The sequence below is a fragment of the Helianthus annuus genome, chromosome 13 (genome assembly GCF_002127325.2).
Source record: "Helianthus annuus cultivar XRQ/B chromosome 13, HanXRQr2.0-SUNRISE, whole genome shotgun sequence".
Taxonomy (NCBI): Eukaryota; Viridiplantae; Streptophyta; class Magnoliopsida; order Asterales; family Asteraceae; genus Helianthus; species Helianthus annuus.
The window spans coordinates 13,294,390-13,366,478 of record NC_035445.2 but is presented as its reverse complement, the minus strand read 5'-3'; the positions used below and the strand labels follow the sequence as shown (position 1 = coordinate 13,366,478).

The 72,089-nt window shown below is 40.5% G+C and overlaps 1 pseudogene; it reads right to left on the bottom strand.

Annotated features, from left to right (window-relative positions):
• Positions 1-14,847: 14,847 nt before the first annotated feature.
• Positions 14,848-28,906, bottom strand: LOC110900544 (annotated as a pseudogene).
• Positions 28,907-72,089: the final 43,183 nt, after the last annotated feature.

The window sequence follows — 72,089 nt, the reverse complement described above, 5'->3', positions numbered from 1 at the left end:
GCGCTTAAGATATGGCGACACTACCTGTACGGTACCAGGTGCACGATTTACACCGATCACAGGAGTCTCGAGCATATCCTTAAGCAGAAGGATTTGAACATGCGTCAACGAAGATGGGTTGAACTACTGAACGATTACGAATGCGCCATCAAGTACCATCCAGGCAAAGCCAACGTTGTGGCTGACGCCCTCAGTCGGAAAGACACTCTACCACGGCGCGTACGAGCGCTACAGCTTACGATTCAGTCTAGCCTTCCTTCACAGATACGAGATGCTCAGGCAGAAGCATTGAAACCAGAAAACGTCAGGGCTGAAGCCCTACGCGGCTCAAGGCAACGATTAGAACAGAAGGCAGACGGCGCCTACTATGTAACGGGGCGTATTTGGGTCCCACTTTACGGCGGTCTACGCGAACTTGTAATGGATGAAGCTCACAAGACTCGCTACTCAGTACATCTAGGGTCGGACAAGATGTACCACGACATCAAAACTACTTATTGGTGGCCTAGCATGAAGGCCCACATCGCTACTTATGTCGGCAAGTGCTTGACCTGTGCGAGAGTCAAGGTTGAATACCAGAAACCAGCGGGTCTACTTCAGCAACCCAAGATACCGCAATGGAAATGGGAAGAAATTTCCATGGATTTCGTTACGGGCTTACCCAGATCCCAGCGTGGGAATGATACCATATGGGTGATCGTGGATCGACTCACCAAGTCTGCACACTTCCTAGCCATAAAGGAAACGGATAAGTTCTCCACTCTCGCAGACATTTACCTTAAAGAAGTTGTCTCGAGGCACGGGGTGCCCACTTCCATCATTTCGGATCGGGATGCACGATTCACGTCAGAGCTATGGCAAGCAATGCACAAATCGTTCGGCTCACGGTTAGACATGAGCACAGCATATCATCCTCAGACGGATGGGCAGTCTGAGCGAACAATCCAAACTCTTGAAGACATGCTTCGGGCATGCGTTATTGATTTCGGCAACGGCTGGGAAAAGCACCTCCCTTTAGTGGAGTTCTCGTATAATAACAGTTATCACACCAGCATACAAGCCGCTCCATTCGAGGCATTGTACGGACGTAAATGCCGGTCACCTCTCTGTTGGGCAGAGGTGGGGGATAGTCAGATCACGGGTCCAGAGATTGTAGTGGACGCCACAGAAAAGATAGCACAGATAAGACAAAGCATGGCGGCAGCACGCGACCGTCAGAAAGCCTACGCGGACAAGCGTAGAAAGCCTTTGGAATTTCAGGTCGGGGACCGGGTTTTACTCAAAGTTTCACCCTGGAAGGGTGTGGTACGTTTTGGCAAACGGGGCAAACTGAATCCGCGGTACGTCGGACCATTCGAAATCATAGAAAAAATAGGCAAAGTAGCCTACAAGCTAAACCTACCAGCTGAACTCGGTGCAGTTCACAACGTCTTTCACGTGTCGAATCTGAAGAAGTGCCTGTCAGATGAGACCCTTATCATTCCTTTTAAGGAACTCACTATCGACGAGCGGTTGCAGTTCATCGAGGAACCAGTTGAAATCACGGACCGGGATGTGAAGGTCCTCAAAAACAAGAGAATCCCTCTTGTTCGAGTACGTTGGAACTCCAAACGTGGCCCAGAGTACACCTGGGAACGCGAAGACAAGATGACAGAAAAGTACCCCCAGTTATTCGGAACCAATGCAACCACTACTGAGGCTGAAGCTACTACTTCGGAATTTCGGGACGAAATTCCAGATCAACGGGGGGAGGATGTGACACCCCAGGAAAACCAGTGAACGATATAACTTACCTAGCTTCCTCAGTGAGTGCATACCAAATTTCGGGACGAAATTTCTTTTTAGTTGGGGATAATGTGACAACTCGAAATTCTGAACCTATTTTTGTGTAACGTTTATGAACATGACACGACTATATGAACTTGATTGACTAAGCGAATGCTTATTGAATGTTATGTGATATGTGTTTTAATGAATGTATACATGATATGTTATGTGTATGTATATATGTTACATGAACCCAAACCGCACAACATGAACGAAACGTACAAGACTCACCGATCGCACAAGTCCTTTGGACTATATCACTTGCATTCGGACGTAAAGGGCGGCCCAAGTGTGGGTTCGGCCCAACCCCTCATGAACTATTAACACTTAGAAGTTAGTAAACTTCTCATTATTTTTGCCAAACATCAAAACACACAAAACCCTAGACGAATTTCTCTCTCTCTCTCGTTTTGCTTGGAACCCGACGACACAAGATCATCCTCTTGTTCGGATCACACTTCTCTACTCGTAATCGGTTAGTGTTTTGTTTATGATTTCGTGTTAAGTGATGTTATGATTACATGCTTAGATTAAACCGATTAGAGTTGCATGATAATAAACTAGGGCCGATTCGATTATGTTGTTATGCTTGGTCCTCGGATTGATTGTTATGATGATTTGAGATTGGATGTTTGCTAGTCGTCTGATGTGTGTGTGTTTAGATACGGATGATGTGCAAATCGTTGAGTTAATATGCATGCTAGTAATCGGACTGTACCACACGATTTGATAAGATGATGAATATATTGTTTATGTTCTTGATAGATTAGTGTTCATACTTGAATTAGGGTTCATGTAAAATTGATGCTTGATTTCCTTGTTTAATCGAAAAAGCATAAAACAAGAAACTGTTAATTGGTTTGGTAAACTTGGAAACTTTGAATTAGTGTAACCGATTGCTTGTATTATGGAAGTTAGTTAGACTGATCGCACAACACAAGCCAGTCGGTCGCACATCATGGCTGGATCACACAAGTTTCCTGACCGCACAAGGTGGCCCAATCGCACAAGATCCTTTGGATCAAACTGTTGTTATGTTGTTGAGCAGTTGGGCCGACCAGCCCAGATAGAACCGCACAAGCCCACTTCCGATCGCACAACCCAACTCAGCCGCACAAGGCTAACCGGGTCGCACAAGAATGTCTGGATCGCACAACTGGGCCGATCGTACAAGCCTTGACGGATCGCACAAGTGTAGATCTTGGGCCGTAGCTATGTTAAGTAATTATTGTTGTGTTATTGGACCGAGTAAGCCCAAGGCCCACTCGCACAAGGCCGGTACAATCGCACAAGTCATTTAAGCTTATAGGGCCGAGAAGTTATTTGGATTGTTTATGTTATTTGGGCCGACGTGTTTTGATCTGTTATGTTATGCTGGGCCGGGTATGGTTTGGGCTTATACATGTACATTGCACAAGATGGTTGGGCTCGCACAAGTTCAACGGCCCAACCATCCGAACCGCACAAGTGGAAAAATGTTATACTTGGACTGATTACGTGTTGCTATGATCTATATACGTGTCTGCTATGATTTATACGTGCATTATTTAAGTCAGAACCTGACTTGTATGATAACCCTGTTAGGACGTGTTGACCAACCTTAGTTCAAGAACCCTTTTCTTTGTGTATCTGCCGAGCAAACCAAGGTGAGTTCACACAGCCAAGGCATGGGATTCCCGGGTTGGGAATTGGGTTGGAATGTTTGATATGGAAAGATTACTCGTACTTACGCAATCACTAGACTATACACCATCGTCCTCAGGATAGTCAGGACAGTTACGTAAAACCTGCGTAAACTAGTATCTACCATTGTCTCCCGGGTCGGAGGACACTTACGTAAATCCTGCGTAACCTAATACCCACTACTGTCTTCCGGGTCAGAAGGACACTTACGTAAATCCTGCGTAAACCCCACACGTACCACTGTCCTCGGGGAAGGGCACTCACGTAAATCCTGCGTGACCTTGTACGTATTCCTGTTCTCGGATTAAGAAGAACACATGGTTGCAAATAGTCTAGTAAGTACCATAATGGGAAGCCCCCATTATAAAGGATAAATGTGAGAATCCCTCACCAGTAGTATATACTTGTATGGGAAGCCCCCACTAGATGAACATACGCATTATTAATACGAACTTACTTTCTGTGAACTCGCTCAACTAGTTGTTGATTATTTGCTGCATGCCTTGCAGGACCTTAGGTATCATATGGAGCTTGCACAAGGAGGAGCGGGTCGTTGTGGACAAGGATTTGTGAATGCTTACTAAACACTTATGACATTCATACATTGATACTTATGTTGGGTTTTACATTAATGCTTCCGCTACACTTAATTATGTTGGTTTGTTAAACACCTTTCGTATTGATGGATAATTATTACTATTTATTTACATGTTCAATATGATTGGTGGCTTGATCCTGGTCAGTCACGCTCCCAAGCGGTGATACTCCGCACGTGGATTTTGGGGGTGTGACAATAACGAATAGGATTGTAAATAAATAAAAATAAAACTTAAAAAGACCTTGGATTCCCGACACTCTAGGACAAGCTAAAAACTTTCTCTTCTACCTATTCCATTTGGGAGCGTAAGCCACATTTAAAAGAGTTTTGCTTGAGGACAAGCAAAAGTTCAAGTGTGGGGGTATTTGATGTGTGTAAAATGCAACATATAAATCACATCAATTAAGGCATAAAACTAACCCTTTTTGAGTACTAATGTTGAAAAAAGAGTGTTTTTGTCTTTCTTTTGTATTTTCAGGATCAAATGAGCTCAAAATCACAAAAGAAGCAAAAAGACAACTAATTCTAGCATAAATACAAGAAAAGGAATAAAAGTAGACCGCCCGGACCCTCAACGGCACCTCCCAAGGCAAAGAAGAGAAAACAGAAGACTGAACACGCCCCGTGTTCAGCGAACACGGGGCCGTGCCCAAGAAGCAGCAGAAAAGACAAACCAGTAGAAGCTTCCATTGCCCACCACGGGGCCGTGTCCAGCGGGCACGGGGGCGTGGTGAAAGTACAGCAGGCGCATTAATTGTAATTGCGAATTACAATTAATGAAGAGAGAGAATGTCAGACGGGCACGGGGGCGTGTCCAGCGGACACGGGGCCGTGCCCAGCCTTCTGTTCAGCCTATAAATAGGGGTGCTTGGTTTCATTCCATCTCATCCCTTGGCACACCACCTCTCTCACACTTCATCCACCACCCACCACCACCATAACACCATCATCCACCACCATCATCCATTGTCCATCATAGAGTGTGTGAGTCGTCTCGGGATCCAAGATTGATCGTAAGAGTTCTTGACAATCAAGGCCATGTTTGCCTAAGTCTCTTACATCACTTGGTGAAGACAAGTGTTTAGTATAATACTTTTTATTTTTAATCTTTTGCACTTTTTATTTGGTTTTGTATTAATGACTTTAATAACTAGTTACTTATGTTGAAGGTGATCTTTCCTTATCGTTTGTCCGTGGTGTCTTGGCATTATTTTACTGTCTATATAAAATAAAAGATTTTCACCATTCATATCTCCACGGTCTATATGGAGGTATGTTGGCTACCTGGTCGGGGGTTAAGGGAACGGTTTGGTAAGGGTCTTGCCCTTGTTCAGCGTTTAGAGGTCCTGCTTGGGACCTGGGTCAAATTTAGTAGGGTCTCCTTCAATGCCCATAGGTATTGGATGGCGGGGATCCAAACTCTTTGACCCCCTCATAAGTTAACTACTATTAATACTATAACCCGGCTATTTAGGACTGTATCCCTGCTGACTCAGACTACTTAGCCGAGGGTAACGTCACCGCCGAAAGCGGGGCCTACCACAATTTGCATTAATAACTTAATTCATTATCTTTCAATAATCCGACCCTTTAGGATTGTATCCTTGCTGACTCAAACTACTGGGTTGAGGGTAACGTCGCCTTCAAAAGAGGGGCCTACTACAATAACTAAGATAATCTCTTAAACAAGGGCAAAAGTGCGAAAATAATCAAAGGTTATACTAACACACGTGTCGGATCCAAGTGATTCATCTTGTCTATCTGTTTTTATTTTATTTTATTTTTCAGCATTTAGTTAGTTTTTATTTTTCTTAGTTTAAAACATTTTTCTCACTTTTTGATTTGATTAGACGTTGAGGATAAACCGGTATTAAAAGCTCTTGTGTCCTTGGACGACCTCGGTATCTTACCAACACTATACTACGTCCACGATGGGTGCACTTGCCCATATGTGTGTTTAGTGTTAGTAAATATCGTGTTTTATAAATTTAAAACTTGGCTAAAAGTGTAAAAAGGGGCTTAAATATACATCTAAAATATATTACACTACACACGCATTAAGGTACACTACCTATTGTACTTAAATACTAACTTATATATATATGTATATATATATATACATATATATATAGTGAAAGTGTAAAATACGATATCCCATAACTTACAATACGTATGTTGGTTTTTGGTTTTTCAGCACAAATCGTATGTAATAGAAAAGCATGTTTGAAATCCATAACTTACAATACGTATGTTGATATTGTGAAATCGCATGTAATAGAAAAGCATGTTTGAAATCACATATTGGTATTGCTAATGAAATTGCATGTTGGTTTTTTTAGCAATTTCGCATGTTGGTTTTTCAGCACAAATCGCATGTTCAAAAGTGAATTCGCACCGGATTGGACGGCTGAGATGATCGCGTACATATTGTACGATAAGGGCCATTGTATGTTAATCTAATCATATATATATATATATATATATATATATATATATATATATATATATATATAAAATACTAGTCAATCTTATTGTAGATAAAATTTTTTTATCATATATATATATATATATGTATATATATAATTGTTTAGTTTCATTTATTATTTTGTTAATGGATATATAATTAATGGGTTGATGGTAAATTTTTATAGTCTTTTATTTAGAAAAGCTAGAAAGTTAGAGCGACACGTATTTGTAAAATTTAATTAATAGGTATATATATATTATACAACTTTTAAACCGGTAGTATAACATATATATATTTTTTATTAGAAAGCATTTAAACCGCTCAGTAAAGAAAATATTTTTTTAAATAATAGATTAATTGCCAATGATACCGATTGGGGAACCGGTCTTTTAAGATATACTAATTATAACGGTCGATTATCCGTTGTATTTAGCTTCTCAACCCTGGTTTAAACGTTTTTTTTTATTACGGTCATATAATTTAAACAATGTATCCTTATTTTAAACAATGCATTTTTTATTACCCGTATGTTTATTAAAATGGTCCTATTTATACTAGTGGTATAATTTAGAGATATCAACGAAATTTTAAGTGTTCATACATTTGTATTCATGTGTTTCTAAGTAAATATGTGGTGTTAGACTATGGGGTGTGGTTTCCCTTCCCCAAGTCCACATCATCGCCACATCACCCTCCCCTTCCACATCATCATCCTCCCCAAACATGGGGTGTGGTTCCCCCTTTTTTAGCATGTTCTCTTCCGGTTGGCAGCTCTGGTTCAGGAGTTGGAGCTTCATCTTCGAACTCGGGGTCATCGTTTATATTGATAGCTTAACGTGCATCCGAATCACCCATAGTATAACCCCTTGACGCACTTGTTTTAGATCTTTTAGCTTCTGAAACCTCATTAGGCACCACATTCCACTTCTCACATTTTCTCAATATACGGTCTCATGTAATTCCACGACCCGTGTTTCTTGGTGTATCTCTCAACCGCCAACGACAAAATAGTTGCATCATCTTCACCACTTTGAAGATTGTTCCGTGCATGTTAAAATATACCCGCAAACAAACCAATTTTTTCATTCATCTCTCTAAATTTTGAACTAACAGAATGGACTAACGATATGGGTTGTGTTGCGTCAACTTGAAAAATTCTTTACAAACTTAGTTATAAAAGCCTTAATGTTTTCGCTTGTTGGCTGCAAATTAAAGTTTAAAAATAAAATAATTCTTAAGAAATCAAACACATATTAATTTTAGTATTTTATTTAAAAAATAAAATAAAAGAATATACCTAAAATCGAATTGGTAGAAGCTTTAACCCAAGCTCGTGCAAGCGCTTCCAACTCGTTCGGGTCCAAGGAATGATTTCCGCCTTCCCGTTTCCTTTTCTTGATCTCTTAGAGCTCGTTTTTCCCCTTCTTAGTCTACGTGGTTTGTGGTTGCATTTGATGTGGGGGGAGTGTATGGCTGATTTATATAAAACCAGTAAAAGCTTTGGGGGAGGCTAGGCTGACAAACATAAAAGAAAGGTATTGAAGATAAAAGACTCAAGGGTTTGGACTCAGAAGGACTAGACTCAGATGAACTAAGAAGGACTCAAGACTCTGAACAAGACTCGATATTAAAAGTGAGAGAAGAGAGAAATATAGAAGAAGATTTTATTTCTTTCCAAGGATGATTTACAACTGAGGGGGAGCCTTCCTTTTATAGACCAAGGAGAGGCTTGATTACATCATCCATGAAATCACACATACATCACACTTAATAATACATAGAGAAATCTAGAAAAACATGACATAAGCGCTTACGTCACTTTAAGAGTGACTAAAGCTTTTCCTAAGCACACCGTTATCACTTTAAGAGTGATAAACTTTATTTAGTCCTAAGCACACCATTAGCACACTAAAAGCATCCATAGCCCGTTTAATTTGGTCTTGCTGAGTCGCGAATCTCAATAGTAAACGGGAGCGTATCTTTGTTGTACGGTTTGTTGTCTTTGGCAGGATTTGGCACTGGGTCAGTTGGTTGAACGATCATGGGAGGGTGCGTAAATGCACGAATATTATTGAAATATTCTATGATCGTTTTTTCCCATTCAATCGTCTGAGGGTCTTCTTCTTTCCACAGGTATTCTCCATTCAGTATTTCTAGTGGCAGATCTTCAGTCTTTATCTTTATCTGGTTCGTCTTTGCAAGATTGATGCGGGTTTCCATCCAAGCATCCTGGTAGTTGATCTTGTAGTAATATCCTGCAGGATTTATATCATACCACCCTGCAGGATTCATATCCCACTTGAACCTGGGAGGTTCTGTAGGGTTTAGACCATAACTCTTCTTTTTGAAATGGCTTGGTTTGTGGAACAGAATCATGCAATGTTTTTTGGGAGAGTCCCTCATGAGTTGGTCCCATACATGGATTGGGAGGAACCATTCAAGGAACTTGGCAAAGTTCTCCTTTTCTCCTGATAAGCAGCCCAACTGATAGTCTAAAAGATAGGCTAACAGTTTGTTGGAAAGGCCATGGCTATGGCGAATGACTCCGTTAGGTACCACAGGAAGGCAAGGCCTTCTTTTGATAACCTGTGCAAGTTTTTGAGCCTGAAAACGTTCAGGAAGGGATAGTCTGGGAAGAACTTATCTCCATCCATTAATGGGCCTTGTGTTTTAAAGGTGAGAGTGAGGAGGTTTTTGTAGTTCAGGAGGGATTCATCGGTGATGGCGTGTTTATTGACCACCTCGATGATTTCTTCAGGGATCTCTTCCTTTTGGAGTTTTTGGATGAGTGGATCCATGACTGCTTCTTTTGGGATGGAGGTGTTTGGGTTGTGGGAGTTATCATTCTTGCTTGCCATTAAATAAGCAACATCATCTGGGGGAGGATCTTTAAGGATCTTTTTTTTATTTTCTTGAACTGTTGTGCAGGATTCTTGAAGACTGGGTATCCCCTGTAATGATGATCTTCTAGGTTGCTTCCTCTGTTTACTCCCTGTTGCTGGCTTCGTGTGATTGGCTTCACGCCTTTCACGCCCTGATGGTTTTCCTGTTTCCTTTTTGACCCATATGACCTCTTTTGTCTTTTTGCCTTTCTTCCTTAGTAAGCTTCCTTTGTGACCACTCGTTATTTCTTCACGTGGGCCTGACTCTTCATTTTTGCTTTTCTGACTGATTCCTTTGTCTGCGACAGGAATCTGCTTTTGCTTTTGCCATGCGACCTCTTTTTCTTTTTTAAGCTAAGCTGGAAGATTCCTTTTGGGTGATAGGGTACACTTTTCTTTGAACTGTTCGGACAGAGAATCTTCCACGTGATTCTTCAGGCTGGGGTACTGTTTGTTGTTTTGTGATTTTTGGATTTTCTGAAACATTGCCGCCGTTAGTGATTGGCCGCAGGGGTCACCGTAATCATCTTGAGGACCTTCTTCCATCATGTAGATCTGTAGTGGCTCTTCTTCAAATTCAGATGTTTTACTTGTTTCTGATTCTTCACTGGAGCTATAGAAAACGGTGCATATCATCCTTTTCCCTAGCTCGTCATCTAAAGAGTATAAGGATTCAATATCAGAAACGTCTACTGGTTCTACTTGGTTGATGGCTTCAAGAAGGGCTTGGGTCCTTCTTGTGTTTTTGCAGTCCTTTGCAAAGTGACCTTCTTTGTTACAGACATAGCACCGATTTGTGTTCCGACCTCTTTTTGATTTTTTGTTGAGGAACTTCCATCTTCTTTGAGAGTTGTGTTTGCCTGACCTTGAATAGTAATTACCAGACTTCTTGAAATGGACTATCCTGGATTTCTTGTGAGGCTTCGAACAACTGCATGATGAATCGTCTTTACATTTTATCTTCAAGTGTTTATCATTGCACGCGGACCCGAGTCTTCTTCCAGTTTTTTCAAATTCAACCAAAAACTGTTTCTGGTTGCACAACTTTGTCAGAGCATTCTTGATGAGTTGGTAAAGGCCACCAAGGGAGGCTTGAGCAACCGTCATGCTCTTGGCTTCTAAGGCTCTGTAAGCTTCATTTGCGAGAGACTCTGGGAAGGAATTTAGAAACACTTGTTTAAGATTTACATCATCAATGCCTTGGAGACAGTAAAATCTCTCAGACATTCTGTTGTAATGTTTTTCGAGATCTTTTGGACGGAAGGAACAACATTTCATTTTTAAGAACTCTTCTCGGGCTCGAATTGTATGATCTACAGGATTTCCAATGAATTCATAATAGATCGTGTTTATGAATTATTCTGGTGTTTACTGTTTAGAATATTCATCTGTCTGTATTCACCAAGACTTACATACCAATCCCGAAGTCGTCCTTGACATCTTGCCAAGAACCTTTTGATGACCATGTCGATGCTGTAGTACTGGAGCTCTGCTGTGCACCAGGTCAGCATCTCAATGCTTCGGTCTCGCCATTTTGCTGGGAGGACGTCATCAAAGGTGAACTGTTGCTTTGAGTCTGTGTTTGGAGGAGCCCTTTCGTTTGTCTGAGGCGACGTTTGGGAGGCTTCATCTTCAACGTCAGAAACATAGACCCTTTCAGTGTTGTCCTCATTCATGAACAGATGCTAAAATTCATCTGTTGGAGGTACCTCTTCATAGGATTGGGGGTGGAGCTTTCCTTAGAGACTGACATCATGTGTTAGAGGAGCAATCACCGGAGCTACCATCGGTACGCTTTCTTTGCTTGTCTTGGTCAAGGCTTGCAAGAATGAGGAGATGCCATTTTCTCTGTTAGGCAATTTCTCCGGGGCTTCTGTGGAGGTCATCATCATGACATTATCACTCATGTCATGTTTGCTTCGTGATGGCTCTTTTCTTCTGCCTGAGGATGCTGCTTTGCTAGTACTTTCAGAGGATGCTTCTTGTTGACGAAGCTTTCCTAGCCTTGATCTTTGCTTGTTCCTTTGCCCAGAGGTTTAAGGATGGGGAGCTATGCAGGAATGAGGATGTTGGCAGTGGTTGAGGATCAAAGGATGTTCGCACAAATGGCGTTGTTGGGAGTCTCCATGGATCATCAGCATAGGTCGAAACCCTTTGCTGCTTGTGTTGTCTCTCAAGATCTGCAAGCTGAGCCTTGAGAAATTTCATTTTACCTTCCTTTTGCTGGAGACCTTGTGGAAGTTGTGGTCCTGGGGAGTTGTGAATTAGCTGGAGGAGTTCATGATGTAGCTCAAGTATTTTGGCTTTGACCTCATAGATGATACCTTCTAGCTCTTGAACCCTGCTTGTTAGATTTTCATGAGCCTTTGTGATATTGTTTTGTTGAGCTAAGATGGCGTTGAAAGCCTTGTTTTGGGCAACAGCATTTTCACTTTGCCAATTCAGGGTGGCTTCAGCAGCTATTATTGACTCAGGAGCACCGGTTGCACCAACGGTTGTTGGGTTCTTCATTTTCCAGCTATGTTTGGTTTTTTGTTGGGTGTTCTCGAAAGAGGTTAAGGGTAGGAATTCAACTTGGTACTCTGGGGAGGAAGGAAACGGAGGTGTTGTTCCGAGCATACAACACTCATCTACCTGGGTAGGTGGATGTCTCGGTCTGGAGGGTTGTGTCTGTTTGGGTTTTGGTTTTGAATTACCATACAAGACATAGTAGTCAAACTTTCCTGATGGTTCTCCAAGCAGACCAACATTTGGATCTCCGACCTCATATCTTTTCTTTAGGGCATTTTGGGACCCTTTTTTCTTTTTCCTTTTGGTTTCCTCCTTGTACTCAAGTTCGTATGCTTCGTCCAGGTATTCCTGGCAGTCACATACATCGAACGGGAAGTGTGGTTCCTCTGCCGGTTGCAACATGCTTATCATAGAGAAAATTTCTCTTTGATCTTGTCTTGCAAATCGAACCTCAACTTATCCATCTTGATGGCGGACAAAGTCAGGGGTTGTGGTTGTCTGAACCGGTGCTTGGTGGATCTGTTCATAATTGGTTATCCATTTTTCAGGTAGAAGCTTTGTGAGTTCTTCTCTGGATAACTGTTTTGGAACACATGTGCAGGTTGGTGTAGCGTTGGAGTCGATGTCTATGAGTAGAGCATCGCCAGATTTATCCTGCGATCCGGGAACCATGATGTCCAAAGAGTGGTTTTAGACACGATATGCCATCTAGTAATGAAACGTGGCCTGAAAGGTATTGACCTGTGGCGTACCACCGATCTGGATCTGGGCTTTCATGGCTGTTAGCAACGAAGGATCATTGAGAGGCATATTGAAGTTGGGATAGAAGGTGACGAAGACTGTTCCGACGTTTAACGTGGTCTGGATGGTACCAATACAGGCATGTTGGTACTCCACAAATCTAGTATCGACTAGGGCGATACGAGAGAACGCAGGTAGACCTTTTCTTCCATGGAAGGTTAGGGCTAGTCTTATGGCACCGAAGTGGATATGGGTATATCCTTGGGATAGACAGATCATTGGAAGATCTGAGGGGAGAGTGAGAGGGACGAGGTGTTCAGAGGTTGTTGCTGGGAGTTGGTGTGAATCAAACTTGGAGGTTTGCACAAACTCTTTTACAACTGGGTTTGACGCAGAACTGACTAATTGTTTTACTTTTTTGGAGAGGGAGTGTTGGGGTTTTCTAAAGACACTGTAAGGGTTGACTAAAGGTAGACTAGTAATAGGGACTTTAGATTCATCAGAGACATAAGAGATCTCATATAACTGATCAATCTTTGACGCAGACGACCGACGAAAACTGGAATTTGACCGGGAAAGACCCTGATCTGGATTCATATCTGGGTTTAGACTTCTAACACTTCTTATCTTTATCCTCAAGCCCGTACTTTGAGGAAATTACCGCGGACCCTTCCGACTTACGACTCACCTAACTAGCTTCTTTTGGATTCAAGATAAGAACTACAACGTGTCGGACCAGACTGACAAGACCTTGTAAGGTTAGTGTTCAGTTATTGAGAGATCCGCGCAAAGTCGGCAGTCAACAGAGCTTACTAAACAAACCTTAGAAAGGGATGGCAGGAGCGCTATGGCTCTGATACCAGATGTGGGGGGAGTGTATGGCTGATTTATATAAAACCAGTAAAAGCTTTGGGGGAGGCTAGGCTGACAAACGAAAGCTCCACCCCCCAATCCTATGAAGAGGTACCTCCAACAGATGAATTTGAGCATCTGTTCATGAATGAGGACAACACTGAAAGGGTCTATGTTTCTGACGTTGAAGATGAAGCCTCCCAAACGTCGCCTCAGACAAACAAAAGGGCTCCTCCAAACACAGACTCAAAGCAACAGTTCACCTTTGATGACGTCCTCCCAGCAAAATGGCGAGACCGAAGCATTGAGATGCTGACCTGGTGCACAGCAGAGCTCCAGTACTACAGCATAGCATGGTGGTGTTGTTGGTTTTGCATTTGCCAAGAGTTTTGAGATTAACTAAAACCGCCAAACAAAAATGGCTCCATCGGTGTGGTGTTGTATACGAGTGGGTGTTGGGTCGAGAGAGTAGCGGGTGTGTTGGGAAAGCATAGGGGCGGGTTCGGTCGACTCGGATCCATGATTTTTTCTTTTTATGTTGAAAGTGACTTTGGATTTGATGTTGAAAAGAATATTAAAAATGGGGTGTGGTTTTTAGAGATGTAAATGGAGCATAAATATGATTTAAAAAAATATTATTTTTTTTTTGAAAATTCGACCATTTACAACGGTCATGAAATGCAACGGTCAGATAAAATTGGACGGGGAGGTCGGGGATTTTCTCCCGTGCGCACGGAAGTTGGGACCAGGGGCGGTGTTCCTCGTCGGAGTCCCCCTCCACGTTGGCTTCCAGATGGGCTTCCCGAGAACATACCGAAGGGTCTTATATACTCCAAACAATTTTAATCTCATTTCAGTGACATATAATTGATAAATTATTGTGATAATTATGACAACAAGTTTGACATATTTGTATTAATAAGGCTAACTTATCGGTTCTTAATTTATATATCAGGAAGACAAGGAACTGACTTGACAATAAAATTTAGTCAAGTCATACGGTTAACTTGTATATATTTTAGTTTGAAATATCATGCGCACTCTAATATACTCGTTAATTAACTTTAGCCAATAAAATTCTAATTTGTAGCACATGTCGGTCTTTCATTTCACTGACTGACTTTGAAACACGACTATGACTCCTTTTTATAATTTAGTTCCTTATTAATAACCATATATTATATATCACAACCAGAACAATAGTCTTTTTATTCACTTATAATTTTTAACAAGAGAGAAAAGCAAACATTGTTACAAAATTAGAGTTCAAGAAATCACATAAAAGTTCAGAATTTTGATTGAATTTGACGAACCACATTGATGTCAATTTGAAAGGCCTTTGCAAGAATATCCTCAGCGATGTCAGGGTTTGATCCAAACACAACATTTGCTATGGTAATGACACCTGGATTTTGATTGCTCAAACCGGCAATAGCAAGTGCGTGCCCATATCCCAAGTTTTTCTGGAAGTGAATTAGACCTTGTGGAAACACAAACACGTCACCCTTCTCAAGCATTTTTGTGAATAGGCGGTTATCAGGGTTAGATGTGACAAAACCAACCAGAAGACTACCTTCAATGACGGTCAAAACTTCAGTGGCTCGAGGGTGCGTGTGTGGAGGGTTAATACCCCTGGAGCAAAGTCAATACGAGCCAAGGAAATACCAAGAGTGTTGAGTCCTGCTAACTCTGCTACTGTCACAGCAGTCACATTAGAACCCACGTCATTCGACGTATTTCCCATTACGTGAAGCCCTCTAAAGAGAAAATCATCTGCTTTTACAAGCTTTGCATCTTTGCAAACCACACCATTCACGAGTACTGCATAAACAAATATAGAAACCTTATTGTAACAGAATCATTGTTTCATAACACATGAAAATTGAAATATTGTTTTATTGATTGAATGGACTCATTGTTCTAATACAATCAAATAAGTACAACTATGATCTTCCAAGTTTTAAAGTTGCTAAGGCACGAGTCCATCCTAAATGTAGCATATATCGACAATCATCTCAAGACGGCACCTGAAACATGTGTAAAAATAGGTACATAGGTTTTGTGAAAATGGGATTCATGACTTGAGTTTAAAGAAAACGTTTAATAACAGTCAGTTATGAACCTTGTAATTTGCTTTGTCTTGTAAATCATTTGAAAAATGATAAAATCAAATGATATGTAAAAATAAGAGAACACTGTGTGGTTAAATGGATAACCATGTAAAATGAGTTTGTATAAGATAAGTCGTTTGTAAATCATTGTCTTGTGAAAAGTGTGTTATTTGTATAAAATGTTATATGACCTAAATTGAAATGATTCAAATAACGCTACGATATGTGATACCATATAAACACTTATATATAGGAAGTACCAACGGCGTATCCACCATGCTTGTATCATATTACACCCGCCTCGTTACTTAAGTCACTTACGCAAACCAAACCACCAATATTGAATGTTCATGTTTAAACCAATAGTCCAAGGTTATTGTATAACTCAAGTTAAATGTAAACCATGTAATGTATAAACAAAAGTTATGTATGGTAAGTGAAATGAGATTTCTTAAACCACAAGTAAAAATTGTACAAAACAAGGTGTTTGAATAAATCAAAAGTTATGCTTTGTAAAATAATGTATGGTTAAACGAATAACCTTGTAGTAGCATATTAACAGTATACTTTGGATTTGTAAATAACATATTAAAAATATGTTTTGGTTTGTTGATAAAATGCATCGGTTGGTTCTGTACAATACCACACATGAGAGTATATCAAACTATACTTTTTGGGAGTATATCAAAATATACTTTAAAGGTGCGATTTAAGAATTCATTCAGACCTAGTGCATCAAACTACACCTTTGAGACTATAAGGATACCACAAAGGAAATCCCTATTTGGATGGAGAAACAAATTGGTTTCAGACATTCCATGACAACAGGAATGGGGTGTCTAGTCCTATAGCGCTATATCATACTACCAATCGGTCTGGTGAACAAAATAAGTACTATTCCAACAATTACTTTTGTAATCTTTGAGAAATCAGTGTTTAAACCATAGATAGTCATTTAGTTTGTCAAAAGATAAATACTAACATGTATAATCAATTATACTTTGAAATCATGAAAATAACAGATAGGTACACATGCTTCACCCCAAAACAGTTTGGAAAACAGTAAAAGAGGGGTTCAATGTACTCACATGAGATTGCTTAGAAGTTCTTGTATGATAACCAAACAATGCTAGAGATTACGAAATATCAGACGGCACCTAATAGGTAGCTATGTTAATATACCGGACCAAATCGGAAGGATCGGATAGTATGCGGGTTCGTAAACCAAACGAGTATGGAGACTCGTGTAATATGGTTTAACAAAGCCTACATACTAAAATGAAACCTAACCTAAGTGCTTGCGACCCATCACGACCCGTTTAGGTAGCTTATGCTACCTTACGCGTCGTTCGCGTAGAACGCGTCTGGAACGCCTAACATCGTGACCACAAGGTATAACCTCGGAAGGTTATAGCTATGGTCACCTAATGTGTTTGGTCGGATCCTAATGATCGACCAAATGGGTCAGGTTCGAAAGTATAAGCGATGGTTTAGATCGCTTACCTTACGACCCTATATAAGCACTATAGTGACGAGCTAAGCATGTTAGAACATGCTTAACTAAGATTAGAAAACAGGTTTGGCATCAAAACAAACGGCTTTGATGCTCACGAGTAGTTTGGTTACAAAATATGCAAGAATGCACATTTTGGCTGAAACTACGACTCGTCACTGAGCCTAGATAACGTGGTAATCAGTAGGTATAGTCACTACGGACTATAACCATCGTGATCACACTCACGTTATGAAGTTCCATGAACTTCGGGTTGACCATAGGCTGGTCAATGCAGAAAGTCAACAAAACGTTGACTTTCGGACTCGAAAAGCGAATAAAAGAACGAAAGAATACTTACGGAGGGTCCCCGAATTCTAATCTAGATCAAAATGGCTCAGGTATGAAACAATGGTTCCAACTTAGAGCCTTTAGATCAGATTGTGTGAGATTTTAGTAAAATGGGGGGGGGGGGGGTATTTATAGGAAAAGCATAACCGTTAGGATCGTTTATCGAATATCGTGCCATGATCTCGTCCATACACTTGTCACAATGTTGTGGTTACTGAAAATGGCCCTTGGCTCTTGATTGGGTGAAAGGGCATTGCCCCTTGAACGAACGAAAGGCCAACTGCAAGTGGATTCAATGAATCTGCTGTACTGGGACTCCTTACAGACCGTATGGGTTTTGGCTTACGGTCCGTAAGCCCTTAGTTTGGCAGATTTACAGTTTTGGTCCCAGCAGCTCCAAAACTTGGTATTTGATGCATTTTTGACACGTTTAAGCCCCGTTAACCCCATTTCAAAGCTCTAAAATGATGTTAAAGTATAGGGAACTTAAAATGTGCTCAAAAATATCTCGGATGTCGGTTCGTTTGGCCGTACGGTCGCGATGTTCGGTTAATTACGACGGAATGCGCATAAGCGCGAAAGACGATCCAAATTGCGCGACGAATGGATTTTTCTCATGCCTTACACTAAGGCATAATATAAGGATGATTACATAAATTTTTGGATGTCCGGATGTATTCAGAACGTAAGTTATGCGCGAAAGTGCAAATTTGTGCACTTTTTGACACTTTTAGCCCCTGAATGATCCAAAAGTTTGTTTTAGCATACCAAACACCTCAAAGCCTATTTCTAAGCTGTGTAAAGGATATTTATGGTATGTTTAACTTATGGACATGTTCCGGAATGTTCGTTACAGTTCAAATTGGCATACTTTCGCAGTTTGTCAAGTTTAGTCCCTGTTAGCGAATTAACTTGTTTTTGCCACACCAAAGCCTTCAAAACTTATTTCTAAGTTATGTAAAAGTTATTTAAGGTATGTTAAGCCTATGTCACTGTTCCGGAGTGTTCGTTGGATTAAAGTGGTTATTTTTACGCATCAGAGCGCGTATAACCCTCCAGAGAGCGATTTAAAGCTTAAAATCGAACAAGAGTTGATGTGTGCAAATGATACACATATTTTTACGAATCCCAAGTATGAGATACAATATTTCATTGTTTTGGAATTTGTTTGATGGTTGAAGTGACACAGGTGTCACAGTCTTCCCTACTTTAGGAAATTTCGTCCCGAAATTTAATTCTAGAGGAAACTTGTGAAGACAGTTGTGACGGTTTCGCCTTCTAATAGATCCCTTGAACCCTTAAGTAAAACTCGGGGCCATGTTAGGACTCTTAGAGAATTTGTTAACCCTCAAAGTGAATTCCTTGTAATAATAAAACATGGAATTTTGAACTACGGACAGAAGAACGTTTCCTATGAAGACTTATCATAGGAAACTTGGTGTGTGATTGAGATCAGAATTGGGGGAGCGTGAGAATAAATGACATTGGTCGAGGTCCGAGACTTCTCCCGTATCATTATTCTTGTCACTAGGTCTTAACACATGATGAAGCTTCCTGTGGCTCCTGTGCACTGAATTCCATAATTATGTAGGCCTCCATAATTACGTAATTCCTTGCACAGTCCGCACAGTCCATTTCATAATGCGTAGGAAAAATTACTTGAATAAACATGAAGCGATTCGACTAGACCACCAAAGGATCCTTTTAATTAGATTAACGAACGATCTTTTTAACAAGATCAACACATGATCTTCTTAACTAGGCCGTCGTACGATCTCTTTAAATAGACCACTTAAGGGATCATTTTTAGTTACATCATCACATGATATTTCTAATCAGATTTTCAAGATCAATCTGTTTAAGCAGACCATTCAAGAGGTCCAATTATAGAATAATACTTTATAACCAGAGGGACTTAACTACAATGTTGAAATCCATTAAGGGTTTAAGATAGTATCTCTGGATATCCTTATTATGAATCTCTTGTATGAGATATGAAAGATTCTATGAGGATTTGGATGGATCATATACAACCACAAAACATGTAAGAAAGCACATAAGCACAAATTTAGTTAACTTGATTCTTTATTTTGTTACCTTTAGGTATGGATATTCAAAGCACACTAGGAATCTAATCCATGGATTTCATTTGGTACTTTAATGATTTTTAAGGATCTGTCTATAAAGATAGAGGGATTCTCAATAAGAGTTTGACTTTGTTTCTTAAAAGAAACGAGAGTTTAAGGTTCTTGGGGAGATCACAAGTGATCATAATATGATAGAACCATACGAGTAGTTTGTCTTTGGGTTGACATCATAAGGTTTCATCAAGCATTCATACAAACGCATAAATTTTGCAGAAATAAAAACAACAAATCTTATGTTTAATGTTAGAACGGAATTGTCTTGAAGTGTCAAAAGATAACAACCAAGGAAACACAAAACACTAATTGTTCACTGCTGCATCATTGTTCATATTTGCCTCATTGATGTTGAACACTCGTCCACGCGCTGGAGGTATGTTAACAAGCCTTGGGCAATTGTTCCTGTAGTGGGTAAGGTCACCACAGTTATAACATGACCCTGGAGGGAACCGTGCTTGAACAGCAGCAGGGTTTGCAGCAGCTTGATTTTATATAACGACAAACATTGATCAAATGTCCCAACCGCCCACAGTGGGTACATTTGTGACACTGCTCTTGCTCTAGATGATGACGGTTGCATTTGTTGCACAAAGGTGCGGTACCAACATAGTTTTGTCTTTTACGAGGTTGTACTGGCTGGTTCGGTGCAACTTGTTTGTCTTGAGCAGTTACAGCGTAGCTTTGAGAGGCTTTGCGCTTCTTCTTCTTGGACACCTCAGCATTTTCTTCCTTTGGTTCCACATGAGCAGTCTTGTCAGATGGTCTTAAGTCGCCCTTCCGAAACAGCTTGCGCTTCCTGATATGGGATTCAGTCAACGTTGCAGATAGCTCAATGGCCTGACGGAGTGTGGTAGGGTTGCTACCAGTGATAATGTCTTGTACCGAGTCAGGCAGGCCGTCGATGTACCTTTCGATAGCCTTGTCGAGTGGGGCGACCATAGTCATGGTTGATGGTCATTTGTTCGAACCACGAAGCAAACAAACAACACCAAGGCTGAGTCAAAGCAAATAGATCCTCATAGTGTATCGCGAAGACATGCTTGCCTATAAGTGGACACTCACCCCAAGCGTTCCCAGGTAAGAGTAACTGGTCCGATTATGAGGATTTGTACGAACACTCTAGCCTTAGACAGAAAACTCAGGGTACAGGCACCCACCCTTCTAGTTTGCATGTGTTCACATTATTTAGACCAACTTTGACGGGATTTTGAAAATTCAAAGGGGTTCAAAACCTTATAACAGAGGGTTCAAAACCTAGTAATCAATCATCCTAGAACAGATGATTAGTTTTCAAAGCGGTTTTGAAATTTATGTTCTTGTTGTGGTCGTCGCCTAAGGATAGGTGACGGTATTGTTTTATAACTAAACGCAAGTGAACTCGCGTTAGGGTCCTAGGAAGGTTATAGACTAGGTCAAAGCATTACTAATAACCTAATTCCCTATAACCATTTGCTCTGATACCAACTTTTCTGTCACACCCCGACCACGTGGAACAACAAAACGTGGCGGAAACGTCGGGGAGTGTTGTAACAGAATCATTGTTTCATAACACATGGAAATTGAAATATTGTTTTATTGATTGAATGGACTCATTGTTCTAATACAATCAAATAAGTACAACTATGATCTTCCAAGTTTTAAAGTTGCTAAGGCACGAGTCCATCCTAAATGTAGCATATATCGACAATCATCTCAAGACGGCACCTGAAACATGTGTAAAAATAGGTACATAGGTTTTGTGAAAATGGGATTCATGACTTGAGTTTAAAGAAAACGTTTAATAACAGTCAGTTATGAACCTTGTAATTTGCTTTGTCTTGTAAATCATTTGAAAAACGATAAAATCAAATGATATGTAAAAATAAGAGAACACTGTGTGGTTAAATGGATAACCATGTAAAATGAGTTTGTATAAGATAAGTCGTTTGTAAATCATTGTCTTGCGAAAAGTGTGTTATTTGTATAAAATGTTATATGACCTAAATTGAAATGATTCAAATAACGCTACGATATGTGATACCATACAAACACTTATATATAGGAAGTACCAGCGGCGTATCCACCATGCTTGTATCATATTACACCTGCCTCGTTACTTAAGTCACTTACGCAAACCAAACCACCAATATGGAATGTTCATGTTTAAACCAATAGTCCAAGGTTATTGTATAACTCAAGTTAAATGTAAACCATGTAATGTATAAACAAAAGTTATGTATGGTAAGTGAAATGAGATTTCTTAAACCACAAGTAAAAATTGTACAAAACAAGGTGTTTGAATAAATCAAAAGTTATGCTTTGTAAAATAATGTAAGGTTAAACGAATAACCTTGTAGTAGCATATTAACAGTATACTTTTGATTTGTAAATAACATATTAAAAATATGTTTTGGTTTGTTGATAAAATGCATCGGTTGGTTCTGTACAATACCACACATGAGAGTATATCAAACTATACTTTTTGGGAGTATATCAAAATATACTTTAAAGGTGCGATTTAAGAATTCATTCAGACCTAGTGCATCAAACTACACCTTTGAGACTATAAGGATACCACAAAGGAAATCCCTATTTAGATGGAGAAACAATTTGGTTTCAGACATTCCATGACAACAGGAATGGGGTGTCTAGTCCTATAGCGCTATATCATACTACCAATCGGTCTGGTGAACAAAATAAGTACTATTCCAACAATTACTTTTGTAATCTTTGATAAATCAGTGTTTAAACCATAGATAGTCATTTAGTTTGTCAAAAGATAAATACTAACATGTATAATCAATTATACTTTGAAATCATGAAAATAACAGATAGGTACACATGCTTCACCCCAAAACAGTTTGGAAAACAGTAAAAGAGGGGTTCAATGTACTCACCTGAGATTGCTTAGAAGTTATTGTTTGATAACCAAACAATGCTAGAGATTACGGAATATCAGACGGCACCTAATAGGTAGCTATGTTAATATACCGGACCAAATCGGAAGGATCAGATAGTATGCGGGTTCGTAAACCAAACGAGTATGGAGACTCGTGTAATATGGTTTAACAAAGCCTACATACTAAAATGAAACCTAACCTAAGTGCTTGCGACCCATCACGACCCGTTTAGGTAGCTTATGCTACCTTACGCGTCGTTCGCGTAGAACGCGTCTGGAACGCCTAACATCGTGACCACAAGGTATAACCTCGGAAGGTTATAGCTATGGTCACCTAATGTGTTTGGTCGGATCCTAATGATCGACCAAATGGGTCGGGTTCGAAAGTATAAGCGATGGATTAGATCGCTTACCTTACGACCCTATATAAGCACTAAAGTAATAGTGACGAGCTAAGCATGTTAGAACATGCTTAACTAAGATTAGAAAACAGGTTTGGCATCAAAACAAACGGCTTTGATGCTCATGAGTAGTTTGGTTACAAAATATGCAAGAATGCACATTTTGGCCGAAACTACGACTCGTCACTGAGCCTAGATAACGTGGTAATCAGTAGGTATAGTCACTACGGACTATAACCATCATGATCACACTCACGTTATGAAGTTCCATGAACTTCGGGTTGACCATAGGCTGGTCAATGCAGAAAGTCAACAAAACGTTGACTTTCGGACTCGAAAAGCGAATAAAAGAACGAAAGAATACTTACGGAGGGTCCCCGAATGCTAATCTAGATCAAAATGGCTCAGGTATGAAACAATGGTTCCAACTTAGAGCCTTTAGATCAGATTGTGTGAGATTTTAGTAAAATGGGGGGGGGGTATTTATAGGAAAAGCATAACCGTTAGGATCGTTTATCGAATATCGTGCCATGATCTCGTCCATACAATTGTCACAATGTTGTGGTTACTGAAAATGGCCCTTGGCTCTTGATTGGGTGAAAAGGCATTGCCCCTTGAACGAACGAAAGGCCAACTGCAAGTGGATTCAATGAATCTGCTGTACTGGGGACTCCTTACGAACCGTATGGGTTTTGGCTTACGGTCCGTAAGCCCTTAGTTTGGCAGATTTACAGTTTTGGTCCCTGCAGCTCCAAAACTTGGTATTTGATGCATTTTTGACACGTTTAAGCCCCGTTAACCCCATTTCAAAGCTCTAAAAGATGTTAAAGTATAGGGAACTTAAAATGTGCTCAAAAATATCTCGGATGTCGGTTCGTTTGGCCGTACGGTCGCGATGTTCGGTTAATTACGACGGAATGCGCATAAGCGCGAAAGACGATCCAAATTGCGCGACGAATGGGTTTTTCTCATGCCTTACACTAAGGCATAATATAAGGATGCTTACATAAATTTTTAGATGTCCGGATGTATTCAGAACGTAAGTTATGCGCGAAAGTGCAAACTTGTGCACTTTTTGACACTTTTAGCCCCTGAATGATCCAAAAGTTTGTTTTAGCATACCAAACACCTCAAAGCCTATTTCTAAGCTGTGTAAAGGATATTTATGGTATGTTTAACTTATGGACATGTTCCAGAATATTCGTTACAGTTCAAATTGGCATACTTTCGCAGTTTGTCAAGTTTAGTCCCTGTAAGCGAATTAACTTGTTTTTGCCACACCAAAGCCTTCAAAACTTATTTCTAAGTTATGTAAAAGTTATTTAAGGTATGTTAAGCCTATGTCACTATTTCGGAGTGTTCGTTGGATTAAACTGGTTGTTTTTACGCATCAGAGCGCGTATAACCCTCCAGAGAGCGATTTAAAGCTTAAAATCGAACAAGAGTTGATGTGTGCAAATGATACACATATTTTTACGAATCCCAAGTATGAGATACAATAGTTCATTGTTTTGGAATTTGTTTGATGGTTGAAGTGACACAGGTGTCACAATAAGCATTGTGGTTACGATGTACAATGATGAAATTAACATGTGATACTCGCACGTGACATTACACGTTTTTTGACTTTGTTACACACGGTACCTTGGTGAAATTAACGTCATTAGATATATATGGCTCGCTCACTAAAGTGTAAAGTTGTAACAATATTTTAGACAACCGTGTAAAATCGTAAAAGTAATTTAGACATTAATATGGTTATACATATATAAAAAAGTATATTAATGTGTGACGCTATGCTCTAAAGTCGTAAAAGCAATTCAAATAAAATGAGACATTAAGTTATTAAGTAGAAAGAGTTGGCAGATCAAAGTTGTCAATTACCAAAAGTTAAAAGTTAAAAGTGAATGCTTAAGTTACCTAGTTTGAGAGTGTGAATTGAAAGAACTAAAAGTATATGGGTTAAAAAGTAAAAGTATACGGATTAGAATTGTAATATATGAAAATTGAAAGGAGATAAATGTATAGAGGCTAAGTGTGTATTTTTGTAAAAGTTGAGGACTTAAAGAGAAAGGTCCTCCACTGACCTTTGTCTTTAAGATATAGGTAATTTTATAGCGGTTAAGAGAATATACAAACAAATATATATTTTTACTTACCAAATTAGGGATTGTTCCTTCTCATTTTTAGTATCATCAGTGACGACTTTAGGGCTTGTTTTATTCTTTACAGCAGTGATCTTAGCGGCGCACTATGGGGCGGGCGGAGGGAACGGCAGCGGTGTCTTCGGCGGATCGACAGCCAGTGTAAGGAGGGTGGTGGAGGTGGGTGTTTGTTGTTTGTCTGTTATTAACCCAAAACCTTTATGAGCTCTTGTATTTATAGGTAGCCTACCTATTGTATTTGTACTCAAACATCAACCTTTCAGGGTGCACTTATAGGAATATGTATATATATACATATATATATATATATATATATATATATATATATATATATATATATATATATATATATATACATATATATATATATATAGTGGAGAGTTCAAATAAGAATAATTTTTTTGTAAGAAGAAAAAAGAAGAAGTTTCAACCAATAAGAAATGCTTTATTTTACTTCATTTAAGATTTGCATTTAATTTTAATATAAGGGTATATTGGTAAACTTATAAAAATTATTAATTTGTATTCTTCCCCTTTAATAACTAACTAAATTAAATTTGTAACTCCTTTTCAAAATATATACTTTTTTCAAATTAAAAAACAACTTAATTTAAAGTGTAGAATAAATTACTAGTTGTGTAGGATAAATTACGAGTTGTGTAGGATATATTTCGAGGTGTGTAGGATAAATTTCGACTGTGTAAGATAAAATTATATAATGTGTAGGGTATATCTAGGAAAATTTTGATATGTGTACGTTTTGTAGATTATATGTAGGATAATTAATGATTAGTTGACTAATTAATTAAAGAGTTAAAAATTAATGATATAGGTTACAATGAAATACTATTTTACTAATATGCCCTTTCTTCTTTTTCTTCTCAAATGAACCTTCCCCTATATATATATATATATATATATATATATATATATATATATATATATATATGTATGTATAAGGTTCATGCGAGAACCACCTTTATTGCGAGAACCGCGAGAACCAATGTGAACAGAACCTAAAATAGCTAAAAAAACCCTAAAAAAACTTAACCCCCACAACCCCCCCCCCCCCCCCCAAGCTAAATGCTAAAACTAAAACCCCCCAAAAAACCTAAAAAACCTAACCCCCCCCCCCAAAAAAAAAAAAAACCTAAACCCCCTTCCCCCACCCCCTAAAAACCTAACCCCCCCCCCACCCCCCACCCCCAAGCTAAAATGCTAAAAAACTAAACCTCCAAAAAACCTAAAAAATCTTTAAAAAATCTAAATTTTTTTTCTTTTTTTTAATATTTTTTATGTTAAAAACGCTACTTTTAGTAGCCAAAAAAAAAAAATAAAAAAAAAAATTTTTTTGGCTACTAAAAGTAGCGATTTTTTTATAAAAAATATTAAAAAAATTGTGTGTTTTTAGCAATTTTTAGGCATTTTTGGTTGTGTTCACATTGGTTCTCGCGGTTCTCGCAATAAAGGGTGGTTCCTAACGGATCTTTGTCCTATATATATATATAGGATAAGGATCCGTTAGGAACCACCTTTTTTTGCGAGAATCGCGTGAACTAATGTGAACACATGGCAATTTTGTAAATATATCCTGAATCTTATAACACGCACAGATCTTTTCTTCATCACTATTATCTCTACCACTTTGTTCTCTCTACCTGTTCTCTCTACCACTGATCATGACTTCTCTCTACCACTGATCATGACGGTGACGACGAGACCTAACATGGTTTGACCACAATTCACGACCGCATACACGGATACCTAATCGACGCTAACACATCACCCCACCACCACAGTGACAACTTCTCAGACGATAACTCCATCAGCGATGTACTCCATTTGATACAGTTATGGCATCCTCCGATTAGTCACACATTGATCCTTGTCTATAACAACTGTCAATTTTCCATGTAATTTCGTACATGTTAAACAGTAATTTGTGCTTTAATGACTGTGCTTGATCTGAATTAATGACATGAATGCTTTCTGATTATTGTCATATACATACAAGTGCATTACATGCTGAATGATTTCATATCATTATTGCATGCAACACATTATGATTTAATTAGTGCACGAAATAAAGTTAGCACAGTTATCAGACAAACTAGAAGTACTGACGGGAGTTCAGTACTCAGACAGACATGATGTTAAGACGCAGAATGAGCCTGAAACCAAGAGTTACACTAGTATAGTGTGTAGGAAAGTGAGGATCATAAAACTGCCTTCCTAGTGATAGTTTAAGTGCCGGAAGGTGCCTAAAACTCACACAAACTGCAGAATTCTGCAATTTTCAGCAAAAATCATCATTTTAACAATACAATATAGTGCAGAATTATGGTTTATTGGTCCAGAATACCTTCCTAGGTGTCGGGAATCAAAACTGTCACAAAAGGGAACATAAAGCACACTAAACTACGTAATTTAGCACCATAACGAACCGGTAACCAACCGAACAACCGGACACTACCTGAAACACCAAATTTTCACTAGAAGCATCGTTTTATCATTTCCGAGCTAGTTATGGTCACCGAACATCATAATGTATCCTATAATTACATTACACATACAACGCTAATTCTTATACTTAGATTCTAACTATTCTATCTAACTAGCCATTACTTTTGCAACCATACCCCCCCACCCCTCATTCTTACGGTTACCATGGGTGGACCCACCCATGATTTTCTAGCAATTGTTTATTTGATATGTTGTAGACTTTAGAAACATATTACACAAGGGTTTAAGAGATGTTGGAAAGCATGTTTAAATTAACCACAAGATCACATAACTTACATTTCACAATACTTCACAACTTCACTCTTCTCTCCCTCTCTTCTCCCTCTCGGCTGTAACCCACCACCACAACACCACTCATTTTCATTTAAATCTCTTCCAATCCAAGGTGTTTCTAAGGTGCAAGAAGCTAAGTTAAGGAGCTTGGAGCCATTAGAGGTTGAAGGACCATTCTCTAGAGCTTTTATCTACCTTGTTTATCATCTTCATCATCTTGAGTTCTTCCCTAGCCCTTGTGCTAGTAGTAAGCCCCTTGTAACTTGTTTTTACTTCTTATTTTGATGGTTAAAAGATTATGTATATGGTTAAACATAAAGATCATGAAGAACAAGAAGATGAACTCTAACATAAAGCTTAAAATCATAAGAATCTATGTTGATTTAGTGTTTGTGTATATCTTGATTGTTGATTTCTTGTGATTATGATGTTAATCATCATAAGAAACTTACTAGATTGTGATTAAACACATGCTCTAGCAAGTGAGAGGACGAATCTTGTGAAAAATCAAGATGATCATCCTTTATGTTTCACATGAACTTGAAAATGAAGATGTTTTTGTGTATGATGATGATGAATACATGATATAAGTCTTGTAAATGTATGATTTCAAAAATGATTTTCTCAAGAAACTAAGGTTACTTATAAGATTTACATAACCATGACTTTTAAAGAAACTAATCATAATTTTAGTGTTAAATCAAGGCTAGAAGCATGTTTGTAACAAGAAAAATATAAAAGAATGATTTTTGGAAAAATCATCTTATAAGTTGTGAAAGACTAAATCTTTCAAGAATGATATTTATGAACAAAGAACCATGTTTTAAAGGGTAACTAAACCTACTAAATAACATACTAAGTAACTACAAGTTTTTACAAAATTTCTAGTTCATGATGTAGTGTAAATTGCATGATTTTGGCTCATGGTAAGTATTGATTGAATTGTTGATGACTGATGATGATTTTAAAAGAAAATGATATTCTTGTTAAAGCGTGGAAACCTCCATTTTTAAGGGGAAACCATGGCAAAATTTTTGTAGGATTTAAACACTTAGAAAATATTTTTAAACAAATGTTTATAAGTAAATTTAAACCATGGTTTTTCATATAAAATTTGCCATAATTTTTGTTACAAAGATTACAAATATTGGAGGTTGATTTTTGATAAATAGAAGTGACTAAGTATATATTTAGGAAAATATATTTAGAAGTCACAATTTGTGTGCTACTTGAATATTATGTGTATTAGTTATATTATTTTAGGACTTGAAAATAATATAACTTACCAAAATACGAAAATTGTAATACAAAATATTACCAAAATTCCAAGAAAACAAATATATAATTTATACCCGAATATTGGACAAACCGAACACGGAAGTATGGACTACACTTATATATATTCCGGAAATAGAATTATATTTTAACAAATCAGTTAAACGGAATTTTGGAAACCAAAGAAGCGAAAATTATGTTTTTTACAAGTATTACAAAAATATATCATATTTTTATCAAGTAGAAAATACATTATTTTGAATGGAGAAAAATAAATATATTTTCTTGAACAATTAGAAAATATAATATTTTTGAAGAAAATATATATTTTCTTAAACAAGTTTAGAATATATTATTTTGGGTGAAAAATGGATTTATAAATATCTTCTAAGATAATCTTGAAAATATATTATTTTTGAGGTTTATATGCAAATATAATTATTTTTGCTAAGGAAGGTTTATAGACAATTTTCTATAAAAGTTTTCATAAAATACATATATTTTAAGAATGTAAATTGGTGGTTTTTATTAAAAATATATTCCGGAAAATTAAATATAAAAATTAAGTATAAGAATACTTAATAAATACAAGAAAATACGCATCCTCGTACGTACACATACACAAATACAAGTATACTCATCCTTGGGGAAATATTCATGGAAGGATTACAAGACAAAATAAGTTAAAATATATATTATTTTAACAAATATTCCAATAATTAAAAATATAATTTAAGTTAAAATATTATTATTTTAACCAATAATTATATACTTTGGAATAATATGAAGTACCCTAAAAACGTAACTCAAAGATGTTAAGTCATAACAATTAAGACTGAAAGCCGTGGCACGACTTAGCCGTCTAATAAAACGTAGCACGTGTGTAGGTAGTTGCACGACTTCAGGACATGACCTTTGAATTACTTCGGATAGCAGGACGCAAGATTGTGAGTTCATGTCCCCCTTTTCTTTTAACTGTTTTCAGTTTTAAAACTTTGGGGGTGAAATACATGTTACAATATTTCAATGATTACAAATGGTATGGTTAGCTAAGGAATTAACTGTTAGATCATGTGAATGGGTAGGCGTTAACTTAAGACCATTAATCCTTGTATAAGGACCGAGGGGCATGAGTGATAGATCTATTTGGGTGTTGCGAGCCCCACCCATGAGCCCGCGGGTTGGACCATGTGGTGACTATGTCGTTCCCGCCGGATGGCCCGGTACGAAATACGCAAAAGGGTTGAGCCCTCCTACACTGTTACACACATATTAATGTACTAGCTACACATTAATTGATCTGTTCATAGATGCTTTCATGCCGGTTTACAAAGACATACACACAATTGTTTACAAGGTTTCGTGCAAACATACAAACACATGAACTCACTCAACTTTTGTTGATGTTTTCAAACTACATGTATTTCAGGAAATTGATGGATCTGGCGAAGTCTAAAAGTTTTCAAGATGTGTTTACTAGAAGTGATGTCATCCGAGCTTTTAAAGGGTTTGACTTGGATGTTTTATCTTAGATAAGACATACGAGTCAAAGCCTTGTTTTATCTATGTATTTTGTCAAGTCCTTTACGAAACTTAAAACATTTGGTTGGTTTGTATTTTAAACTCGAAGTCTTTGTTTGGTAGTAAAACTATGTGGGTTGTAATATTTTGAGACTTAGTAATGGATGAACATCATGGTTTCTATCATATAGTTGTTTGTTATAATTGAATGCAATGATATTAAGCAAGTCACACGTAATACGCTTCCGCAAAAGTCAGGGTGTGACAGTTTGGTATCAGAGCTTCGATTGTAGTGAACTAGGATTCCTTCTCGAGTCTAGACTACAATCATTAGGACTCTCTCACGAAAACATTTTTACAAAATATTTTTCATTGCATTTACAAAACGCCAAGATCCATGGAACAAACATTTTACAAAGGAAAGACAAGAAACACGAGCAAGGTCATAGTTGGTTGTTTAGTTGCATGAGGTAGACTTGTTAAGATAGAAAAAGCCTCACGTAGGATAACGTGAATACATGATTAAGTGATGACTGTCTTTGTTTACATACACTGAGTGTTAGTAGTTAACATATGTGCATATGTCATGATTATTATGTTACAGGTACCTATGTCTTCCTCTGAGAGCGGATTGTCTGACGCTCACAACCCTATGGCCATCGTTTCATACGATGGGATCGTACCAGAGCCGGAGATTTTCACGTCGGACACCGAGAGTGATCCAGACATGTTGTCCGAGGACGAGGATGATTTTCAGCCTTTCACCCTACCGGACTTTGGAGACGACGCACCTATAGCTGATGGCATCCTTGTTGAGGACATTTTTGCCCTTCCCGCTCCTATTCACGACCACCTCATCATCGGTCACCCTGATGGTGAGCATATTGTCGCACCCATTCTCGATGCAGTTCCTCTCGTGGTCATTCCCCATGGGGATTGGCCCTTTGATGATCTTTTTGACGATGACATTGAGTTGTTTTTGGATGGTCCCCCTGCTGATGCCCAGGGTGATGGAGAGGTTGACGATGTTGTTATGCTAGATGTACCCCCTCCATTCGTACCTGTTATCGAGATATCCTCCAACTCTAGCTTGCACTCAGTTGCAGACTCCTTTGAGTCTGTGACTTCCAAGCCCTACGGGCGGCAGGACTTTAGCTCTACGCCACTTATTCATATGAAGACACTGAGATGTCTGCTGCACCGTCATCTCCCGTTTGAGTCCCTACACCTCCTCCCGTCCCAGAGCACATCCCTGAGCTAGACCTTGTTCCGTTTAGCTTGCCTGATATTGCACCACTTATCCCAGAGCCGATTTCCGCACCACTTCCGCACCACTTGAGCTTCCACCAGTTGACCCATTTATTCCACCACCTCCTCCTGCTGACATTGCTCCCCCATCTCCTTTCGTGTCTGATGCTCATCGTACCGATCTCCCGATCGTTTTTCTACAGGAGATCACCGCTCCTCGACCAGGGGAAGGCACCTCGGGATAACCCCCGAGATTCGATCCATTCGCTTCAGTAGACTTTCCTCCTATCCCTCACTCTACACCGTTTGCACCAGCTTCATTGGATGAGCCTTTCAGGTGGTTCCCACCGTACACCATGCCTATTTCTGACCCTTATCATCCCTCTCATTATGGAGGATACACTGGTGATGAGTTACTTTTGTCTTTACAGTTACAGTTCGAGATTTTGAGTCATCGAGTTCTCGAGCTGGAGTTCGATAAGGGTGCCAGACGGTCACCATTTCTATTTCATTCTACTTCTGTCCCTCCACCCTCTTCCTCAGCTCCTTTTGTATCTCCATTTGTTATGCCCACATCTATTCCGGGTTAGGATGCCCGCTTTCTCACCTTTGAGCAGCAGATTAGCTTTTTGATTCGCCGAGTTCATGAGCTCGAGGAGGAGCTCGCCTATGTTCGCAGTTTGCTCTTTTTTCCCTCCTCCTCCGCCATCAGCACCGTTGGTTTTTCGTTTTATGCAAATGCTCTACTTTTGGTGAGAACGCTACAATTGAGCCGAGATTGTGAAGACAGGAAGACCACTTTTGACTATTACTTTTGTATTGACAAACTTATTTGACAAGGGTAGTGTGACCCTCTGTCTCTTTTGGTATGATACACTTTGAAAACGATGTAAATTGTGGTTGGTCATTAATGAAAGCTCAATAGTCGTGTTCTCATTAAATACATTGTTGGATTACATGTTCATGCTATGATTATGTTGTTGCATGGTTGTTTGCTATGGTGATTGCTTATATATATGTACATACGACTCCTAGACAACTATCAGTTTATCTATCGAATAAGGCCTGACCTATCCGATCTTCTTCCTAGAAGAACAATGCCACCTGAAGAAACACCGATACCAACAAATCCACAGCCAAGGACAGAGGCGGAGCTACAAGAGCGCATCTCACAAGCCATCGCTCAGCACGAGGCACTCCGCTCCAAACATAGCGGAGGTACCTCTGGGAATAACCCCCCAATCGGTAATGTTAAGTCACCTAAGACACATTACAACTCGTTTGGATATTTCCAATTGTTCTTTGCTAATGCTTTCTGTGAATGGTGCTGCTTGTGTTACAGGTTGTACCTACAAACAATTCTTGGACCGCAAGCCCCTTAATTTCGATGGCACTAGGGGTGCTGTGGTTTTCATACGCTTGGTGGAGAAGACTGACTCTGTATTGAGGATGAGTAAATGTGCTCCGGAACAAAGAGTCACGTATATTTCTGGGTTGTTTCTAGATGGAGCGCTTTCGTCGTGGAACCTCCAAGTTCAGACTTTGGGTGAGGCTGCTGCATACACATTGACGTGGAATGAACTGAAGGAGTTAATGCGCAAAAAGACGGAATTCTGGAACTTAAAAATGGATGGTCCAAAGGTGGCTGAGTATATTCAGAGATTTCATGATTTTTCGAGAGTTGTTCCTTATCTTGTGGAGCCAAAGTTTAAAAGGATTGAGTGTTTTATCTGGGGATTGGCACCTCAGATTGTGAACATGGTGACAGCTTCCAAGCCTCCAACTATTTCTGAGGCTATTAACTTAAGTGTGGCGCTTAATGAGGAAGTGGTTCGGTTAGGAAAGTTTTTGATTTCTGAAACGAAGAAGAAAGAGACTCATGTTGAGTCATCAAGAGATAACAAAAGAAAGTCCATTAATTTCAAGAAAGGCACCCGAGTGAACAATAATGCCAACAAACGTAGGGACACCAACCAGCCAGCTGAGGCACAGACTGGCACATCTAATGTTGAAAACAAAGGAAAAGGGTATATGGGCACCCTACCTAAGTGCGAAAACTGCCAACGTCATCATATCGGGCGGTGCAGGTATGGAAAATGTGATAACTGTGGCAAAGTGGGGCATGCGAAGGAGACGTGTTGGTATGGTGCTGGACGTGGAAATGGAGGTCAAAGTGGTAATGGAAACTGTGGTGGGTCTGGAAATCAGACGGGAAATCAAATCTAGGGAGGAAGTGGTAATTTCAGAGGAAACGGAAATCGTGGTGATTATAGGAACCAAGCTGGTAACGGAAATCGTGGAGGAAACAATAACAACAACAATCACGGCGGAAACGGAAATGACAATGGATGTGGTGAAGGTTGTTTTAACTGCGGTGACGTAGGGCATTTCAGGAAGGATTGCCATAAAAACAATCAAGCACGTGGAAGAGTGTTTACCATTGGCGCCAGGGAAGCACGCCCAGATCCAAACGTGGTTACTGGTATGTTCCCTCTTAATCAACATTATGCATCTGTGCTATTTGATACTGGTGCCGATTTTAGCTTTGTGTCTATAGACTTTAATAATATACTTGGTTTAGTTGCAAGTAAGTTAGATGTCCCGTATTCGATAGAACTAGTTAATGGAAAGCTAGTAGAAGCTAATGAGGTGATTAGAGGTTGTATTATGGAGCTTGGAGAGCGTGAGTTTTCGATAGATTGTAGGATCAGTTTTGACCACACGAATGAGTCAATCAGAGCTAGTGCTTACTGAAAATGTGGCGGAAACACATTTTCAGCATGATACAAAGATAAACGTAACAGAAAGGAGTAGAAACAGATGAATTCACACTTTAAACACTTTTTCTTCACTTGATAACGATTGCCACACGGTCAGCAGTTCGACGTAGAGTACAAGACAACGTTACAAATGAAGTGAACATCAGAGGTATTTATAGAGGTCTTGGTCCGCTCATGTGACATGTCCACAAGAGCGGTCCAGACTACAAACCTGGTCCGCTTTTGTGGACATATGTCACAAAAGCGGTCCAACATACTAACTTTCATAAAATTACATATAGACCCCCTGAACTTTTACAAAATAACCTATCTAGACCATATACATTAAACTAGCATTACAAAGACGCAGGCTTTAGACATTGTGCACCAACAAACTCCCCCTTGGATGAAGCCGCAGTCTTTGTCTTGAAATTTGGTCTTCAGATAGCAGCTTTGTAGTGTTCTTCACGCCCTTTAGGCTTCCTGCTCAAAGCAATTCTTATATTTTCATTCTTTCGCTTCTCTGCCTTCTCTTCTTCCTGTTGTTTCTTCATAAACTTTCCTCTGTTTGCTTCCATCCTATGATTTTCACGTTCACGTTCACGTTTTGCTTTCTTCTTCATCTTTTCATCTAACTCCCACCATGAGGATTTCCACTTGCTTTCGGAATTAATTCCTTTTTGAAAGCACAGTGATACAACACGTTGGAACTGTTGAGCTTGATCTTTATCTTCTGCTTTATAACGAATCTTGTGAATAAACAAGCATTCGATGTCTTTTGCCGAACAATTCACCAGCCACATCGGATCATAAACACGAATATATCTCAGTTCACCACCAGCTCTGTACGTTATGATTGCTTCAGTTGTCAGACAGCTGTAAACCCAATCAATGAACCCTTTATAAAAATCTTGCTCCATTTCTGGCATAGGAATTGTTGTCATGGTTCTTGAAGGCTTTACATTCAGAATAGTTTCTGTCACACCAGTCACTGGATCTACTCTTTGAATACGTCTTGGACGATGAGGCTTCCATTTCCGATATCTTCTCAGAGTCTCGTACTTAATATATCCCCACATCGCCTTATCATTCTGCCTCACCTGATAATCCAACGTTCTCACCTGAGATAACTCATCGACATCCCACCATGGTAATGACATAATATCATATAAACGTTTAAAGTATTGGACGCCACATTCTCTTCGAACTGCATAGGCGTTAACTTGCGGAAGAAAACCCCAACTAATAATATCGCCAAGCGAAACATTTCGATCTCGTTGGAAGTATTTCAACGGCCTTTTGAACTTTCTTTCATGAGAGTCTTTGAACCATTTAGAATGATCAATCTCTTCAACACTCGATTGACCTTCTTTTTCAACATTAGATTGGCCTTCCTGTTCAGCTTCTTTTCTCAAACACTCGAACACATTATCATTCACCGCTTCAGTCACTTTCTGACGCAACTCATCTCTGTTTTCAGCAGCAAAGAATTCCATTAACGTCGGAAGTTTTGAAGTGTCTTCAGGAACATCTTCATTATCCGAACCATCCTCTACTTCAACCCTATCATACTGATCGGCATCCTCAACATAGTTATACTTGTAATCTTTCTGTTTATTGATATCAAAAGATTCCAGATCTGCTTCAAGATCAATTGGAATCTCGGGATTTACATCTTTTAACATCTCCCTATACACATCTAGACATAGGAACAAGGGTTCATGATGTTCTACAATCTGAGTCTTACTCGACTCCCCCTTTCTCTCAGCTTCACCACTTTCTTCATTGACTGTGTCGTTTAGCAGATCTTCAACGACTTTTTCATTTGAAGTTTCAGTTACTCTAACACCTGAACCTCCTGCAGCGTCATCATCATCATCACCTTTAGAACTGTGACTGCTCGCAGAATAAACAAACTCTTCCTCATCATCATCTTCATCATCCTCTTCATCTTCAGCTACAGGAGTTGCAAGTCTACGTCTGCGTCCAGACTCCTTCACATACCACTCATTCTTTGTTGGTTTGAAACCCTGAATTATTTTCAACTCTACAGCATACAATGCTTCTTTCATTTCTTCTTGATTTCTCCAATTCTGATGATTTTCTGGATCAGGATCCACATAGTTCGCATCTCTAAGCAATCCGAAGTTTTCAATCACTAACTCAGGCTCTGGATGATGAGGATGATACTTGATAAGATTCTTTAACGAGATATTTGACATGTGAGCTTGAACAAGAAGATCATCCTTAATGTTTCTATCAATTCCAGGGTATGCACGATGAATCATCATTTGTACAAAACGTGGATATCTCCAGACTCTAACATCCGACGAGAGATTTTCCACCATATAATGAAAAACTATATGTGAGAAGTTGTATTTCTTATTCAACACCAATGCCGTTAGCATGTTCATCTGGTAATCCCTCATTTGGTCATAACTGCCCTTTGTGTGACTTAGGGAAATCAAAATACAATGGATTAAAAACTTGAATGATTTCTGAAATTTTGACTTTAAGTAGTTCCCGGTGTTCAATGTGCTTCTGTATCCCAAACGTAGTATACACCCCTTCACCATTCGTTCAGGAAATCTTGTGGGGTAATTGGCCTCATCAGGAAAGTTCATCACTTCGCGAACTAACGCTTCAGTCACCAGTATGGTCTCCAACTTTCCATCCACTTCTACTTCTGATGAAATCACCTTGCTTGCCTCGTCATACTTTGCACTTTTCCAAAATCGACTAATATGCGATCGATATAACGGCCTCTGGTCAGTCATCGCTTTCTTCACTGGAATACGATTCATGTAGTCCAGGATACTGCTGAATTCTGACAATAAAGGATATTTTTCCACATCTAAATCAACGCAACTGTTGTGGACTGGATCGAATAACACATTTGGAGATGCCTGCACAACAACATCATAAACAAAGACTTAGAAAATTTTGAAATTTTGAGCAATGTCTAAAAAGCGAACCATATAAGCGATTCAAAAAAACATACTACCATAAAAGCGACCCTATATATGACTAAAGAGCGAACCAAAAAAAATAAATGACACAAAAAGCGAACCATCCCTGGTTACATAAGCGAATCAACTCTAAAATGCCTTAAAAGCGGTCCTGAAATGGTACATATGGGCGGTCCAACAAAGTGACATATGAGCGGTTCTACAAAAATGGTACATATGGGCGGTTCAACAGATGATCTATAAGCGGTTCAAACAGGTGACCTATGAGCGATCCTGAGTTATCTGTTCATAAAAACGGTCCTACAAGATGTAACTAAGAGCGATTCAACATATGACCTATGAGCGGTTCAAACTACCTGACTGTAAAAGCGGTCCACATATCAACAACATGTAAAAACAGCTTATACCCTAAAATTGATTCTAAAATCAGATTCTTCGAAGAAATCCGAGTCTAATGGTGTCCTTGGATTCTTACAATTATACCTAAAATTCACTAGATCTAAGATTAAAACCACTCATTACCGACAACTCTGATCAAACACCTAAATTACAACATTTAACATGTTATACAACTATTAAAATCATCAGACGACAACAATCAAGCTACCAATTCAGACTAATATGACAGTTAAGGGCACAAAACACGATTCGTTCAAATAAACCTACCGACAATCATGTTTATACACAATAGAACTGAAATCGAGAAACTACTTACCTTGCCCATGATGTAAACAATAGTAATCTATCAAGAACAAGTGAAAACAGAGCTCAATCAGCAAGAAATCACGAAGAACAGTTGAAATCGCTCGAATCGCCCCGGAGAAGATGACGTATAAGCGGTTTGGTAATGACTGAAAAAGCGAATCCCTGTACCTTATATATGAGGTCTGAACCGCTTATTTTTCATGTTCTTATGAGTGGTCCACAATGTTATTTTGACAAAAGAGCGACCCAATGTCACAAAAGCGATCCAACCTTTGATTTTTAAGAAATTTATTTTTTATTCGTTTTTTCCAACTTTTTCGATTTCACATGCTGACACCCAGTTGACCAAGTCCAATTTAATGACCCTGGACAGCTGTTTGACCTACCAAATCCAAATTAATGGCCCTGGTTGATCAGATTTATGAAGTACTTTGTCGTTTTGTTTCAAAAACAGTTTAAATTAATGAACTTTTCAACGTTTCAAACATTTGCACATTTTATCTTTCAAACATCATACCAAATCTTTGTTTGCAATCACAGCTTACCCAACCCTCATCAGACACCAACATGATCTGCACACAGGCTTTGAACTTCCAATCCCCAGTATCAGTTGTCGAAACTAAAATGGGAAAAAAAATCTTTTTGGGTTTAATGCTGTACAAACTGAAATATATACACACAATATTTTTTCGAGCGTGTTAGGAGATCATATCAGCTGCCGACAGAACACAAGCACCGTTAAGCTTATTTCATTTTAAACATTTAAGCAATTCGCGTTGATTGTCGGTATATTGATCCACTTTAAATTCTCACAGAATTTTCAATCTGTTCGGGATACGTTATTAGTGTTTTAGAGACTTAAACGTCAACGTGTGTTCCCACCTCAGTATATACTCCCGTATCCGGATCCCAGTATTCAGTCTTACAGGTGAATATACCACAGCTGATATCTGTAGGGGGTAGATGCGAAACCGTGAGAGCTCAGGTCAGAACTTCCGTTCAGCAGAGAGATGACGGCTCGACTTTTCGGTGGGTCCCCTTTAGAGGATCTTTTGCATTTCAACAGCAGCGACTATCAATTTTATTGTTTCATCAGCATGTTGAGGGTGAAGCTTATGTTTCAAAGCTTTTTGCGTAAAGTATTATCCGGGGATTAGGTCAGTATTTCCATACAGCAGAAGTCCCGGGATAATACCCCAGATTTCACCGAGTATAAAGACCTAGTATCTCAGAATACGGGACCTTTCAAACAGGATTTCAGGGGTTACCTATATATCCTGGAGATGTTCCCCACGAAAACGCAAGTTAAATTTAGTTTATATCCCAAACCGATCTACTAATTCTGTAAGAACCTACCGGCACATCTTTAGCGAGACTGCTTAATTGCATTTTTACAATACATATCACTAGCATACTATGCCCGTCTAGCTGATGTACTATCATTTCCCCTATACTACACAGCTCTTTTTGCATTTTTCAATGTTTTTGGATTTTTATGATTTTATCATGTTTTTGTATTTTTCTGCGAATATCTCCCCCTAAAACTAAAACATATTTTGTGTTTTTGTTTTTAACGAAAAGCAGGAAATACAACTGTACAAACAAAAATTGACAACTCGATACGGTTCAAGTCAGATCGCCGCCCAATTCGGCTTCACACTCGATAACCCTCCCAGCTTGCAGATTTTTTAACCCATTTAACCTTAAAAGATAATAAAATCTCTTTTTATCAAACGGTTTTGTGTAAAAATCAGCTTTCTGATCATCGGTGCCCACATGTTCAATCCGTATTAGTTTCTTTTCGTAACAATCTCGAATAAAATGGTGACGGATTTCTATGTGTTTCGTTTTTGAGTGGTGAACCGGATTTTTTCGTAACATTGATGGCCGCTTCATTGTCCACAAATATCGGCGTATCCAAGAATTGCAGACCGAAATCGCGCATCTGCTGTTGAATCCAGAGAATCTGAGAACAACAGCTAGAGGCTGAGACGTACTCAGCCTCACAAGTTGAGAGCGCGACTGCAGTTTGCTTCTTGCACTGCCAGGTAACGAGCCGAGTTCCGAAGAACTGGCACCCAGCAGTGGTGGACTTAGCGTTCTGCTTACAACTACCGAAGTCTGAATCGGCAAAACCAGATAATGTAAAATCACCCGAGCGAGGGTACCACAAGCCGATGCTTGGGCATCCCTTCAAATACCGTAGAATTCGTTTGACGATTGTCAGGTGTGATTGCTTTGGGTTTGACTGATATCGTGCGCACAAACATGTCGGATACATGATGTCGGGCCGGGAAGCTGTAAGATACATCAACGAGCCAATGATTGATCTGTATAACGTTTCATCCATCTTCACACCTTGTTCATCCGGACTGATACCATGATTTTGTGCGAGGGGGGTTGATGCAGGACTGCAGTCTGTCATGTCAAACTTATCCAGCACGTCCTTTACATACTTTGATTGATGAATGAAGATTCCATCGGGTAGTTGTTCAACTTGTAACCCGAGGAAGAACTTCATCTCCCCCATAGAACTCATCTCGAATTTCTTCTTCATCACAACTTCAAACTCTTTGCATAGCTCGTCGTTGGTGGAACCAAAAATGATATCATCGACATAGATCTGCACAATCAGCAAGTGGCCATCTACTTCTTTCGTGAACAAGGTGCTATCTACTGTGCCTCTTGTGAACCCGTTGTCCAGCAAGTAGGTCGGAAGCGTCTCATACCAGGCTCTCGGGGCCTGGTGGAGACCGTATAAAGCTTTATCCAGCAGATACACCTTGTCTCTGTTTAGCGGATCTGCAAACCCCGGTGGTTGCCCCACGTAAACTTCTTCTCGAATCTTGCCATACAGGATTGCCAATTTAACGTCGAGTTGATAGACTTTGAAATCTTTCCATGAAGCAAAGGCTAGAAAGATGCGGATTGCTTCAAGCCTTGCAACCGGCGCATAAACTTCTTCATAGTCTATTCCCTCCTGCTGGCTGAAGCCCTGGACCACAAGACATGCTTTGTTCCTCACCACGACTCCTCTATCGTCACGTTTACATTTAAACACCCATTTTGTCTTTATCAGCTTCTGATTCTTCGGCAGATCGACCAGTCTCCAGACGCCCAGTTTCTCAAATTGTTGCAGCTCTTCCTGCATTGCATTAACCCAGCTGTCTTCGGTCAAAGCTTCTTTGTAAGTCCTGGGCTCTATCTGCGAAATAAAACATTTGAATGAGACTTCTTTCTGCATATCATCAATATCTGAATAAAAACATGTAAAAGCTTGATCTATCTGATGTCTCGTCTTGACACCACTCTGTAAATCGCCGATAATCTGTTCTGACGGATGGTAAGACAGTGTCCTCGGCATCACATTATCTGGCACCACAACTTCCGATTCCAGATTTGAAATGTCAAGATCAACGATTTGATCAACAGCCTCCTCTGATGTCTCATTTGGTTCCTCATCAAAGGTAGGAGCGGGTTCCTCCTCTGAGTCGTCAGAAACGTCAAATGACGGAGCTGGTTCCTCTGGTTCCTCTGGCGATATATGAACGGTTCCACTTGGTCCTGCTTCATCATCGTGAGTACCCACGGTGGGCGTAGGATCATCTAGCGGACTAGATAATGGCTCTTGCGACTGACTTTGTTGATACAGGTACATAAGAGCAATTTCCTCCTCACTCGGCTCGGACGGCAGATGAAACGATTCCCAGAGTTTGTCGTAATCAAATAGGAATCTTTGTCCGGGAAGTTGTTGCGACTGTGTGTGCTTCTGACAATCCACATGAAGGACCTGAATCACCTTCCCCAGACACGGTACAAATACCCTCTTTAATGGGCTGGCGTATCCTACCAAAAATCCTTCATTTGCTTTCGCTCCGAATTTACCATCAGCATCGATGAACGTACATGGAGAGCCAAAAGGTTCCAAGAACTCAAGATTTGGCTTATAGCGATGCAACAACTCAAAACAAGTCTTTTTATATTTCTTCACTGTCAGAACTCTATTCAGCGTATAGCAAGCTGCTGACACCGCTTCACTCCAGAAGAAAATCGGAAGCTTTGAATCGGCCAACATAGTACGTGCAGTCTCAATCAGGGTTCTATTCTTTCGTTCAGCCACGCCGTTCTGTTGTGGTGTATATGGCGCACTGAATTCGTGAAGTATTCCCTTTTCATTGCAGAATTCTTACATTTTGTTGTTTTTGAACTCAGTTCCATTATCGCTTCGAATTCTTCTGATCGGTAGCTTGTACACTGTTTCCATCTTTTTGAACAAAACCATTAAAGCTTCAAACGTTTCATCCTTCTTCTCCAAACAAACGACCCATGAAAATCTTGTATAATCATCCGTTACCACTAAACGGTAAGAATCTCCACTGATGCTTTTGACGTTACCGGCCCAAAGAGATCCATATGCAATCTCTCAAGAGGTAACCGGATGGTGTTGAGCATCTTTGGCGGATGAGACTTCCGTACCTGTTTACCTTTCTTACACACAACACAATCATCAGGTAAATGAAAATTTTTAACATTCACACCTTCTACCAAATCGTTGTGCACAAGAAAGTTCATTTTACGAATGTGTATATGACCCATCTTTCTGTGCCACATAACTGACTCTTTTTCAGTTGCTTTAGATTTTGTCACAAAGCATTGTTTTTGAGGAGTTGTTGGTGTTGTAGCGCTCATGTCTAAAATGTAAAGATCATTAACCCTAGGGGCGCGCAACAGAACCAACTCATCAGGGACTTTAAACCCTGGTTTTAAAACCAAACATTCTGTTTTTGTAAAGTGTACGCTAAAGTCTTTGTCGCAGATTTGCGAAATACTTAACAAATTGTTCGTCAATTCAACAATATAATTCACTTTGTCAAAAGATATGATTCCGTTCGTGAGCATTCCCTGAACAACAATCCTTCCACCTTGGTTACCGGCAAATCCAACGTAACTTCCATTAATCGCTTTGACATCATATAACAGTGCTAAGGATCCCGTCATGTGTCGCGACGCTCCGCTGTCCATTATCCACCTTGAGAGCACAGACTTGGGCAGCTCCTGCAATCAATTCACAAACACATCAGTTAAACAATGATGCCCACGACTTTTTAACTTCTGACACTGTACCAAAAACCACATTGCATTTCTCAGTTGTTTTCGGAAAGTTAAATGTGACATTTGACTCAAGTTCCTTTTTATCTTGTTTCACATTGTTCTGAAGTTTGGGAAATTCCGACAAAAACTGATCGAGTTCAAACTCAAATTTAACCACATCATCTTTTATACACTGTGACTCATTTTTTAACACATTTTCCATCTTTTTAATCTCACCAGATGGTTTAGATTTTGTGACACCCCAGGAAAACCAGCAAACGATATAACTTATCTAGCTTTAACTTACCTAGCTTTCTCAGTGAGTGTGTACCAAATTTCGGGACGAAATTTCTTTCAAGTTGGGGATGATGTGACAACCCGAATTTGTGAGGCTAGCATTACTTACTTTTAACCTCTCATGCTTTGTGTTGCACGTAACTGTGTTAAACTTAACTTGTTAGTATCTATAAATGTTTATGTGTTAAGTAGCTTAATGTTATTATTACGTGCACACAGACACACACACCATTGGGCCTGCATACCTTCGGCACCATTGATACCCTCGGCCCAACCTCTTCTCTCGGCCCAGTCGTTTTTGTTCGAGATAAGCCCAAACCGATCCTCTTATTTGTGCTATGCATGATACGTTAGAGGATATGCAACTTCTCTCACAACAAACTGAAACCCTAGACCCCTAGAACTAGTGACGGCAGCCAGAGCACTCGAAGAAGCTCCCTCTACTCGCTCTAGTGAACACTTTACAATCCCTTGGTTAGTATAATCCTAATTGCTTTGATCCTGATTAGTTGTTTGTGATTGTGTACGATCTTATGTGATGTATAAACATGATTATATGAGTTCTATTGATCTTATGAGGATTCTAGTTGTGATCTGGTTATCCTCGGCTGTGTGTTAGTGTGTGATTAACATGTTGACCATGAAATTGTGTAATTTAGATTGTTGTTAGAAATTCTGTTATCAATCAGGAATGATGTATGATACTAGGATGAATTTGTCAAGGGGATTAACTGGTAGTGAGGAAAGTTAAAGTACACAAGGTAACAAACAACACATGAACGAATTAGGGCTGTGGTCGATGGGGGTTGTTGTTATAATCATGTTGTTGATTCGATTAAAATAATGATTTCATGTTAACCATTGTTAATGTTTAGAAGGTAATTAGAATAATAGATTTGATTGGGTCATGAATGGTAATTGTGAAACTGTTTGAGATATTAAAGTTGGAGATTTTGACTTTATAACTGGCATGATCGAAATTAGTGGGGTAACTGGGAGTAGTTAGGAAAGTATTGACTGGTCAGTCGCACAAGTTTGAATCACACAAACCAATCTGATCACACAAATCCTAGCCGCACAAGTTAGTTTAGAGCGCACAAATCTTTGGGCTAGTGGTTGCTTGGGCCGGGTATTGGGTTGAATTGTACAAGTATTGGGGCACAGCCCAGTGCGGATTTCACAACCCGGAGCTGATCGCACTACTGGGTGGCAGTCGCACAAGCCATTTGGGCCTTGTGTACTGCTGGGCCTTAGACACTATTGGATCGCACAAGGGTATTCGGGTCGCACAAGACACGTGGGCCTGGACGCCTGGGCCGCACCACTCAGTGTTTATTATTGGTTGGACTGTTATGTGATACGTGTATATAGACTTGCATGTTAGTTCGTATGTCTTGAAATGCGAAGCTTGTAATATGAATCTGTGAACGTGCGAAACATCTGATATGTGTTACTGGATGAGTTGCATGGAGTGCAATGTGATAATTATGTGATAGTATAGCATATGTTACTGCTGGATGTCAGGAACGACTGTTATAATTCAAATGATGATATGTGCACACTACTTGTGAATGTGGAATACGTGATACATGTATATACGAAACTGACTGTCTTTGGTAACCACATTAGGATTTGGTTGATTAATGTGGAACAAGTAACTTTACATACCGAGCAACCCCAGGTGAGTTCAATGCATTTTCTCAAGCATGCGTCCCGGTGGTTTGGGACAACTGGTAAACATTTGGAAGGGAAACGTTGGGTAAACAATTTGATCGGTTTTGGTTATTGCCTGGAGGGCAATGGGGGTAATTAGTTGATAGCGCTATTAGGTGGGAAACCTCACACCGGGCCGTAAGGACGGGGGTGAACTAATTATCTGGGTTTCACTATGGTTGTTAAGAGGCACACTCCTCGGTTACGTAAGGGCGTTTTCCCTAGGGTAACTAGCGTGAACAACATAGTGGGTTGCTAAGAGGCACACTCCTCGGTTACGTAAGGGCGTAGTCCCTAGGGTAACTAGCATGAGCAACATCGTAACGAAACATTGAATCGCATTAACATACATCTGGTAACTCAACACGTTAACAAAACCTTGAACTCACCAGCGTAGTCTGACACACTTGTTTGCATGCTTGTAGGTCGTTAATCTTGGAACATGGACTTGCTATCTGGGAGTGCTGGAGTGGTCATGGATCGAGACCCTTGGATTCACTTGTAAACAATACATTGATTTGATTATTATTAGGAAACGATGGCTAAACGATTACATGCTTCCGCTACACAACTTTTGAGAATTGATAACATGTTGACATCTTATTTTAGTAATTAATGTCATGACTTATTTAAACATTTATCATTGGTTCAATGTGATGGGTGGCTCGAACTCTGATGCGTAACACGCCTCGCGGGGTCTCCGCAGGTGGAAATTTTGGGGGTGTTACAGTTGGTATCAGAGCCACTGGTTATAATGAACTAGGTTTTAAAACGTTTTTGTAAAACCAGACTATAACCGAACACCTTCGAAAATCGATCATGACACTCAGCTCTAGATTGCAAGGTTCGTCTTTCGTATACTCATTGTACTACGTAACTAGTGGACACTTACATATGATATTGCATGCTGGTGCATGTTAAACACGATAGTAAGAACTTACGTATCCCTAGCACATGTTATATGACTGATAGGGTGGTAATTCCCTAAACATACGCGACTTATGTTATGTGATGCTCTTTGTTTACTATTCGAGTTGGGGGAACCATTCGACATGAGTTAGGAGGAGCTGAGATGAGCATGCAAATCACAATATTATTGTGGGTGCACACATAATAATAATGTGGGGTGCATGCGAGTCCCAGTGAGGCTTAACAAGTGAAGGAGGGGTTCCGCTCTGTTAATTGGTCAGTGTGAAACGTAACAAACTAATAGGAGTCATAACAGTGATCGTCTCCTACTCGAATGTGACTTTCCCACCTCTCTTTGAATCCTTTTGAAATCGCAATGCTATCGAGTATTACCTGAACGTCCCTTTGAACGCCTAGCGAACTAAGTAGAATGCTAGGTGCTTGTACGAACGTCCCTGAGTGGATGTTGCAGCGTCCATGATTGGTTTATACCCCTTTTCTTTCCCCTCACTCCTCTTTTGTTGTTGGAACTCAATATACTCACATCTCAGACCCGGAAGGGCGGTCACACCTGCAACACTCTGGAAACCTACCGTGTTTTACCCAGTCAACTTGTAAGAACGATGGGTAAAAGGGTAAGTTTAGTACCCAACCGACTTCAGCATTTGAACGACTCCAATTGTTGACAATGAACATCAACGATTTGACTCCAAACGAATCCTTAATTCCAGTCAGCAACTTATGGGAGCCGACTTTTAGGAGTCAATCGAAACGTAAACGATGACAATCGACCAGGATGTGGACTGTGTAACTTCCAACACAACGAGTAGCACCCTGGAACTTAGCACGAAATATGAAGAGATGGACATCGTTGGTGAAGGATCGTAGAGTCCTGTTTCGAGCAACAACGTTAGAAGCAACAACTATCGTGACATCAAGGTACTTGTAATAGTAGCTTACAGTATGGAATGAAGGTGCCTGCGGCATGTAATGGCAGTTGATAATTCAAGACGACAACAACCAAGGGAGCGATGACAGTATGGTTGAAATCCGTGTGATTGCAACAATAACACCGGCAGTGGTGCTCGCGAAAAGGGTATTTAGGATGGACGTGGGCGATGGCAGGACAATAACAACATGATAGTTTGGATGGATAGCAAATCGCTTCGGCTCGATTCCGTTTAACCCTGATGCTTCTTGAAACCAAACCTGTTATGAAACCGGCTGATGGCAGGTCAGCAGAAACCACATATGTTAGTTGGGATGCAAACTCGATATTACGGGGGACAGACATTCGGCACCGGTGTTACCTCTACTATCCTTGGTAGTTACGACGCAGTAGCTAGTGTTGGTGGGTTATCAGGATATATCGCCCGAACGTACCCTGTGAGAAGAAATTTAGCGTCACTATATGCTCTAAAGTACCAGAGTGGTGAAGAGGTTAGCATCATGTCAGTAATGACAGCCACGAAAGCGCCTATGGAAGGAGGACCTCACTGTATTAGCAACTATATCTAATGATCAGACTAAGTAAGATAGGATCGAGGACCCACCGATTGTTGTGACTCATCTCAAAGTGCAATTGGAGGAGCTTTCAGGTCTACTACCACAACTATTAGTCAGAAACTCAGTGATCTCACGATTAGAGGGGGGCTCCGAATGCTCATACTCTTACCGTCTTACACCAGGAGGGTTGCAAGAACTGTGTAATCTACTACGAAAATTGTTGCACAAGAGTTGTTGGACCTAATTCTCACTTTGGGAAGCCCCAGTTTGATCCGTGAAGATAAGCCTTTTTGTGTGTACGTACCAATTATCGAGCACCCATCGAGACGACAGTTGAGAACCGTTTGCCGCGGCCATGTATCGAAAACCGATCGACTAGTTACAAGAGACGAGCTTTCATTCGAGGAATAATTTCGAGCGAACCTTCATCAGACGGCAGCCCAAGCGGAGGATGTTCCTAAAGAAGCCTACCAGACACAAAACGACCATGCGACTCTGCAATCCATGACTGTTAGAATGATCATCACACCAGCAGCTTCATGGATCATGTGAACCGACCATGCCATTGAGTGACATTTCGAATCCTTTCCAGGAGGAAAGAACAACACGGACAACTTTTTATCCTATTTGAGAGGTCCTGAGGGGGAAGCCACATCACGCGAAATCTTGATGAATGTAACTTCTGGGTTCAAGAGGTACTTGTTGGGTAATGTAATCAACAAGGTGGGGATGCACGTGTTGGTTGGACACTGATCGACACTAAAGAGTCCTTCGAGGATACAACGATTTCTTGGTTCCGCTTGATTTATCACAGGAATCTCGAAGGTCGCATAGCTTAGATCCCTTTAGCACAGCAGGGTGCCGTGCTCGCGAAAGACAAAACATGAGGACGTCTCTTCAGCTTTCGAATCCTAATTCAGTAAGGTACTGGGCCTCATTTTTACCCAAGGGCATGGGTAATACAGTGGTATATCATTATGTTTTGAATCAGAGTCCCAGTTACACGTCGACGCAACACGAGAGGGTAACGACTTACGTAATGAAATTACAAAGAAGAACTGCATGACACACAACTAGTGGTGGAAACCGTGGTCTTTGGAGTTACACGGAGGCATTACTTGGACGGTACCAAATGCGTTACTAGACCGATCACAAGGGCCTTCTGTGTACTCTGGTTTCGAAAGAGCTAAATCAGTAAATGGCATCGTTGGATGGAACTTCTGAGTGGATTACGACTGTGGAACCTGAACGTGTATGGACTTTGCAGCTCGCCATTGACTCTAACCCACCTGACACAACTCGTTCTGTACAAACTAGGGAACTAACGAGAGAGAATTTTCAAGTTGAGTCCATGCGGGGCATGGAAGAGCAACCTTGGTGAAACGAACAATATTCATTAACTCATAGAACAACTATAAATCTCACTTCACAGCAATGGTAGGGAATTTGTGGTTAGCAAAACACACCGGCTTCGAAAATTCTATTCAACTGGATTTTAAAGAAAGACGTTTGGACATGTAAATCTTGTACTGATGATTGGGCATGAAAACCCGTCTAACAATGTATGGGTATGACTTTTGACTTTGGGAAAAGTCAAGGCGAAGTATAAGAAACTGGCAACACCTATGTGGAAGATGGGAGTAGACTGTTATGAAGGCTGCCACTAGCCTATTTACGACTCGAAATGGAAACACACAAACGGTAACAATCGTTGATCGCTGGATGTGACCAGCACACCTTCTTGCAGTCAAGGGAACTGATGAGTCTTCTCAGCTTGTGAACATTTCTCTGGAAGAGACGGATTATAGGCATGAGGTGCCAACTCCTATTACCTATTGGACTATATCTAATTCAAGGCGGGCATGGCACACACCTTTGACTCACGTCCTGACATGAACATTACTTATTACTGTAGGACAATCGAACAAAGTGACAAACCATCTGAGTACACGAAGGCATGTTGTAAGTATGTGCATAACTGACTTTAGTAAACGTTTGGGAAGGACACTTATCTTGGGGAGAAGCTCTAATGCAGCTGCACCAAGATAGTATGCATACAGCCTATGCTGAGGCATAACCTGGACAGTAACTCTAATCTCCTTGTTGGACTAACGTAGTTGGCGACGTAATCGCAGGTCCAGGACTTGAGCTCAAAACTCTCGAACATTGCTTAGATCGGAAATTGTTTGATGGCAGCACATGAGCGCTAGGAAAGCTGATTAGCTTAGGAAGCACTGGGAGTTTGTTGTAGGCAAACGTGTCATAATCGAAAGCACCACCCTGGGGGGGGGGTGTGCGGTATGCTATAGAAAAACATGGCAAGCTTACTTTACGACGCGTGAGACATTCGGATTACTGGAACAAACGGTGACTTGGCTCACAAACTCAGGCTAATTGATGAAACGGGATAACTATCGTAATGGTATGTATGCCCTAGGTTTAAGGCAGTGGTTGCCCGATGAAACCCTGGTGATACCCTTACCGGAATTTGAGGTCATCGGATCAGTTGTATATATCAGGGAATCTATCGAAAGCATGGGCTAAGAAGTCAAGGTTCGCTAGCATGAGTCATATGACAGTCATGAGGGCTTGTTAAACTCTAATACGTGGACTGAAGTTCACATAGGAACGGAAGGATATGTTAAAACTCCAATGTTCTCAATTGTTCAAGGTATTGAACCAACTCTTGATCTCACTGGTGAATTTTGGGACGAAATTTCTTTCAAGTTGGGGAGGATGTGACACCCCAGGAAAACCAGCAAACGATATAACTTATCTAGCTTTAACTTACCTAGCTTTCTCAGTGAGTGCGTACCAAATTTCGGGACGAAATTTCTTTCAAGTTGGGGATGATGTGACAACCCGAATTTGTGAGGCTAGCATTACTTACTTTTAACCTCTCATGCTTTGTGTTGCACGTAACTGTGTTAAACTTAACTTGTTAGTATCTATAAATGTTTATGTGTTAAGTAGCTTAATGTTATTATTACGTGCACACAGACACACACACCATTGGGCCTGCATACCTTCGGCACCATTGATACCCTCGGCCCAACCTCTTCTCTCGGCCCAGTCGCTTTTGTTCGAGATAAGCCCAAACCGATCCTCTTATTTGTGTTATGCATGATATGTTAGAAGATATGCAACTTCTCTCACAACAAACTGAAACCCTAGACCCCTAGAACTAGTGACGGCAGCCAGAGCACTCGAAGAAGCTCCCTCTACTCGCTCTAGTGAACACTTTACAATCCCTTGGTTAGTATAATCCTAATTGCTTTGATCCTGATTAGTTGTTTGTGATTGTGTACGATCTTATGTGATGTATAAACATGATTATATGAGTTCTATTAATCTTATGAGGATTCTAGTTGTGATCTGGTTATCCTCGGCTGTGTGTTAGTGTGTGATTAACATGTTGACCATGAAATTGTGTAATTTAGATTGTTGTTAGAAATTCTGTTATCAATCAGGAATGATGTATGATACTAGGATGAATTTGTCAAGGGGATTAACTGGTAGTGAGGAAAGTTAAAGTACACAAGGTAACAAACAACACTTGAACGAATTAGGGCTGTGGTCGATGGGGGTTGTTGTTATAATCATGTTGTTGATTCGATTAAAATAATGATTTCATGTTAACCATTGTTAATGTTTAGAAGGTAATTAGAATAATAGATTTGATTGGGTCATGAATGGTAATTGTGAAACTGTTTGAGATATTAAAGTTGGAGATTTTGACTTTATAACTGGCATGATCGAAATTAGTGGGGTAACTGGGAGTAGTTAGGAAAGTATTGACTGGTCAGTCGCACAAGTTTGAATCACACAAACCAATCTGATCACACAAATCCTAGCCGCACAAGTTAGTTTGGAGCGCACAAATCTTTGGGTAGTGGTTGCTTGGGCCGGGTATTGGGTTGAATTGTACAAGTATTGGGGCACAGCCCAGTGCGGATTTCACAACCCGGAGCTGATCGCACAACTGGGTGGCAGTCGCACAAGCCATTTGGGCCTTGTGTACTGCTGGGCCTTAGACACTATTGGATCGCACAAGGGTATTCGGGTCGCACAAGACACGTGGGCCTGGACGCCTGGGCCGCACCACTCAGTGTTTATTATTGGTTGGACTGTTATGTGATACGTGTATATAGACTTGCATGTTAGTTCGTATGTCTTGAAATGCGAAGCTTGTAATATGAATCTGTGAACATGCGAAACATCTGATATGTGTTACTGGATGAGTTGCATGGAGTGCAATGTGATAATTATGTGATAGTATAGCATATGTTACTGCTGGATGTCAGGAACGACTGTTATAATTCAAATGATGATATGTGCACACTACTTGTGAATGTGGAATACGTGATACATGTATATACGAAACTGACTGTCTTTGGTAACCACATTAGGATTTGGTTGATTAATGTGGAACAAGTAACTTTACATACCGAGCAACCCCAGGTGAGTTCAATGCATTTTCTCAAGCATGCGTCCCGGTGGTTTGGGACAACTGGTAAACATTTGGAAGGGAAACGTTGGGTAAACAATTTGATCGGTTTTGTTTATTGCCTGGTGGGCAATGGGGGTAATTAGTTGATAGCGCTATTAGGTGGGAAACCTCACACCGGGCCGTAAGGACGGGGGTGAACTAATTATCTGGGTTTCACTATGGTTGTTAAGAGGCACACTCCTCGGTTACGTAAGGGCGTTTTCCCTAGGGTAACTAGCGTGAACAACATAGTGGGTTGCTAAGAGGCACACTCCTCGGTTACGTAAGGGCGTAGTCCCTAGGGTAACTAGCATGAGCAACATCGTAACGAAACATTGAATCACATTAACATACATCTGGTAACTCAACACGTTAACAAAACCTTGAACTCACCAGCGTAGTCTGACACACTTGTTTGCATGCTTGTAGGTCGTTAATCTTGGAACATGGACTTGCTATCTGGGAGTGCTGGAGTGGTCATGGATCGAGACCCTTAGATTCACTTGTAAACAATACATTGATTTGATTATTATTAGGAAACGATGGCTAAACGATTACATGCTTCCGCTACACAACTTTTGAGAATTGATAACATGTTGACATCTTATTTTAGTAATTAATGTCATGACTTATTTAAACATTTATCATTGGTTCAATGTGATGGGTGGCTCGAACGCTGATGCGTAACACGCCTCGCGGGGTCTCCGCAGGTGGAAATTTTGGGGGTGTTACAGATTTCGCAATCCATGACTGATTTTCAAAAGTTTTTGCTTTAGGGTAAAATTTCGAAGTCTTGGGGGACTTAGAAGACTCGCCAATTTCGAAAGTCGATTCTGGCTTATCCTCCGACTTCAACTTTTCACCTCGTTTGAGAATTCGGATCGGCGAAACCATCACTTGTTTATCTTTAGCAACGACCGGAGATTTTGGTCGAGGTTTTTGAATGGTTTGTTTTGACATATTTTTGTTTTCAACCTTAAGTTTTTCAACCTTTGGTTTCTCAACCACTTGTTTATTAACAGCTTTTACCACAACCGGTTTTTTCGATCACTTTCTTACACTGCTTCGCCATGTGGCCGACTTCATTGCAGCGATAGCATACACGTTTGTCATACTCGACAAATGTGCTACTAACAGTTTTTGCTTTCAGCTTCTGCACTGCTTTGAAATCGTCCACGGCCTTTTGACTAAAAATATAATCTTTTTCAGTCTCAGTGCTCGGACCACAAACAAATACATCATCAATTCTATCTTTTGGCTTTACCATCTTCTTAGTCATTTTCTTCTCAAAACCAAGACCTTTATTCTTTAACTGATTTTTCTTGTTTTGGTTTTTACCCACCCCCTCTACCTTTTCTGGACTAGTAGGACGTGACGAACCAACTGACTTATTTAGTTTTGAAAAGAAATCATTTTTCTTTAACTCATTTACGCTCAGCTCAATCAGCTTAAACACTTTCTGAACATTCTCAAATTTAACATTCTGAAGCGGAAACTCGGTGTTGGAGTAAAGTTTGTCAGATCCAACCATAGTGTAAGCCACCATAATTGAATCATCATCCACACTTTTATCCGTTTTTGTCAAATAACGATCTAAAAAGTTTCCGTCCTCCTCAGAATCACTACCGAACTCCACTGATTTTGCCTTCTCAGATTTCTCACTATCATCATCCAACACCTGATCAATAACATTTTTGATTACCTGGGATTCGTTGTCAGTGTCAGAAGCAGTGAAAGTTATATCAATGTTATCAGGTAAATCATTCTCAAGTGTTTTTAGTTTGATGTTTAATGCAGCTTCCACCCCATCTGGATATTTCTGTGTATAATGATTCCACATTGGGGGTGGAACGCTGTTGAAGGCAGGTGAAGCATGTGGCTGTTGTGGTACTATTTGCTCTAACACATATGATGATGCCACATAACTCATCAATTTCTGATCAATTCTATCATTTTCAATTTTAGTCAACTCAATCTCTTTTCTCAAAGATGCGATTGTGTCTAAATGAAAATTTACTTCTCTTTGTTTGTCAAATAAAGTTGATTGTGCCAGCTTGGTTGCTTTATCGTTTTCAAGACTTTCTTTTTGGATCATTTTAATTGACCTAGACAATGTGTCGTACGCCTCTTTTACTTGCCCTAAGTCAAACTTCATCAGATCTGCATGTTGTTTCAGTTCCTGATACATGGTGTCTTTTTCAAGACACTCCGTGCATGGTTGTGAACAACGTTGACACGGTGTATCAGAGATTGAAACTTTTTCTACTATAATCTCATTCTCACAAACAATTTTACCAACAGGATTTGACTCCAACTCAGACGACTTGACCATGTTGACTTCTAAGACTCCAGATTCCTCTCCTAGACCTGACACTTTATCGACTGACTCCTGAATGTCTGAATCTACCTCTTTTAATTTGCTCATCAGTGCTTTATCTGCAATCTCCTTTAGAGCTTCTTCAGTCATTTCCTTCGACACATCAATCATCTCCTCGACTTCTTCTTTCTCTGCTTCGAATCTTGGGCACGTTCCGGTTCTTGGATCTTCAAAATAATCTGCAAAAGAACCAGAGACGTTAGGAGGTAAAATTGATTTCATAGTATAGACAAATTCCTCCCGTCGAGATTGAAAACTAAGAACATCAGATACAGATTCCTCAGTTTTTGTAGAATCTTCCATAGAAACATCCTTAACGACCTCCAGAACCTCCTGATCAACAACTTCAATAACCTCTTCAACCACGATCTCAGAAACAGACTCAACAGCTTCAGTAACTGTTTCCTCAACTTCTCCAAAACCAGACTCAACATCATTTTCAGAAACTTTTTCACTAACATTCTCTGTAACTACTTTCTCGAAAACTTCTGACTCAGCACCCGTCTCGGTAATCTCTACAACTTCAGCCATCATCGCTTGATCGTCTTTTCCAGGAATATACTTGTCCCAACTAAAACCAGACGCAACCTTCTCATCATCTTGGTTTACGATCAACGCCTTCTCAGGTTTGTTCTCAATCTGAGGTCTCTGAACTGTAGGCTATTGATTCGGGCGATGATATATAGCCTGTCTGTAATAATCATTGGTGAACGGATTCTGATGATTTTTAACCTCACGATTCGGACACTCCCGCTTAAAATGACCTTTCTTTTTGCATTTAAAACAGGTGACCTTGGTCTTATCGAACCCTAATTTCTGATCTGGACCCGACAAACTGTTTCTACCAGTGATTTCCATAAATCGTTGAGCTCTTCGAACTAAACTTGCCATACACCACTTAATATCTATCAATTCCGGTTCTTCCGGATCGATCTGATCGTAATCCTCTTTAGTCATATCAGGATTTCCGATCCTACCAGCAACCAACCCTTCATATGCTTCCAGAACTGAACCCAATAAAGCGATGTGCTGCTTGGCTGCATTTTCGGTGATTTCATTTCCATTCTTGATGTTAATTGCAATGTTACACTGCACTCCGGACACAACTGTCTGTTGATTTGACCCAGTAGAGCTTTGAGGAGAATTTTGATCTGAGACTTTGACATTCGGCTCGTAATTGGCAAAAGGAGTTGATTGACTTGACTGATAGGCATTTGGAGCAACAGATGAAGTGTTGTCTGCGCTAAAACCAGTTTGAATTTTCGAACTCTGAACATTCGATACTACCGGACTACTCTTGTAATACAAAGATACATCCTGTGGCATATTCGCTGAATTCATCTTCTTGATTTTCACCAATTCCAACTCATGAGCTTCAATTTTCTCTATGAACACACTCAAACTATAGTTCACGAAATCCGAACTGTTTTTCAACATCATCAAGTACGTTCCCCATTCCTCATAGGAAGTGCATCGCACAATTTGTCTATCCACTCCTCATGTGTCTTCTCGATGTCCAACCTTCTCATCTCTACCACCAGATGACAGTACCTCTTGATAAGCTGCTTCGTTGATTCACCCTTAATCCCTGTGAAGATGTCAAACTCTTTCTTTAACAATGCCTTTTTACTTTTAATCATTGACGCGCTGCCTTTGAATTTTTTCTCTAATGCTTGCCATATTGACTGTGAACTATCATTGTGCTGTAGTAACACTAAAATATTTTCTTTTATCGCTTGTTGTAAGATGCTGACCATCTTTTTCTCAGCTTTGAATCCGACCTGCTCTGCATCTGTCAGACTGGCAATTGTCTTTCTTATATTCAACCCGTCTACTGGAGGAACATACTCTCTTTCGATTTTTATCCAACTCTCTAAGTGATTTGCCTGCACCCAATTTTTGAACCTCCCAGATCATCCTGAATATTCATCTAAACTCATCAGTTTCGGAGGCTTCTGCATCGTTCCAAGTTCATTTTCTAGACTGACATTTTGCATGATACTTGCTTGACTTTGAGTCGCACCCACACCCGAAAACATGTTATAGAAATCCTGGCTTTCCATTTTCAGTCGTGACGGAAAAATATTTCAAACAGTCTGTATAAGCGATCCACAGAAGCTGAATAAGCGATCCAAAGTAAATGAATAAGTGACCCACAACAGTAGCAATGAGCGAACCAACACAGAACTTTAGAGCGAACCAGAAATTTGCACAAAGAGCGGTCCACAAAAGAATTTTGGAGCGGACGAGAACAATTTACTTTTGAGCGATCCTAGAACCTGTCCAAAGAGCGATCCAGGAATTGTAAAACGAGCGGACCAGACTATATGATGTTCAAGCGATCCAGAAGAGCGATCCACAGATGACAATTGAGCGGTCCAGAAGACTGTTGTTCAGGCGGACCAGAAGAGCGATCCAGCAACTAAAATATCCCTTTGGAGCGATCCAGAACTGAACATTACGAGCGAACCAGACTTAAACTGTACTTAGGAGCGGGTCATAAAAGCGATTCAGTGATGACGTAAGCGCGAATCAACTTTACGAGGGATTTTAAGTCACTTTTTGGCCGAATTTTGATCCGAAACTTTCAAGGGTTTGTCATTACTGTGTTTCACACCTACTGTCCAAATCTTAGTCCATTTCCACCGCTAAATCAGTCCAGATCTACAAAAGTCCGTGAAAACCACTTCGTATCTAGAATTAAAGTGATTCTCATCAAGTTGTCAAGTTTGTACAGTTTGTTTCAAATTTTCTCAGAAAATCAAAATTGAAACATATTTTGATTTTAGGGGGAGAAAAATTTTAAAAAAATTAGAAAATTTGAAAATGTCAAAAACATTAAAAATTTAAAAATGAGTTTTGTTGTGAAAAAGAGGAAATGATTGTAAATCAGTGGACTATCACAGCACGCTAAAGAAATGTAATGTCAAATGTAATAAACGGTCTCACTGATGATGTGAAGATAGGTTTTTGTACATTTAGTAGATTTATTCGGGATATAAACCTAAAATTTCAAACTTGTGAAATTCGTGGGGAACACTACTTGGATATATAGGTAACCCCTGAAATCTCGTTTGAAAGGTCTCGTATTCTAATATACTAGGTGTTTATACTCTATGATGTCTGGGGTATTATTCCGGGACTTCTGCTGAACGGTAGTTCTGACCTAGTCCTTGGCTATTACTTTCCGCAAAATGCTTGAAACATAGCATAAAGCCCTCAGCTGATTAGACAATAAAATTGATAATCATCTGTTGTAGCTGAAAAGATCCTCTAAAGGGGACATACTGCAAAGTCGAAGCTGATATCTCTCTGCTGAACGGAAGTTCTGACCTGAGATCCCTCAGTTCTCGCATTCAACCCCTAATTTATGTACAGATATCATTGTAGTATTCATACCTGTAAGACTGAATATTGGGATTCTGGATACGGGAGTATATTCAAGAGGTGGGACACATGAATCGAACTAAGTTCATAAAACACTTAAATAGTATCCTGAATAGATTGAAAATTATATGAAAATTTAAGAGGACAACTATATCGTCAATCAACGTGAATCGTTTAGAACTTAAAACGAAATAAGCTTAACGGTGCGTGTGATGTGTCTAAAAAAACTGATATGATCCTCTTACACAAACTCACAAAAATATGTTTGTACATATTTCATTTCTGCATTTAATTTCTGTCTTTGCATTCATGTTTCTTATTTTGATAAATCTAAAAAGATTTTCGACAACTGATATTGAAAAGCTGACATTCAAAATCTCAAAGGCTAAACATGATGAACAGACAGGTTGGTTAATGGTTTGAAATGTTTAAGATAATTCATTAATTTGAATTAAAAATTGGAATGTTTCAAATTTTATCAGTTTTAAATGTGAAAATTCTCAAATGTTTAGCTGATTCATTAAGTTGAATCACAATATTGTTTGTTATAATTGTGTGTTTGAGATGTGCAGGTTTCTAAATCTGTTGATACGGAAAGCCAGGCGTCGATCCCAAAAGCACGGAAGCTTGACGAAAGGGGGAGCCTGAAGAGTCTGAAGAAAGAGAGCAACGGAAGCTGAAGACAGATCCACCGGGATTCTGTTCAAGCAAGAAGATTCAAGAGAGAGAGAAAGTCAAGTCGCTACGAGTTTCACTACGAGATTGACTACGGCAATATCCAAGGGGGAGATTGTTGATGCATATTTTGTCTATCGCCTTCGTCAATTCAAGTCATAGTGAAAAACCGGAAGAAATCAAAGTCGTAGTGAAAAGCCGGAAGAAATCAAGATCATAATGTCCAATCAATTAGAAATAACAAGGTGGCGTTTTGGTAATTAATGAGAATCCTCATTAATTTCCAAGGGCTATAAATAGGCTTGTTATGTCATTAGATTAGAAGTTAGTGAAAAATTGAAGACTTTCCTTCACATTTGTGTTGGTGGAGATCCAAGTTTAGAGAGAGAAAGTCTAGAGAGAGAAAGTCATTGTAAACGAGATTCTTGTACCGGAATTGTCAAATCTAGCAATGGAATCACATTAGTAGTACGTTATCGTGTGTTCGGTCACGTTCGTTCACGGATTCCGCACGTGAAACGTTCGTTACGCAATCGAACGCCGTCAAAACCGGTCCTACATAGATCTTCTGCCAGTTGATTTGGGAAGCTTCGATGTTGTGCTCGGGATGGATTGGTTATCTAGCAACCGTGCGGAGATAGTTTTCCATGAGAAGATCATTCGCATTCCGATAGCGAATGAGGAGACGATCGTGATTCATGGAGAGAAGCATGATACGCCCTTGCGGATCATCAATAGTATGAAATCGCAGAAGTGTCTACGTAAAGGATGCGTTGCCTTCTAAGCTCATGTAGTGGATAAGGAAGCCAAAGAGCCGAAGCTTTGAAGACAACCCTGTGGTAAGGGAATATCATGAGGTCTTCCCCGAAGACTTGCCAGGATTACCTCCTCAATGACAAGTCGAGTTTCATATTGACTTGGTTCCAGGCGCCGTGCTTGTAGCCAAAGCACCTTATCGACTTGCACCATCCGAGATGCAAGAGTTTTCCACGCAGCTTCAGGAATTATTGGACAAGGGATTCATAAGGCCGAGCTTCTCGCCTTGGGGAGCTCCAGTGTTGTTCGTCAAGAAGAAGGATGGTAGCTTTCGCATGTGTATCGACTATCGGGAGCTGAACAAGCTAACTATCAAGAATCGTTTCCCACTACCGAGGATTGATAATTTATTCGACCAACTGCAAAGATCGAGCTACTAATCCAATATTGATCTTCGATCAGGTTATCATCAGTTGCAGATTCAAGAAGAGAGCATACCGAAGACCACATTCAGAACTCGTTATGGATACTACGAGTTCCTCGTGCTGCCGTTCGGATTGACTAAAGCGCCAGCCGTGTTTATGGATTTGATGAACCGTGTGTGCAAGCCATATCTCGACAAATTTGTGATCGTATTTATCGATGATATTCTGATTTACTCACAGACAAAGGAAGAGCACGAGCAACATCTCAGAGCCATTCTAGAGCTACTAAAGAAGGAAAAGCCCTACGCTAAGTTCTCAAAGTGCGAATTTTGGATTCGAGAAGTATAGTTCCTCGGTCATGTGGTAAACGAGAAAGGTATTTATGTGGATCCCACAAAGATTAAGGCAATCAAGAACTGGGAAACTCCGAAGACACCGACTGGGATCCGACAGTTTTTGGGTTTAACGGGCTATTACCGCAGGTTCATCGAGAATTTCTCCAAGATAGCTCAACCGTTAACTTCCCTTACTCAGAAGGACAAGAAGTATGACTGGGGAGACAAGCAAGAAGAAGCCTTTCAGCTGCTCAAGAACAAGCTATGCGATGCACCGATACTATCCCTACCCGAAGGCACGGAAGACTTTATGGTATATTGCGACGCTTCACGACAGGGATTGGGTTGCGTGCTCATGCAACGCCAAAAGGTTTTCGCTTATGCTTCTCGCCAACTGAAAGTACATGAGAAGAATTACACCACGCACGACTTGGAGCTAGGTGCAGTGGTATTTGCATTAATGATTTGGCGACATTATCTGTATCGTACTCGATGTCCTATCTTCACGGATCACAAGAGTTTGCAGCATATTTGATCAAAAAGAGCTTAATATGCGACAGCTACGATGGGTTGAGTTGCTGAATGATTATGACTGCGAGATCAAGTATCATCCTGGAAAGGCAAATGTGGTAGCAGACGCCTTAAGTCGAAAGGAAAGGGTTAAGCCTATAAGGGTTCGATCTTTGGAAATGACTATTCAAACGGATCTCACTTCACGTATTCGTGATGCACAACGAGAAGCTCTTAAGAAGGAAAACCTTAAGGGTGAATATCTCCGAGGAATGGAGAAGAAGTTAGTCCTAAATGAGGAAGGAACCTTATACATCATGGGATGCATTTGGGTTCCGCTGTATGGCGGTGTACGAGGAGTTATCTTTGACGAGGACCATAAGTCGAGGTACTCAATCCACCCAGGATCGGACAAGATATACCAAGATCTGAAAGATTATTAGTGGTGGCCAAAACTAAAGAGTGACGTTGCCATTTATGTTGGGAAATACCTAACTTGTGCTAAGGTTAAGGCCGATTATCAGAAACCTTCAGGTCTTTTGCAACAACCGGAAATACCCATGTAGAAGTGGGAACAAATTTCTATGGACTTTATAACAAAATTATCCAGGACTCCTAGAGGACATTATATGATATGGGTAATACTGGACAGATTGACAAAGTCTGCACACTTCCTACCTATTCGAGAGAAAGATAGCACTGGAAAGCTAGCTGAGCTTTACCTCAAGGAGATAGTAGCACGTCATGGAGTGCCTATCTCGATAATATCAGATAGAGATGGACGGTTTGTATCAAGGATTTGGCAATCCTTTCAAGAGGCTTTTGGATCTCAGTCGAATCTGAGTACGACCTTTCACCTACAGACAGACGGCCAGAGCGAACGAACTATTCAAACACTGGAAGACATGCTCCGTGCATGTGTGATGGATTTAGGTGGCAGTTGGGATACTCATCTACCTCTGGTTGAGTTTTCCTATAATAACAGCTACCATACAAGCATTCAAGCCGTACTGTTTGAAGCTCTTTATGGCCGTAAGTGCCGCTCACCGTTATGTTGGGCAGATGTTGGAGATAGACAGATGGTTGGTCCCGAACTGGTTCAAGAAATAACTGAAAAGATCATGCAGATCCGAGAGCGCATCAAGGCGGCTCGTGATCGACAAAAGAGCTACGCAGATCAAAGATGGAAACCTTTGGAATTCGAGGTAGGAGACATGGTTTTGTTAAAGGTCTCACCTTGGAAAGGTGTAGCACGATTTGGGAAACGTGGTAAGTTGAATCCACGTTACATTGGGCCATTCAAGATATTGGAAAGGGTTGGTACCGTCGCGTACAAGCTAGAATTACCAGAAGAACTAAATGGTGTTCATGATATGTTTCATGTGTCAAACCTGAAGAAAAGCCCAACCCAGGAAACAGTTATCATCCCTACGGATGAAGTGCATATCAACGACACTCTCCAATTCACTGAGGAACCCGTTGAGGTTACAGACTGGAAGGTCAACAAGACTCGGAGGAGTAGTGTTAAGCTTGTCAAGGTTCATTGGAATTCACGTCACGGCCCAGAGTTTACTTGGGAGCGTGAAGATCGAATGAAATCAAAGTATCCACATTTGTTCCCTAATTCCCCTGCAACTCATAACGCAGATTAAAATTTCGGGATGAAATTTTCTTAACGGGGGGAGAATGTGACAACTGTCAATTTTCCATGTAATTCCTCCTTTTGTGAATTGAATAAAGTCACGATTAAAAATCGGTACCCATTTCCGAGAATCAATGATTTTTTGGATCAATTGCAAGGAGCTCGATTCTTTTCTAAGCTCAATTTACGCTCAGGATATCATCAATTAAAGGTACAGGAAAAGGACATTCCTAATACCGCTTTTAGAACAAGGTATGGCCATTATGAATTTACCGTCATGCCATTTGGTTTAACCAATGCCCCAGCCACATTTATGGACATGATGAACTGAATATGTAAGCCATATTTGGATAAATTCATAATTGTCTTTATAGATGATATTCTCATTTACTCTAAGAGTAAAGAGGAACATGCAGTGCACCTACATGCACTCCTAAATTTATTAAGAAAAGAAAAGCTTTATGCTAAATTTTCGAAGTGTGAGTTTTGGTTAGAAGTAGTGCAGTTTCTTGGACATTTAGTCAATCACGAAGGAATTCATGTGGATCCCACAAAGATCGAGGCAATTACTAAATGGAAAACCCCTGAGTCACCAACAGAGGTTAGAAGTTTTCTAGGACTGGCCGGATATTATAGACGGTTTATCCGAGATTTCTCTAGAATAACCATTCCCTTAACTAAGCTTACCTGTAATCCGTTAAGTTTGAAAGGGGACCAAAATAAGAAGAAGCCTTTAGAATTCTTAAGCAAAGATTAACCAACGCACCCATATTAGCGTTACCAGAAGGAACTGAAGACTTTGTAGTTTATTGTGACGCATCTAAGTTAGGTTATGGATGTGTGTTGATGCAATGTCAAAAGGTTATAGCCTATGCCTCTAGACAACTTAAGAATCATGAAGAGAATTCTACAACCCATGATTTGGAGTTAGGAGCAATAATTTTTGCCCTTAAGACTTGGAGACATTACCTTTACGGTAGTAACTTTACCATTTTCACCAATTATAAGAGTTTAAGATATGTTTTTGGGCAAAAGGAGTTAAACATGAGATAAAGACGATGGATGGAAATTCTTAGTGATTATGATTGTAATATCCAGTATCATGCAGGAAAGGGTAATGTAGTTGCTGATGCTTTAAGTCGAAAATATCATGAAAAGCCAAAAAATGTACGTTCTCTTAAATTAAATTTGTAGATAGATTTAATTGAACAAATTAGAGAAGCACAGGAATCAGTAATCAAGGATGATACTGAAAAATTGAAAGGAATGATTAAGGAATTAGAACAAGAAACAGATGGAATTTGGAGATTCCATGAGGAAAGAATTTGGATACCTAAACGAGGAAACCTACGCCACCGAATATTAGAAGAAGCCCATAAGTCTAAGTATACGATACATCCTGGAAGTGATAAAATGTATCAAGACTTAAGAAAGAATTTCTGGTGGATAGGAATGAAAAAGGATATAGCAACTTATGTTGCTAAGTGTCTAACTTGTTCACAAGTTAAAGCTGAACATCAGAAGCCCTCAGGTTTATTGCAACAGTTAGAAATTCCAATATGGAAGTGGGAATTGATAACAATGGATTTTGTTACCAAGTTACCCAAGACAAGAAAAGGTAATGATACAATCTGGGTGATTGTAGATAGATTAACCAAGTCAGCTCATTTCTTGTGACAACTCGTATTTCCAAACCGACCTCTGTACTTTGATGTAATGTTACGTGCCTATGTGATACTTTGATTTAATGAATGTTATGTTATTATGTGCATTATGTGTGTATGTATGTTACGTAAATGTGACACGAACCGAACCGCACAACATGTATCAATCGCACAAGGCCATTGGGCCGGATTGATTGTGACCGAACTCTTAAGGGCGGCCCATGCATGGGTTCGGCCCACCCACCTTATACACAACACCTAGGGTATTGTAACCATTCCACACTTTTCATCCTCACACACTCAAACCCTACTTGATCTCTCTTCTCTCACGAAACCGACGGCAAGCATACCCTCCTCACCGAAGCTTTCTTGTAATCGGATCACCCTCTATCTTTCGGTTAGTGTCTTGTTTTATGATTTCGTGTTGATTGATGTTATGATTCATATGTATTATCGCTCATGTTCATGCAAATCGGATTGTTCTTGACGTATGTAATCTAAATGATTTGAATCGGCCATACGTGTTCAATAGAATCGGTTGAAGCTAGATGTAACCCGTTGTTATGTTATATGATTCGGATTGTAACTTGTTTATGTGCTAAGTAAATCGGGATATGTGGGTAATCTCGGCTACATGTTTATATGAATTGATAGACATTGTTCATAGGCATGGTACTAGGGTTGCATGCTAGTTCTTGAATTCGTTAATCACATGATCCGAATATATGTTACATAGGATATTGAACTGTTATTGTTCTGGATTAGATGATGATTAGGGTTGATCGAATATGTTTGATTCTGAATTGATTGTTGTTTGATCGGATTGTGAAACTGCCAACTTGTTAGCTGAGATCACGGAAATCATGTGCATGAAATCAGGAAATTAGTTATACACCTTGTTGCGACACAGATGCGAGTCGAGATCTCCCTGTCTCGACTCGAGACCACAAGCAGCACAACTCGAGACCGAGTTTGCGAGTCCCGTTGCGACTCGAGACCGGACCATGACAAGCCGAGACCGAGGTTGCGAGTCCCGTTGCGACTCGAGACCGGACCATGACAAACCGAGACCGCCCCTGTTGCGACTCGAGATCTCATTCGTTGCGACTCGAGATCTCGACACCAGCCCAACTCGAGACCGCTTGGTCTCGACTCGAGACTGGGAGCACGGGCACCTTATTGGACTGTTTTGTTTTGGGCCGAGAAGATATTTGGATTGCTTATGTTGTTTGGGCCGGATGGCTTTTGGGCTGGACTTGTCCGATCGCACAACACTATTCGGGTCACACAAGTGCACTTATGTGTTATATATTAGGGCCGAGTACTATTGGGCTGATAATTATTGGCATAAGCTGAATGGATTGCTTTGATTATTAAACTGTTGCCATGATCTTTGTGTGCTTGTAACGTGTTAACATACGTGATTTATACATGCATTATTTAAGTCAAAACCTGACTTGTATGATAACCCTGTTAGGACGTGTTGACCAACCTTAGTTCAAGAACTCTTTTCTTTGTGTATCTGCCGAGCAACCCAAGGTGAGTTCACACAGCCAAGGCATGGGATTCCCGGGTTGGGAATTGGGTTGGAATGTTTGATATGGAATGATTACTCGTACTTACGCTATTGCTAGACTATAGACCATCGTCCTCGGGATAGTCAGGACACTTACGTAAAACCTGCGTAAACTAGAATCTACCATTGTCTCCCGGGTCGGGAGGACACTTACGTAAATCCTGCGTAACCTAATACCCACTACTGTCTTCCGGGTCGGAAGGACACTTACGTAAATCCTGCGTAAACCCCACGCGTACCACTGTCCTCGGGGAAGGGCACTCACGTAAATCCTGCGTGACCTTGTACGTATTCCTGTTCTCGGTTTAAGAAGAACACATGGTTGCCAATAGTCTAGTAAGCACTATAATGGGAAGTCCCCGTTAGTAAAGATAAACGTGGGAATCCCCCACTAGTAATATATATGTACAAGGCTTGGGAAGCCCCATTAGATGAACTTACGCATTACTATTATGAACTTATTTTCTGTGAACTCGCTCAACTAGTTGTTGATTATCTGCTGCATGCCTTGCAGGACCTTAGGTACATTATGGAGCTTGCACAGGGAGGAGCAGGTCGTTGTGGGCAATGGATCGTGATTACTTATGTCATTTCATACATTAATACTCATGATTGGGTTTTTACATTAATGCTTCCGCTATACTTAACTATGTTGGTTTTGATAAACACCTTTCGTATTGATGGATAACTTTTACTATATATATTTACATGTTCAATATGATTGGTGGCTTGATCCTAGTCATGTCACGCCTCCAAGCGGTGGTACTCCGCGTGTGGATTTTGGGGGTGTGACAGATTGGTATCAGAGCCATTGGTTATAGAGAACTTGGTTTTAATATGGGAAAAACGTTTTTATTAAAACCAGACTATAACCAGAACAGTGCTCTCAACGATCCACAACGACGCTTCGCTCCACGTGCAAGACTCGACATCCTAGGTAATAAGGTTTATGTTTATTACCTGCATGCTAGAACTATATAGAACTTTGCTCGCATTACGTTTAGATACACATGACTTTAGTACATGAGAATACCTACGTGCTTACGCTTTTCTGTCATCGCCCTACTCGCGAACCACTCTCACTTACGTTACTTTTACTATGAAGATCATGTCTGGACGAATTAACATGACTCAAGCCCAGCTAGAGGCTCTCGTTCAAGCTCAAGTTGCTGCGGCACTTGCAGCTGCTCAAGCAGGTAGTATATCCTGTAGTCATAACTTACACTAGGATCTTTAGATCCTACGCTCCTAAGCTAGCCCTTGTAATTAAACCTCGTCCTATTCATACAATAGGTCAACCAGCGCAGCAGCCTGTCTGCACTTTTAGGAATTTCATGGACTGTCGTCCAAGTACCTTCAGTGGCACGGAGGGAGCGGTTGGACTCCTCGATTGGTTCGAGAGGCTTGAAACTGACTTCGAGGTGCATGATTGCCCTGAGACTTGTAGAGTAAAGTTTGCTACTGGAACACTCGAAGGTGCTGCTTTAACCTGGTGGGAAGCACAGGTTCAGATGTTAGGGCTGGCAGCTGCTAACGCCACTCCCTGGAACGAGTTCAAGGACCTAATTAAGGGAGAGTTTTGCAGTCAAGAGGACATCCACAAACAAGAGGTAGAGTTCCTCAACCTACAGATGGTGGGGTCTGAAATTGAAGTTTATACGAGGAGATCAAATGAGTTAGCCACATTTTGTTCTACTATGGTAGACCCTCCCACCAAACGCATCGAACTGTATCTCAAGGGTCTAGTGCCCGAAATTCAGAGCCATATGGCCACAGCTAACCTTGGCACTATCCAGCAAGTCACTCGACTGGCTCATCGTCTCACAGACCAGGCTGTAGAACAGAATAAACTACCGAAACGTGCTAAGACTGATACTGCATGTGCTTCTAGAGATAACAAACGCAAGTGGGATGAAAACCTGAGCACGGGATTAATTTTGGTCCAGCCTCTGACGCAGAAGCAAGAGATAGATGACTACCAAAGGCCCGGACACCAGCTTTCTAGTAATCATGGGCAGAAAAGATATCGAGGAATTCATCCATGGTGCAACATTTGTAACAGACACCACAGTGGACGGTGTTGCAAGGAGCGATGTCAGAGATGTCTCAAGATTGGACATGAAGCTAAGGATTGTCGAAACTCACGTCCTGTAAGTCAGGAGCAACGACAACAACAGCCTCAAGCCCCACAGGCTCAGTGGCAGCAGCAAAGTTTTAGAGAATGTTTTCAGTATAGTACAAAAGATCACTATGAGAGACACTATCCACAATTGAACTGGAACCAGAATCAGAACCACGACCAGGGAAGCAGGAACGACAATGGGGTTAGCAACGGGGGAATCAATGGCAACAATGACGCCCATGGCCGTGTGATCGGAATGGGTCAGGGTGATGCAAGGGACGATCTTAACGTAATAATGGGTAAGTTCCTTCTTGTCGACTTCTAGGTTACTATATTGTTTGATTCGGGTGTGAATACCAATTATATGTCCTTGAAGTTAGTCGAATGATAAAACATACACCAACTCCCTTAAACACCCAACGTGTCGTAGTGTTAGTTAATGGTAAGGTCTAGAAGCTGTACTTAGTTCAGGATTGTAATCTTATCCACGCTGGTCAGACGTTCCCTACCGACCTCATTGCCTATAGATCTGGACAACACCCATAGCTCGCGCACCATATCGTCTGGCTCCATCAGAATTGGAGGAACTGTCGAAGCAGCTACAAGAGCTCTTGGAAAAGGGCTTCATTCGTCCAAGCTCTTCGCCTTGGGGAGCTCCAGTGTTATTCGTGAGAAAGAAAGACGGTACGTTCAGAATGTGCATCGACTACCGGGAACTGAACAAAGTAACGGTGAAGAACCGTTATCCTCTTCCACGCATAGACGACTTATTCGACCAGTTGCAAGGGTCGTGTTATTACTCCAAGATAGACTTGAGGTCTGGTTACCATCAGCTGAGAGTCCGGGAGGAGGACGTCTCCAAGACAGCCTTCAGAACTCGTTACGGTCACTACGAGTTTCTTGTCATGCCATTTGGGTTAACGAACGCACCTGCCGTATTTATGGGCCTTATGAACAGGGTGTGCAAACCCTATCTTGACAAGTTCGTCATTGTTTTCATCGACGACATCCTGATCTACTCCAAGAGTCAGGAGGAGCACGAGCAGCACTTACGCCTTATTTTGGAACTCCTACGGAAGGAACAGTTGTACGCTAAGTTCTCGAAATGCGACTTCTGGCTTCGTGAAGTCCACTTTCTAGGCCACGTAGTGAACAAGGATGGGATCCATGTTGATCCATCCAAGGTAGACTCAATCAGAAACTGGCCTGCACCACGTACGCCAATGGAAATACGCCAATTCTTGGGTTTGGCGGGTTACTACAGACGGTTTATTAAAGACTTTTCAAAGATTGCTCAGCCGCTTACATTACTGACACAGAAGGGTGTCACCTATCGCTGGGGAGAGCCCCAGGAGACTGCTTTCCAGCACTTAAAGGATAGACTTTGCAGTGCACCTATCCTCTCATTGCCAGAGGGCACGGACGATTTCGTAGTATATTGTGATGCATCCATCCAGGGTCTTGGATGTGTATTGATGCAACGAGATAAGGTTATTGCTTACGCTTCACGCCAACTTAAGATTCACGAACGGAACTACACGACGCACGACTTAGAGCTGGGAGCTGTTGTTTTTGCGCTTAAGATATGGCGACACTACCTGTACGGTACCAGGTGCACGATTTACACCGATCACAGGAGTCTCGAGCATATCCTTAAGCAGAAGGATTTGAACATGCGTCAACGACGATGGGTTGAACTACTTAACGACTACGAATGCGCTATCAAGTACCATCCAGGCAAGGCCAATGTTGTGGCTGACGCCCTCAGTCGGAAAGACACTTTACCTCGGCGCGTGCGAGCGCTACAGCTTACGATTCAGTCTAGCCTTCCTGCACAGATACGAAATGCTCTGGCAGAAGCATTGAAACCCGAAAATGTCAAAGCTGAAGCCTTACGCGGCTCGCGACAACGAATGGAACAGAAGGCAGACGGCGCCTACTATGTAACGGGGCGTATTTGGGTCCCACTCTATGGCGGTCTACGAGAACTTGTGATGGATGAAGCACACAAGTCTCGCTATTCGGTACATCCAGGGTCGGACAAAATGTACCACGACATCAGAACTACTTATTGGTGGCCTAGCATGAAGGCCCACATCGCTACTTATGTCGGCAAGTGCTTGACCTGTGCGAGAGTCAAGGTTGAATACCAGAAACCAGCGGGCCTACTTCAGCAGCCTAAGATACCGCAATGGAAATGGGAAGAAATTTCCATGGATTTCGTTACAGGCCTACCTAGATCCCAGCGTGGGAATGATACCATATGGGTGATCGTGGATCGACTCACCAAGTCTGCACACTTCCTGGCTATAAAGGAAACGGATAAGTTTTCCACTCTTGCAGACGTCTATCTCAAGGAAGTTGTCTCGAGGCACGGGGTGCCCACTTCAATCATTTCGGATCGGGATGCACGATTCACGTCAGAGCTATGGCAAGCAACGCACAAATCCTTCGGCTCACGGTTAGACATGAGCACGGCATATCACCCTCAGACGGATGGGCAGTCTGAGCGAACGATTCAAACTCTTGAAGACATGCTTCGGGCATGCGTTATTGATTTCGGCAACGGCTGGGAAAAGCACCTCCCTTTGGTGGAGTTCTCGTACAATAATAGTTATCACACCAGCATACAAGCCGCTCTATTCGAGGCATTGTACGGACGTAAATGCCGATCACCTCTCTGTTGGGCAGAGGTGGGGGATAGTCAGATTACGGGTCCAGAGATTGTAGTGGACGCCACAGAAAAGATCGCACAAATACGACAACGCATGGCGGCAGCACGCGACCGTCAGAAAGCCTACGCGGATAAGCGTAGAAAGCCATTGGAATTTCAGGTCGGGGACCGGGTTTTACTAAAAGTCCCACCCTGGAAGGGTGTAATTCGTTTTGGCAAACGGGGCAAACCCAATCCGCGGTACGTCGGACCATTCGAGATCATAGAAAGAATAGGCAAAGTAGCCTACAAGCTAAATCTACCAGCTGAACTCGGTGCAGTTCACAATGTTTTTCACGTGTCGAATCTGAAGAAGTGCCTATCAGACGAGACCCTTATCATTCCTTTTAAGGAACTTACTATCGACGAGCGGTTGCAGTTCGTCGAGGAGCCAGTTGAAATCACGGACCGGGATATGAAGGTCCTCAAAAACAAGAGAATCCCTCTTGTTCGAGTACGTTGGAACTCCAAACGTGGCCCAGAGTACACCTGGGAACGCGAAGACAGGATGACAGAAAAGTACCCCCAGTTATTCAGAACCAATGCAACCACTACTGAGGCTGAAGCTACTACTGCGGAATTTCGGGATGAAATTCCAGATCAACGGGGGGAGGATGTGACACCCCAGGAAAACCAGTGAACGATACAACTTACCTAGCTCCCTCAGTGAGTGCGTACCAAATTTCGGGACGAAATTTCTTTTTACTTGGGGATAATGTGACAACTCGTATTTCCAAACCGACCTCTGTACTTTGATGTAACGTTACGTGCCTATGTGATACTTTGATTTAATGAATGTTATGTTATTATGTGCATTATGTGTGTATGTATGTTACGTAAATGTGACACGAACCGAACCGCACAACATGTATCAATCGCACAAGGCCATTGGGCCGGATTGATTGTGACCGAACTCTTAAGGGCGGCCCATGCATGGGTTCGGCCCACCCACCTTATACACAACACCTAGGGTATTGTAACCATTCCACACTTTTCATCCTCACACACTCAAACCCTACTTGATCTCTCTTCTCTCACGAAACCGACGGCAAGCATACCCTCCTCACCGAAGCTTTCTTATAATCGGATCACCCTCTATCTTTCGGTTAGTGTCTTGTTTTATGATTTCGTGTTGATTGATGTTATGATTCATATGTATTATCGCTCATGTTCATGCAAATCGGATTGTTCTTGACGTATGTAATCTAAATGATTTGAATCGGCCATACGTGTTCAATAGAATCGGTTGAAGCTAGATGTAACCCGTTGTTATGTTATATGATTCGGATTGTAACTTGTTTATGTGCTAAGTAAATCGGGATATGTGGGTAATCTCGGCTACATGTTCATATGAATTGATAGACATTGTTCATAGGCATGGTACTAGGGTTGCATGCTAGTTCTTGAATTCGTTAATCACATGATCCGAATATATGTTACATAGGATATTGAACTGTTATTGTTCTGGATTAGATGATGATTAGGGTTGATTGAATATGTTTGATTCTGAATTGATTGTTGTTTGA